At 42.8% G+C, this 72,089-nt stretch overlaps 2 protein-coding genes across 2 annotated transcripts in view; one reads left to right on the forward strand and one right to left on the reverse strand.

Moving 5' to 3' along the window:
• The window catches only part of stk26 (serine/threonine protein kinase 26), a 73,716-nt gene extending 56,099 nt beyond the window's left edge, over nt 1-17,617 (forward strand). The window contains exons 8-12 of the mRNA XM_080742043.1: nt 199-341; nt 4,910-5,006; nt 8,618-8,680; nt 12,552-12,688; nt 13,393-17,617. Of these exons, the coding sequence (XP_080598169.1) occupies nt 199-341; nt 4,910-5,006; nt 8,618-8,680; nt 12,552-12,688; nt 13,393-13,408 (456 nt within the window). The 3' untranslated portion in view covers nt 13,409-17,617. The remainder of the gene's footprint in view (nt 1-198; nt 342-4,909; nt 5,007-8,617; nt 8,681-12,551; nt 12,689-13,392) is intronic.
• A 6,802-nt stretch (nt 17,618-24,419) lies between these two features.
• On the reverse strand, nt 24,420-55,773 carry LOC308298092 (uncharacterized protein; the record flags this gene model as incomplete). Its single annotated transcript, XM_080741649.1, has 14 exons — nt 24,420-25,455; nt 26,181-26,294; nt 26,834-27,069; nt 27,813-27,888; nt 28,759-28,830; nt 37,534-37,697; nt 39,306-39,401; nt 40,265-40,412; nt 42,557-42,671; nt 43,918-44,015; nt 44,309-44,387; nt 44,946-44,988; nt 45,568-45,672; nt 55,624-55,773. 14 exons carry the CDS (start codon nt 55,771-55,773, stop codon nt 24,420-24,422), a joined length of 2,532 nt encoding a protein of 843 aa, XP_080597775.1.
• Between the last annotated feature and the right edge of the window lie 16,316 nt (nt 55,774-72,089).

The raw sequence follows: 72,089 nt of genomic DNA on the forward strand, positions 1-72,089 counted from the left end.
AATGGCGTATATGCATAGAGCCTATACAAAAGACTATGGCAATACTATACATGCAATATAACCTCTTCCTTTCCGCTCATCTGTCAATGTCCACCATTACTAAATCATAGACCAATACCGTGAGACTAAGTGAGTGTGTGTGTGTGTGTGTGCACGCGCGTGTGTGTACGTGTGTACGTGTGTCTTGTCTCCTCACAGAGGCCCACCGCCAAAGAGCTGCTGAAACACAAGTTCATCGTTAAACACTGCAAGAAGACGTCGTACCTCAGCGAGCTGATCGACCGGTACCGACGCTGGAAGGACGAGGGGCACAGCGACAGCAGCTCAGACGATTCCGACAGGTACGCCCTTGTCGTTGTTGTTGTTGTGTTTTTAAATGCATAATGTATGGCGGGAACGCGTGTTCCCAATGCATAATGCAGTGCTTCTCAAAACGTTTTAATTCCAAGGAGCGGCAGGCCTTTTGAGTTCGCACATTAGTTACTCTCACATTAGCAGCCTTTTGAGCTCGCACATTAGTTACTCGCACATTAGCAGCCTTTTTTTTTTTTTTACTATAATTTTTATCCCACGATTTTGCAACCCATTTTTTCACCCAGTGCCAATTGCCTGTGTAATCCTGGGCTCTGCTCTCCCTCTGCCGCGCCTGGGGAGACAACGGACTGACCTCATGCTTCCTTCAATGCATGAGTAGTCCAAGTTGTTTCTTTTCACCTGACAGGGGGGATTTTCCCCGGGATGGACGTTGCGCGTGGAAGGAACATGTTATTCCAACCAGTTCCTTTCCCCTCCATCAGGCGCCCCGGCTGGCCAGGGGGAGGCATTATTGAGACCAGGATTACTGCATGTTTTTGTGAGGGTATCAACCCTAGGAGCAGCCTTTTGAGCTCGCACATTAGTTACTTAACCATTACGACCCGGTCGCGTTAGACTTGAAACGCTTTAACCACTATTTCATGCTTTAGCTATTGAAAAATAGCAGATATACAAGCTCACAGCGCGGCACTCGTTGCCGCGCTGTGAGCTTGTATATCTGCTATTTTTTTTAAAGTCGTGAAAATGTGTGCAAATCTTTGATTATAATGTATTTTTAAAGCGAACATCTGTAACTCAATTTTTGTTCTGGGGGGGGTCCCTGGAACTAAATAATTCGAGGTGGGGGGCTCCGCGGCCAAATACATATCGTTTTGGGGGTCCTTGAAAAAGTTTGAGCACCGCTGACATAGAAAAATGTAGAGGACACTTATTGAACCGGGTCAAAATGTTCAAAGGCTTGCACACATTTTTCCTGATTTTTCAAAAACATTGCGGATCTACAAGCCGCGGGTGTGAGCTTGTATATCTGTTCCCGGTCTTAATGGGTTAAATGCATAATGTATGACGGTAATGTGTGTTCCGAATGCATAATGCAGAGCTTCTCAAAACGTTTTTAATTTCAAGGAGCGGCAGCACAAAACGTGAGGGAGCCTCGCGTTCTGAGCTTGCACATTAGTTACTTAAAGGACAACTCCGCCCTAAATCACTTCTAGGCTCATTTTCCTACTTATATTGATCCAAAAAAGACTGTCTATGGGGTCTATTAGGCAGAAATTCTCCTGTTGTCCAGTTTCCCCAGCAGAACCCAGCAGCTCTCATAGCATAGAGTGGAGCCTATAAGCCTATCACTTTTACACTATTTGTTGTGGTCAAAAGTGTTTTTATTTTTCATGAATGTGGTACCAGTTGTCATTACAAACTCATCCATGTCATTGTTGTCCCACACAAGCCATCACACTCTGCTAAATAGATGTTATGCTTTTATGTGTTTTGCCAAGTCCCGGAAAATATGCCCTGTGATTGGCCAGTGCAGTCACTTTGATTGGCACTTGTGCCAAATGCTCACCCCAAAACATTATTTATGAGACTGTGGTGGCTTGTGTGGGACAACCAAGGCATGGATGTGTTTGTAATGACAACTAGTAACACATTCATGAAAAGGAAAATCACTTTTGAACACAACAAATAGTGTAAAAGTGATAGCCTTATAGGCTCCACTCAATGCCATGACAGCTGCTGCATTCTGCTGGGGTAACTGGATAACAGGAGCATTTGTGCCTAATAGACCCCATGGACAGTCTTTTTGGATCAATATAAGTAGGAAACTGAGCCTAGAAGTGATTTAGGGCGGAGTTGTCCTTTAAAGCAGGGGTGGGCAACTTTGATGATGGCGAGGGCCACTATATTTCCACCTTCACTCCAGAGGGCCACGTTGCATATTGCTACGTCCTACTTTGTCGTCCTAGTATCTCATACAAAAGAAGCAAAAATAGCCGATCTACAAGCTCAAAACGCATCGCGCTGCGATGCGTTTTGAGCTTGTAGATCGGCTATTTTTTGTCGTTTTGAATTGGAATCCTGAATAACTTTTTGTTGTTTGTTAATTGGAATCCTGAAATGTAAATTTTTTATCAAATTTCAAATGCATTTAGTTATATACTCATGTTAACTTTATGAACATAAAAAAATATATATTTTAATACTACTATACTAGTCATTAAGATACTAATATAGACTGACGGAATTATACCAGGTCATGTTTGGAATTGTAACAGCTGAAATCAATAATATATCAGTATTCTGGTATTAACCTGAGGGCCGCATTAAGTGAAGGTGGGGGCCGCATGTGGCCCCCGGGCCGCCAGTTGCCCATGTATGACTTAAAGGGATACTTCACTCCATGGAAACTTGAATTCATCTTTTGTAATACAATAATTTGAGGAGACTTTGTGTCTCCATAGGGCACAAAGCAGGCTCCATAGGTATAGAGAACCATTATTGGTCATCAACGTATTGGCTTAGAAATGTGACAAAAAAAAGAAATATCCATGAATTCAAGTCTCCATGGGGTGCTGCGCTCATGCTTCCTTCAATGCACAAGGAGTCCAAACCGCTTCTTTTCACCTGACAGGGGGCGGAGTTTCCCCCGTTGGACGTAGTGCGTGGAAGGTTATTCCCACCAGTTACTTTCCCCTCCATCAGACGCCCCGGCCGACCAGGGGGAGGCAGTACAGAGACCAGCATTACTGCGTGTGTTTTTTTTTGTGAGGGTACCAGTGGTTCTCAACCTTTTCAGCCCGTGACCCCCAAAATAATCATATTTTAACTGAGGACCCCGCACCCTGACGAGCACTAAGAGCTGAGGCATAACATTTTGTATAACACGGTTCTGTTGTGAAAATAGCAGATCTACATGCTATGTGAGCATGTAGATCTGCTATTTTCACAATTTCTGCCTCTAATATTTGACCATTTGGCCAATGTTTAATTTGTCATTTTAGAGGTAATAAAAAGTCCTTAAATTGTCACTTAAGAAATGTGCAGATACCATCTATACACGGAAACTTAATGTCGGTTGTTTACTGTTGAGTGAGAAAACAATGTTGCACATTAAGCCAATCTTCTGGGGACCCCCCAAAATAATTTGGGGACCCCCATGGGGGTCCCGACCCACAGGTTGAGAACCACTGCCCTAGGGGACACAGGGAGAACATGCAAACGGACCCCGGGATAGGGTATTCACGAATAGTGATTTTTAGTATTCGAATTATTCGACCTCAAAGTATTCGAATAGTTGAATATTCGACAGGACTGGCCAAACTGTCAAATATTAAGTAAGCAAGAGGCGAACATTGTGAAAATAGCAGATCTACATGCTCAGGCGTTGTGAGCATGTAGATCTGCTATTTTCACAATATTTATCTGCGGAACCGAGTCACGTTAAATGTAATACCTACAATTCCAAGTGCTTGTCAGAGTGGGGGTCCCCAGTTCAAATATGTTTATTCTGTGGGTCACAGCCTAAAAAGGTTAGGGAACACCTGGTATAGAGCATTAACAAATTCCACCAGGGGTTGACAACTCATTCTTATGACTTCCTATCTAGCCAAGCTTTATAAACGATATATTTTTTAAAGAGAAAACAATAAAATAAAAATAAGCGAATATTCGACTTCGGTGAACAATGTCGAATAGTGACTTTGATATTCGAATATTCTAATATTTGGTGAATGCCCTTCCCCGGGACCTTCTAGCTGTGGGGTGACGACGCTACCGACTGCGCTCGCACGTAGTCGGTAGCGCTGTCACCTCACAGCTAGAATATATTCTTTGTCCAAGTGCTGAAAATAATAGGCCTGTGCAAAAAAATCGATTCACTATATTATCGTGATGTTAATGCTGGCGATTCAATTAATCGATTTTCAATGTTCAGAATCGATTTTCCCGATTTTATTTATTTATTATAAAAAATAAAAAAAAATAAAAAAACGTTTTTTTTTTTTTGTTTTTTTTTCTTTAAGGCGAAATTAACCTGAAGGTGAAATAACCACTTTCAGTCAGATTAAGTACAGGTCCTAAAGGAACAGTTTTAGGTCATGAGGATTTTCTTTTTATGACTGTTGTGTTCTGTGTTTTATGGCATCTTGACCAGGAACATGTTGTTGTAATGTTGTACCACTGGCACTTTGGCTGAAATAAATGTCAGAAAGATTGACTGACTTTATTTGGCTGCATTGATTTGAAGTATATGATTCAACTTTTAATGTTTTATATTGTTTAGAATTGTTTTAAAATGTTTCAATATAAAAAAGCTGTAAAAAAGCTGTAAAAAAGCTGTAAATCGCAATAATCGTGATTCGAATCGCAAATCGCAGGAAAACGCAATAATCGTGATATAATCGAATCGTCACCCTATGAATCGAAATCGAATCGAATCGGGAAACAGTGAATCGTCACAGGCCTTTCTCTCTCTCTGTGTCAGTGAGTCCAGTAACAAGGAGAACAGTCAGTCTCCAGAGTGGTCCTAAATAAACGTGTCTCTCTCTCTCTCTCTCTCTCTCTCTCTCTCTCTCTCTCTCTCTCTCTCTGTCAGTGAGTCCAGTAACAAGGAGAACAGTCAGTCTCCAGAGTGGTCCTTCACTACGGTCCGGAAGAAGAAGCCAGACGGGAGGAAGGTCCTCAATGGAACGGTCAGCGTGCACTGCATCATGTTCATCCCATTTAGACCAGGGGTCTTCAACAGGGGGTCTGGGATCCCCAGGGGGTCCTTAGAGTTACTACAGGGGGGGTGACAAATCCCTGTGTGATAGGATAATTCCTTTAAATTAACAACTTGAACCCTCGCATCCCTATTCCGAGGAGAACTTTAGCCACAAATAGCAGATCTACACGCTCTCAACGCCTCACAGCTAGATCGGCTATTTTTGGCAAATGGGTGTGTTGTAGAGGTAAAAAAAAAAAAAAGAGTAGACCAAGTACAGAGTGAAAGTTTAAGTTTCCAAAATAGATTTAAAGGACATCTTTGGTTTTTCACAACAAGGGTTCATATTTTAGATTGTAATTAGAGAAAAGAAAAAGTGAGTGTGAAAATGTTTTCATTTGCTTCGTTCTATTGTTTTATCACGTTTACCGTGCTAAAATGTGGGGCATGCGTACGCATGGGGGCATGCGTACAAGTGGTCTAAATATGTCTTTTTAGACACAATAAGCCAGCAGTTTCTTTATTGCTATTTACAGTAACACTTCTAGCCCCCATAAGTCACATCCAACAATGAAAGGTTGCGTTGTATCTTGGTAATGGGCTTATTCTGTGTAAAATGACATATTTAGCCACTTGTACGCATGGCCCCAAACACTGAAATAAGAATCTCTAAAACAATAGAAAGAAGTAAATGAAATCAATTTAACACTCATCTTTTATATTCTTTAATTACAATCTAAAATATGAACCCTTGTTGTAAAAAACTAAAGTTGTCCTTTAAGTGGTTAAATGTCTGAAAAAACACATTAACATCAATTCAACTTCAAACACGTCTATGAATCTATCTATGAAATCTGTGAAAATCTCCATCACACATTCATTCAATATGTAGAGGGGGGTCCCTTCTTCATCTCTCTCTCAGCTAAGGGGTCCTTGGCCTGAAAACGTTGAGGACCACTGGTTTAGACCATAGTTATTATAGTTAACGTAATAACCAAAACTAAAAGAACAATAATATTTATAAATCTGGATTTAGAAAGTGTTTTTATATTATGGGCCTCAGGTCTAAAATGGTTAACCCATTTAGGCCTATAATTATTGACTGCTTTAACCAGTGAAAAATAGCAGATATACTATTTGCACACATTTTCACGACTTTTTTCAAAAATAGCAGATCTACAAGCTCACAGCGCGGCACTCGGTGCCGCGCTGTGAGCTTGTAGATCTGCTATTTTTGAAAAAAGTCGTGAAAATGTGTGCAAATCTTTGAATATAATGTATTTTCAAAGCGAACGTTTGTAACTCAAATTTTGCTTCTGGGTGGCCCCTGGGACTAAATATTTTGAGATGGGGGTCCGTGGCCAAATACATATCATTTTGGGGGTCCTTCACATGAAAAGGTTTGAGAACCACTAACATAGTAGTCTCTAAAGAACAGACTAACTGAGCTCCAGTTGAGTGAAAAGGACATTTTCTTTGACGATGGCTGGCCAGATTGCTGACATAGAAACATCGTTTTTTTCCAAAAATCTTAGAAGGATTCAAAAGACACTTATAGAATCGGGTCAAAATTTGAATTTTCACGATTTTTCAAAAATAGCAGATCTACAAGCTTGCAGCGTGGCACTCGGTGCCACGCTGTGAGCTTGTATATCTGCTATTTTTCAATAGTTAATAAAATATTGCGTCATAATGTGTTCAGGCCTAAATGGGTTAATGTATGTAGTGTTCTACTGGTGATTTGTGCATGTACAACTCAGACAGGCTTGTATGCTGGGCTGCATCCATTATTACTTTCTCAGTGATTATTCAATATTTTCTTCCGAATTTTGTCAAACTAATTTCACAAGAAAAATGTATCTTCAGTATATCAATGAATCAACTATAACCACTTAAAGGAGTAGTTCACCACTTTTCAACCTGTCTACATATAATAGGTCCTCATTAATGTTCATGATGAAATAGCACAATTTCTTTCTATTCAGTCTGGGTCTCATAGGAGAGCTATCAAATCCTTCCTACCGGTGACATCATCGTTTGACAAAAAAATAATAATAATAATATTTTTGGAAAAAAAAGTTTTTTTTTTTATTATCACGAGAACAATGGCTTCCACTTCAACATTGCAACTTTTTCAGGAATAGAAAGCCTGCAGTTTCTATTAGCTTGCATTTCCCATTGATGATGTCACCGGTAGGAAGGATTTGACCCACCCACAGCTCTCCTATGAGACCCAAACTGAGTAGAATTCTTTTTTGATATTTTATCATGAACATTAGTGAGGACCTATTATATGAAGATAGGTTGAAAAGTGGTGGCGTTCCCCTTTAAGCATTATTTTATACTTCCTTGGCACACACACAAAAAGCCTTGGGTGGCCACTTGTTTAGGCTGCTCAACAGCGCCACCTGAAGGTAGGTCACCCAGCATTAGGCCATGCTGCAAACATAGGGACATACATACATTAGGGTTGGGACGATTTGAAAATGTCATATCACAATTATTGTGACAAAAGAAATCGCAATTTACGATATTATCAAGATAATCAAAATCCATCATCCTGGGGTGGGACATTTGCCAACAAATAGCCGATTTACAAGCTCACAACGCGTAGAGATCGGCTATTTTTTGCACTATTCTTTTAACACTACTAGCCCTTACCCGTTCAAAGATATGAGCTCCAAAATGATGTGCAGTGTGTGGGTTATGGGATGTGCACTGTGCACACAGTATATGAGGGATGGAAAGTAACTTTAACTGGTGCTTGCATGATGTAGGAGCATCAATGTAAGAAACCCGTTTCGTTTAATGGCTACAGAGATACTGTCTCCCCCCCCAGCCCGCCCGCCCACCCGCCTGCACACACACCCGCCTGCCTGCACGCACACACACACACACACACACACACACACACACACAGAGCTGGTTAAACATTTTGCCTCAAGCTAGATGCAGAATAGATGTGCCTCATGCTAGATGCAGAATAGATAGTAGATACACCATAAAAATGCTAATATACAGCATACGATTTGTGAAAGTGACAAACGGGCTTCACAGTTATGTCAGGTGTGTTCATATGCTTATGGTGATGCGATTTCAGATCAATTGCTCCAGCCACTGAGGAGAAACGCTGTGACAGACACTCAGACACTCACTCAGACACTCACTCAGACATTCGCAAAATTATAGTATAGATGTGCCCCAAAAGAGAGATTTTTAAAGGTGATACACCATGCATTTAAAAAGTATTTATGTCATATTGTTTATGTCCCAAAAACGTCACAAACGGCAGCAAATCTGGACAGCCTGTTGGACAGCCTGTTTTGAGAACCCGTGGGATGCTTTTAACCTCCACCTTCCCAAAACCAGAGAAAGACACAACGGTCTGAAATGGGACTTTGTGAGGATAGAAGGTGCTAGTGGGACCCCAAAGAAAGGTTTTAAAATGGGAAAAGTTAATTTTCATGGTGTATCACCTTTAATCGATTATTGATTACCCATATTGTTATTTTTGTCTTTATTAATTTTTAATCAATGATTAAATCATTCCAATCAATGCCCGTCTCTCTTCCTGTCCTCTTGGTCCTGTTTGATCATCAGGGTCAGGACCAGCTGGCTAAATCTACCAGCCTGACCACCGTCATCTCGCCCGTCTTCAGCGAGGTGGGTGCACGCACACACACACACACACACACACACCAAGCAGCTAACACTCCCGCTCCCTCTGTCTTCACTTAGATTGGTGGCAGACCAGCCAGCGTCTGCTGTTCTGTCTTGGCCGAGGTTGGTACACACACACACTGGAAGGTCCTGGAAAAAATAGCTATGCATTGTCTTTGGTTATTGATTTTGTTAATACCTCTGAAATGACAAATTAAATATGTCAAATATTAGAGGCAGAAATTGTGAAAATAGCCGATCTACATGCTCACAACGCCTCGCAACGCGAGGTGTTTTGAGCATGTAGATCGGCTATTTTCACAATAGAACCGTGTTATACAAAATTCCTCAACTCTTGGTGCTCGTCAGTAGGGGTGTCTTCTAAAAATCGACGAATCCACGCGTCGTTTTAAGCCCCGGGAATCGACGCCAATTGTTTGAGTCGAAGCGAAAATATATATTTTTTTATATCACCAGTTAGCCTACTACTGCCAGTACTGCGGTGCACTGCTGGACTGGTGTGGTGTCATGTACTTCCAATGAGAAGTAGCAATTGGCGAACAGTTATTTATTGTCTCGCACCAGCGTCGGGTTGAAAGTGAGACGGAACGGCCAGAACGGTTCAGACCGCCGCTTCGTTAAAACATTCAGAGCCGGGACAGTGTTCCGTTAAGAGGAGGAAGCACTCTGTCAAAATCCCATATTAAACTAGAAGCAGTGCTCTTCCGAGCACAGGTCTCCACCAGACCGTGCGTCCTTGTGAACTGATCGGTGGAGTTATAGGTAAAACCACAAATCAGCCTGTTATAGCGCCACCATGAGGCTGATTTAAAAAAGAATACGTGGCATTTCTTCCTCGGCCTAGTGGGAACGTGTGTGCGCGATGTCATGATAATTGCACTTTGCGTTTGTGATTTGAGGCATTTTGTTCCAAACGGCTCAATCCTACAAACTTTGGAAGCCAATCTTAGCCAATCAGGATGGAATATGCCAAATCGGAAAGATCCGTGTCGATCACATGACTGTCGAGATACTGCCTACCGATTTGTAGGATTTTTGGACAAAATCTGTAAGAATAGTGCACAGAAATGTGTTTTGCAAACATCGGCCACTAGGTGGCGCTAGAAAAGGCCCATTTTAAAAATTTAGGGCAGAGGTTCTAGTTTGGCATCCAGGGAATGTGTGTGCTCACTTTGGCAGCGACCGGGCCAACGGCGACTGAGATTAGCTGCTCACAAACTGCGAGGACGCACGCAATCCTACAAACTTTGGAAGCCAATCTTAGCCAATCAGGATGGAATATGCAAAATCGGACAGATCCGTGTCGATCACATGACTGTCGAGATACTGCCTACCGACTTGTAGGATTTTTGGACAAAATCTGTAAGAATAGTGCACAGAAATGTGTTTTGCAAACATCGGCCACTAGGTGGCGCTAGAAAAGGCCCATTTGAAAAATTTAGGGCAGAGGTTCTAGATTGGCATCCAGGGAATGTGTGTGCTCACTTTGGCAGCAACCGGGCCAACAGCGACTGAGATTAGCTGCTCACAAACTGCGAGGACGCACGGACGCGAAACATCGGCCACTAGGTGGCGCTAGAAAAGGCCCATTTGAAAAATTTAGGGCAGAGGTTCTAGATTGGCATCCAGGGAGTGTGTGTGTTCACTTTGGCAGCGTCCGGGCCAACGGCGACTGAGATTAGGTGCTCACAAACTGCGAGGACTCACGGACGCACGGACGCACGGACGGACGGACGGACGGACGCACGGACGGACGGACGGAGGGGAAAACATACTCTCCCCTCAGCCTTCGGCTGGTGGAGACAATAACCTGCCACAGCACAAACGCGCGTCCACGAAGTAGTAAACAATCTTCTAAAGTCAAATTAACATACACAAGTGTAGGCTACAAGTTACATTTTCTAATTAAAGTGCTTCTGAATTGTTCCAGTGTTGTAATCCATGATGAATGATTGTGTTTCGCTGTGTTTGCGTCCATGACATGTCCACACTGCTGGCTCAAGCGGGAGCTGTGCCTCCACCTGTTTATGATCATTTTCTGAAATGAATCCGTTCTCGACACTGACTCATTACTCTGTCAGTGCTCTGTGTGCCGCGACTGCGGACTGGATCCCATTGTTCATTTAAAAGAGCCGTTCAAGAGAGCGGAATCGTTCGCGAATGTCTCATCTATGCTGCACGCTGCCGAGAGACGGGGCAGAGTTGAAACATCGGAGATGTTTTATTTGTTTTAACGGTGTGTTATAACTCTATGGTTGTACACTGCTATGCAGATAACATTTGTGCTCGCGCACCGATATCACCGAAAACACTGTGTATTCAATTCATCTCTTAATGTATTATTCTATTATGTTGACGTGGTTTAAAGCAACACTTTTTTTTTTTTTTTTTTGACACAAAGTAGACTATAAAACGATTCGTCGACGCGTCGGATTAACCCCCACGACTCGAGTCGACTTCATAAATCCTGTGTCGAAGACAGCCCTACTCGTCAGGGTGCCGGGTCCCCAGTTAAAACATGATTATTTCGGGGGTCACGGCCTGAAAAGGTTGAGAACCACTGGCATACACTACCTGTCTTTGGGCATTGCGCATAGGAGTAAGCGACCTGTTATTGAGCTGAATTATTGTTATATAGTCCTGGAAATTGGATTAAATATTCTGGAAAAGTTTTCGAAAGGTTTCGGAAATTAATTGGTAAAAATGTGTGGGAACCCTGCTTGAGGTGTGCGTATATTCAGTTACACGCTTAACCGGGGCTGCCCCCAAGTACCAACAAGGTTGACTAGTTATACCAACTAGTTGGTGAAAGCCTTACAGGGCACCCCTGTACATATTCATCAACGGCACCACTGATACATTGTTACTTTATAGCCATTACATTCATGGCATATTACTGTTATGTAATTGTGCAAATATTTCCACTTCAGATACAGCATGTAACGGGAAAACCTGACATAATATCTGTTTCCATTAGGACAGATTTGAGAATAACCTCATACAGTCCTTGACATTTAACCACTTGAACCTAAGCAAGCATACCTATTCTGTGGGAACATTCGCCAAAAAACGAGTGAGCTTGTTGTTAGCTTTTCTGGTGAATGATAGGTGAGCTATTTGGTGTACAGTTGGTTGAAAAAGAACGCACAAACTCAGTTCCATTTGATTAAGTATAGAGGGTCTTCTAGAGAAGTATTCTGTGGCACCCCTGGACATGTGTCTAGCTAACGCGATGCAAACTAGCGCGATGCAGGCGACGCATGCGCATTGGGGCCCGTGGCGTTCAGGGGCACACGCTGACAAGCAGGTCGGAGGAGAAAACAAAAATCTAATGTATACAGACGGAGCCGCTGTTCTTTTCAATGTGACTGACAGTGTCTGCTGCTTCTATTTCCTGTAGTAGGCTGCTACCATTTCTAAATAAAACATGTGTTGAATGATCACATTACAAATATCCAATACAATGACTCTTGTTTTGAAATACCCACTGGTATGACAGGAAGCCCTATATGCTATAGGGCCCCTTAGTTAGTGCTGCTGACACAATCTGAAGAGACGTTCTGACTTCTGAGTGAAAACAACACGTCGGGCATTATGGAATAAGTTTCAACACAAGACTTTGGGGCAGCAGTTAATATTTGCCATGCGCTCTGAAACCGCTCTGTTGTTGAGGGGCACTTGGTGAGAATCTCGCATTGGGGCTAGTTTCGCCACTGAGTGTAAACACCCTTGGTTTTACTGTACTTCTTGGTAGCTCACCTAGAGTTACAGACCTGTTATCGTCCATCAAAGCTGCAGTAGTTCTCATCTAAGTTCTGTCAAATTAAACATCTTTATCCTCTGTTCTGTGTAGTTGAAACAGCAGCACAAGGACCATTCCGAGCAGCGATTGGCCATCGAGGAGCTGGAGCGCAACATCCGACTGGCCGAGGACGTGTGTCCGGGCATCACCGACAGGATGGTCACACACATTATCGCCAGGTTTCAGAAGTAGGTGTCTCCTCTCTCTATCCACCTCTGTTTTTCCTCCTTGCTTTGGACAAGACTGACGATAATGGTTATTAACGTTTGTTGTGATAAAAAAACACTCACAATATTCGTATCGTGGAAATTTACATTTATCGTGGAATTATCCTCCGTCAGGCACTGGGATCAATTCACCTTATATTTGCCGAGCTGCATGTCGTCGTTGTCGGGTGAAAACCTTGTATGTCCAAAACGTTCGTTTTTCATTTATCATTTTAAAAATGATTTAAACTAGTGAAAACAGCCGATCTACAAGCACACTTTTGTGCGACGGCCTTGTGTGATGAAGCAGGGCTTTACTTTGAGAAAAAACATACAAATTTTAAACTTGGAGATACGAGGTTTCCACCCGACTACGACGATATGGTACTATAAACCCTCTATTATTCGCAAAACAGAGCTGGAAATAACCTACTTGATACAGACTTATTATTCGCTCTCTACCAAATCTCTTTCAGCCAAAAAAATATATCATCCCATCTCTAACAGGGATGTTTTTTCATCTTTTCCAGTTTTGACATTCGTATCATCTCTTCTGACTCTTGCTGGCTTTTATCGAGCCTCATTCAGGAGCATAGAAATGTTGCAAAAAGTTAGATTGTTCTTCTGACGTCGTTCTTCGCTTGCTTTTTTCTTCTCTCTCTCTCTCTCTTCTCTCCTCCTCTCAGATTCTCCACAGACTGAAGAAGAAGAAGGGATGAATGGAGAGAGAGACGGACGGGAGGAAAAGAGATTTAAAAACAAAGAGAGAGAGAGAGAGAGACTGTGTGTCACAGGTGAAGCCGAAGACTGGTTTTTGGGGGCGTGAACGAAGAAAAGGGAGACTTGCTGTGCAAGTGTCTCCTCGCTGTACACACACACACACACACGCACACACACGCACGCACGCACGCACGCACACTCACACGCACACACTACATGTGATATATACACTATATAATGTTCACTGCTGTTAGGAGACCCTTGTCCCTTCCAAAACGTCTGCGTGATGGTTCGATGGCCATATTTCAGTGCATGTTCAAACGTAATAATAAAGCATGTGTGGACGTACCGTGCGCACACAGACGACATCCTCTGCTCATTTAGACCTGAAAGCAGATCTGTGTCACTTTAACCATTATTTTATGCTTTAACTATTGAAAAATAGCAGATATACAAGCTCACAGCGCGGCACCGAGTGCCGCGCTGCGAGCTTGTAGATCAGCTATTTTTGAAAAAACGCGAACATTTGTGCAAGTCCGATTCTATAAATGTCTTCTAAATCCTCCTTCTAAATCAGTGGTTCTCAAACTTTTTCATGACGCCCAAAATGACATGCATTTGGCCGCGGAACCCCCATCTCAAAATATGTTGTACCAGGGACCCCCAGATGTAAAATTTGAGGTGCAAATGGTCGCTTTTAAAAAGATATATTCAAAGACTTGCAAAAAAAGAAAAAGAAAAAAGACAAGCTCGCAGCGTGGCACTCTGCGCCGCGCAGTGAGCTTGTATATGTGCTTTTTTTGTTTTGTTTCACTAGTTAAAGCATGAAATAATTCTAGGCCTAAAGGGGTTCAAACTTCTAACAACAAAAGTGCATCGCGTCGTCTGAAAAGCAATAAGGACAATAATAAGTGATGGTGGACACATAGTCACTGTCGGGTGAATCCTTGTATGTCCAAAACTGTAAAAACGTAATACTTTTAATTTGTTAGACGCTTTTAAACCCAATTCCCCAGCATCCCTATTGTTAGTCCAGTAACTTGTGTAATTTCGTACAAATCTTCGGGGGATTAGGAAAACTATACGTTTTTGGAAATGTCAGAGTATAACAAATTATTATGATTGTGAAACCATTGAAAGCATTTGTTTTGCATGAAAAACTTTCCTTAGGCTAAAAACGGCCCCCACAATGACTCATCACTAAACCATAGTTTTGTGGGTCCATTTTTTTTTTTCTTCCTGCTAAACAGCAGTCAAAATGTCCCCTAGGGATTTTGCAAATGGAATCATGGATATTCTGATTTGTAATACTCTGAAGTTTCCAAAAAATGTATAGTTTTCCTAAACCCCTGGAAATTTGGATTAGGGTAATTTTTGGACATATTGAACTGGACTATGTGGGGAAAACAGAACATAGCTGATCGACAAAGTCCACACAGCGCGGTGTGCTGTGAGCTTGTCGATCGGCTATTTTCAACTAAGATATTTAAACACATCGACTGCCAGTTCATTCATCCACCTCTGCCACAGGTTTTCAGTGTTTTTTTACCTTATTTTCCCCGGCAACTAGAACAGACCATGTGACCAGATGTAAACAAAAAAAACACATGGCCAGGCGGAGCGTCGTTTTTTTCTTTCACCCAGAAAAGAAAATTTGTATCCGCGATCATCCGTTCTTTAGTTAGGGTCCGTAGAAAAGAACTTGATTTGACCAAGAAACGCATCTGGGAAAAAGAATCCGAGATAAATTGACTTTTTATATCTGATAGCATGGAGCCTGGCGGAGCGGAACATTTTGCGATTACGTAATTTCCACTGGTATTCTGGGATTTGTAGTCCTGGCATCACTTACTGGTGCGGCGGCGGAGTCAAGCGTTTGACGACTTAAGTCATCCATGGCAGTGAAGGTGTCCATTTAACCGCTTGGTAAAACAGACCTGATTTGCACTGTACTTGATGAGTTATTTTATCCATCTATGCCAACTCTCTTCTACCAAAAAATAGCAGATCTACAAGCTCACAACGCGTCAAAGCGTGACACGTTGTGAGCTTGTAGATCGGCTGTTTTTGGTGAACCTTCCCCCCCAGAATAGGGATGCTATGGTTCAAGTGGTTAAGGCGGGGAAAAGAAAAATGAAACATGGAGGTACGAGGTTTCTGCCCGACAGTGACGCTAGGCTATTAGACTGTTGTCTAATTGTCTAATCGATCAGAATTAATTTAACTGTTCTTTGTGCTAAATGGGTTTCACAGGCCTTCTAGAAACACTTAATTGGCACACAAAACTATGCAGTTCATTTTTTTTACATATATAAATATATCTCTATCAATTTAATAAGGGACCATACAAGTTTTTCTAATCGTAATATTTATATGGGACCATGCCAAGTTTCCGTTGTGTGTTCCGTTGTGTATATAGGTGGGACCAGATTTAAAGAATCTTCTATGAGATGGAAAATATGAATCGTATAAATAATTGGGAGTTTTTGGGTTTGTCTTTTTGTTTTCTCTCTCTCTCCTCTCAACAGCAGTGAAAGCTGTGTCATGATGTGGCCTTCACCTGTATGTAGATTGTAGATAACTATCATTATTTTCAGTTCAGTAGCACTTGAGACGTTAACCACATTTAGAACGGATACACATTATTGTGTATCATTATTTTATGCTTTAACCATTGAAAAATAGCAGATATACAAGCTCACAGCGCGGCGCGCTGCGAGCTTGTAGATCTGCTATTTTTGAAAAATCGTGAAAATTTGTGTCTTTTGAATCCTTCTAAGATTTTTTGAAAAAACCTATGTTTCTATGTCAGCAATCTGGCAAGCCATCGTCAACAAAAAGGTCCTTTTCACTTCAATTGGAGCTCAGTTAGTCTGTTCTTGAGAGACTACTATGTCAGTGGTTCTCAAACCTTTTCATGTGAAGGACCCCCAAAATGATATGTATTTGGCCACGGACCCCCATCTCAAAATATTTAGTTCCAGGGACCACCCAGAAGCAAAATTTGAGTTAAAAACGTTTGCTTTGAAATGCATATTCAAAGATGTGCACACATTTTCACGACTTTCTCAAAAATAGCAGATCTACAAGCTCGCAGCGCGGCACCGAGTGCCGCGCTGTGAGCTTGTATATCTGCTGTTTTTCACTGGTTAAAGCATTCAATAATTCTAGGCCTAAATGGGTTAAAGTGTACTTTTTTCTACGGCGTAGTACGATCGATCCGCGTTGGCTTCCGGGAAAATAACATTTTTTTTTTTTTTTTTTTTTCAGAACGCGACGCGTTTATCGGGGAAAGCGCCGCTGTTGTCCGTCGTGTGACGGGAGTATAATTTGTTCTCCATGCCAATAAATAATTCCACTGGTCTGTTAAACATAACTGGTCAACATAACTGCTTTTGTTTTAGAATGACGGCTCCCTTGTTATTGAAATTGCAGCATCGCAAAGGCATCGTAAACGTAGACCTATACCTATATAGATTAGCATTTACGAAAGAACAAAGATATATCGACCTATTTTTAACAAAATATAAAGAGGGATACGGTTTCACAGTGACTTTTTTTTTAGGATACGAGTTTGTGTGAACTGACAATTTCAGTACGTTTCTGTACCTTTTAGCTTCACAAGGTGTCGTGCAACGGTGTTGCTGGCCGAAAATAGCTCAAGATGCGTCGCATCGCAATTCGCTGTGATGTACAGGTGTTGTAGGTGGATATTTTTGGTGAGCGACAACCGTCGTGAGACTGAATTTGAGTTGTGCATTAGAAAAGGAAGATGGTAAATTAAGATACAGTAGATCTACGTAGTGTCAAATTAACATTTTTGGTGCTGTTTATTGATGCTGTAACAAGGGCGTTGAATTCTCATGGTTTTCCCTGCTTACGGAATCATTTGGAACATAGACCATGCCAAACTGGAAGGTTCACCTCTATTTTAAGGTTAGTTCACGCTTACTCACCACAAGGAGACTTGAAGTCATTGGGATTTGTGCAAGTCTTTGACTATTTTGAACTGATTATATAAGTCTCTTCTAAATCTTTTCATGTCAAGGACCCCCAAAATGAAGTGTATTTGACCCACGGACCCCCATCTCAAAATATTTAGTTCCGGCGAGGGACCCCCCCCCCAGAAGCGAAATTTGATTTACAAATGTTCGCTTTAAAATACATTATATTCAAAGAATTGCACCAATTTTCACGACTAAAAGAAAATAGCAGATCTACAAGCTCGCAGTGTGGCACTCGGTGCTGCGCTGTGAGCTTGTATATCTGCTATTTTTCTCTAGCTAAAGCATAAAATAATTCCAGGTCGTAATGGGTCCAGCAAGAGGGTGTGTAGTTAAAGTAAAGTTAAAGGTACAGCTCTGGTACAAATGGAATGTTTGAGCGTTTTTGTTTTCTTTTGTTTTTCGCAAAATAATATCGTCGTCGTCGGGTGAGAACCTCGTATGTCCAAAACCGTTCGTTTTGCATTCATCATTTTAAAAATGATTTAAACTAGTGAAAACAGCCGATCTACAGGCACACGATGCCTCGCGCCGCGAGGCGTTGTGTGCCTGTAGATCTGCTGTTTTCGCTACTTTTGTGCGACGGCCTTGTACGATGAAGCAGGGCTTTGCTTTGCGAAAGAACGCATGAAACTTTTCTCCCTTTGAAACTTGGGAGATACGAGGTTTCCACCCGACAACGACGATAACGTTTCCTCTGCTTCGTAACCACGGGAACAACAGGACTCCTCCCCTTTGCTGATGCAACGGAAGGGAGCAGTGTAGTGGAAGGTTGTGTTGGTGGTGTTTTGTACCAAAGACACTGTAACATTTTGGTCATTGTATGTTTTCATCTTTTTATATATATATATGCTATAAATATATATCATAAGGGATACACAAGTGCTTTTTTGTCAAGGGGGGGAAAAGTTGTTGTAAAAATGACAGATGTACGATTTTAAATAAATTCTCTCTCTTTTTTTAGCGGGGATTTAGAGTTTTATGAATAAATATTTAAGATTGATTGAAATAATACCGGTGTTTGCCGTTTTTTTCCTTCTTGTCCCTAGAATGTTGTGTACAGTTTAACCCATTTAGGCCTGAACACGTTATGACGCAATATTTTATGCTTTAACTATTGAAAAATAGCAGATATACAAGCTCACAGCGCGGCACCGAGTGCCGCGCTGCGAGCTTGTAGATCTGCTATTTTTGAAAAATCTTGAAAATTAGAATTTTGACCCGATTCTATAAGTGTCTTTTGAATCCTTCTAAGGTTTTTTTGAAAAACCCTATGTTTCTATGTCAGCAATCTGGCCAGCCATCGTCAAAGAAAAGGTCCTTTTCATTTAACTGGAGCTCAGTTAGCCTGTTCTTGAGAGACTACTATGTCAGTGGTTCTCAAACCTTTTGATGTGAAGGACCCCAAAAATGATATGTATTTGGCCACGGACCCCCATCTCAAAATATTTAGTTCCAGGGACCCCCCAGAAGCAAAATTTGAGTTACAAACGTTCGCTTTAAAAATACATTTATTCAAAGAGTTATACACATTTTCACGACTTTTTCAAAAATAGCAGATCTACAAGCTCGCAGCGCGGCACTCGGTGCCGCGCTGTGAGCTTGTATATCTGCTATTTTTTAATAGTTAAAGCATCCACAAATTTTAGGCCTAAATGGGTTATTGTTGATGTCTTATAGAATGTAACAGAACCAGACTGCTTTAAAATCACATTGATTTTGATTGAATTTGTGGAGAGGCTTCAATAGACATACAGTACATGGGGCTTAGTTATGTCTGCCATATTCACGCATCACTCCAGGGAACAGCAGCTGTCTATGCGTATCAATCAGTTGTTTTTGTTTCCCGCTGTGAACTATCACTTTCAGGATGATGTTTGCTCTGTCATCAGGCATTGACACTAAGGCCTGCCCACCTGCCCCCGGCAGGTAAATAAAACTGTCGGGCAGGTGAAGTTTGCATTCAGGTTGCCCGACCGGGCAAGTGCTCATTTGAGAGGGGACACAACCGTTTAAAACACAACACGAGATATCTGTCTAAACACCTGAACATGGCCAGCATGCTCTGTCTTCTGGTCTGTGGAATGTAAAATAAGAGCAATCTTAAGCTATAGTGTGCTGTTTTTACTGTTGCTACATTTAAAAATATAGAATAACAAGTGTGAAACCATAGACATATTCAATCATAGCTATGTAGGTATTTGGATTTGGAGGTATTGATGTATGATTTTTTTTTATCGCATAGCCCCAGAAAGTAAATAAGTGTTAAATTGAGCTGTATTTAAAATCTTACCTATCATTTTATAATGGACAAATAATATTCGGGCAAGTGGGCATGACCTTTGGGCAAGTAGAACATGACCTGTACTTGCCCGACGGGCAAGTGCCTCTGAAACCTTAGTGTCAAACCCTGGTCATTGAGATAAATTGAAACCACAATGCAGCATAAGAAATGGAGGAAAAATAAGCCAGTGTTTTAGCTGTTTTAAAGGACAACTTTGTTTTTTATACAAGGGTTCATATTTTAGATTGTAACTAGAGATGAGAAAAGATGAGTGTTAAAATGTTTTCATGTACTGCCATCTATCGTTTTAGCCATTTTAGCAAGTTTGATTTCAATGGCTGGGGGCATGCGTACAGCCGTACAAGTAGCTAAATATGTCTTTTTAGGCACTATAAGCCCATTCCCAACTTGCACCCCACTCTTTCATGGGCAGATGTGGCTTATGGGGGCTAGTAGTGTTACTGTAAATAGTAATAAAGAATTTGTCGGCTCATTAAGTCTAAAAAGCAAACTCGCTAAAATGGATAACACTCATCTTTTCTTTTCTCTAATTACAATCTAAAATATGAACCCCTGTTGTAAAAAGTTATCATTTAACTGTGAAGTGTACAAAGAAGCCATAACTGCCTATAAGAAAGCTGTTCTCTTGGCTAGGAAAGATTATCTCCCAAAAATGGTTACAGTCAGAAAATGTAAGGAACTCTAGGAACAATAGTTCTCAAAGTGGGATCCAGGGACCCTCATGGTTCCAAATGGACCCTCTCAGGTCTATACTTTTGAAAGTTTAGAAGTTTGTACACTCAGAGTTATGGGGGGTCCTTGGAATGAAATCGTTTGAAAACCACTATTCTAAAACAATATTCTCCACTATTGACCAGCTGCTCAACACTGCCCCCAAGTGTGAGGAGTTGGCAGTGCTTTTATTACACTGCATTATTGGAGGTTTAATACTGGTGGTAGTTTAATGTTAAATACATACGATCTCACAGGCCCTGTAACGTTGCCATGGGAACATCATTTTATTGACAAAGATCAGCTCATTTTAAGTACACACTGCCTCAAATACAACCAGTTAACAACACTACATTGCCCCAAAAAATTGCTCAATAAGTTTACACATATTTTGTCCAGTTTATCACATCCACACACACACACACACACACACACACACACACATTTGATATTAAAACTTGCTATCTCTGCAACAAATGAACACACAAGCCCTAATGCTGCGTTCACTCCGGCAGACACAACGATACATGCTGTATTCATTTTTCAGCGGAAGCCAGCGACATAAAGATACATCCACTGTTTGTAGCTGCTACAAAAGGTACAACACCTACAAATAAGTTGAGGTGGTTTCAACTTCAGAATCTTTGTGTCTTTTGTATCTGTCAATGTGAACGCAGCATTATGTACATCAGGGGTTTTCAAAGTGGGTGACGGGGTCATTAAACACTTGAAAAAAATATTTAGTATCATTTTAAACTTGAAGTACAAAGTTATTTTCAGTCAGTTCTAACCAAAATGGCTATTTTTTATAACGTTTTCCTCACAACATAATCACTAAAATATCATTACTGTCAAGCAGAAACCTCTGTCGCACAAAACTAGTGAAAACAGACGATCTACAAGCACACGAGGCGCTGTGTGCTTGTAGATCTGGTGTTTTCCCTAGTTTAGTTCATTTTATAGATGATAAATACAAAACGAACGGTTTTGGACATACAATGTTTCCACCTGACAACGATGATATGTTATAAATATAGGTGCTGGGAGTGAAAATTATAATGTAGGGGTGCCTCAGATTAAAAAAATATTCATGGGGTGCCCTGAGACAAAAAGGTTTGGGAACCCCTGATGTACATCACCCTGGTTTGTTTCACATTGTATTTAAACAAATGTAATGAGAATCTACGAGTTCATAATAATGTAACGTAACAACCTGTAGCCAAATACATTTTACTCCATAACTGCATGGTTGTGATTGTGTGTTTTCAGTTATTTGACAAATTATTTGTTATCTATTAGCAAATCCAAAACCTCTGCTAAATAGTATGTTGTGGTGAACTGGGATAGTTTGCATTCTGTACATCTAGGCCTGTTTTTTACATCACAATTATTTGACATAATTGCAATTATTTTGTCATAATCGTTTCCGTGTTGAAAAAATGTTCATATATTTTCAAAAATGGAAATGGCAGATCCACAAGCTTGGTTATTTCCACTATCAATTAGGGATGGTCCGATCAGGTTTTTTGGAACCGATCACAGAGCACCGATCACAAAGGTTTGATCACCCGATACCGATCAATCACCGATCCGATCAAGTTATTATTTATATATTATTTAAATTTTCTAAATGTTAATGTTTTAACTTTAATTAATTAATTCACTCATGAATTCATTTATATATTTGCCTTATAGTTATTTACCAGCATTACTATGTATTTATTATCATAGCAGTAACTAATTATTCCTTCAGCACTGTGGAAATCAATACCCCAAAATGGCCTCAAGTGGGCATACTGAACGGCTGGTTGATCGGATGCACCGATCGGATCGGATCGGTGAATTTACCTTTTGATCTAAACCACCGATTATCGCCGATCATGCTGTGATCGGCCCGATCCGATCCATTGCCGATTGATCGGTAACATCAATGTTCTTTTTTAAAGTATAACATTGTCAAATATGTCAGTCATTTCTTTGTATAGGTATGTGTCATATCTGCCATGTGCAACTTCAAAGCCTAAAAGCCAAACAGAATTGTAAACGACACAATTAATCGTCGAGGCAATTAATCGTCACGGAAGATTTCGTAATCGCGACAGCCCTATTTACATCTCGATACAACACGTGGCTTACAGTTGGTGACATACAGTAGTTTTTCCCAGCATGGCAGGCGAACACTTGATTTCAGAGAAGCCCTATGATTGTCTGAGATGAGAAGGGAGCAATTTTTCACTTGGTTTCTCTCGTTATTAAAAATATATACAATCCTAAAAATGTTAGGTTTAATTTCATCTCAAATTTTAAGAATATCATATTGACGTCATTTCTTAAACGATGTTCAAAAAACTTTTCCAAAAGATTGAAACATTTTCTGAAATTGTAATTGTGAAAATATCTTGTTTTAAAAGCACGTTCGCAGGGTTTTGAACCGGAGCGAGCTAGCGCTCCTGTCCACATGTCGTCCTACGAACACACTGTATCCGCTCACAGTTACCATCATGTTAATGTGTTCACTTACAGTAGTTCTCTGCAGTCCCAGTGGCTTGTGGGCAGTAGCTTTATCTATCACTCTCAGAATGATGTGGCTTAGTGCAGGGGTATTCAACGTTTTCAGCCCAAGGACCCCTTAGTTGAGAGAGAGATGAAACAGGGACCCCCACAACCTGTTCATTATAGTTTCATCGTTTGACAGCACAATCATCAGTGTATTTTGGATTCATGTCAATTTGTGTTTTCAGATATTTAACCACTTGAACCGTCAAGACTTAAAAAACTTGACCTTTCACTCTGTACTTAGTCTGCTCTTTTTCCCCTCTGCACCAAAGCTCTTTGCTGAAAATAGCCGAAAGGCGTTGTGAGCTTGTAGATCTGCTATTTTTGGCTAATGTTCTCAGAATATGGACGCTATAGGGTTCAAGTGGCTAATATAAAAAAGGAGAAAAAAATTGTTTCTATCACACAAAGATTTTGGAGGACCCCCTTTAGTCACTCTGAGGACCCCCTAGGGGTCCCGGACCCCCTGTTGAAGACCCCTGGCTTAGTGGGTAGTTGGGTGGGCAGTTTGACAACACCTTTCAGTGGCACAACATCAACATAACATAGTACTGCACAGCAGAAGAGTTTTGAGTGTAGTTTGTCCATCGTGACAAAAAGACATTGTGTGTGTGTCCATGTCCTTGTCCATCTGTAAGTGCATTAGAATCTGTGTGTGCTCAGAGTTTGATTTGCAACACATTGTCACCTTGTAGATCAGCTTTTTTCCCCACACGTCTGTTTTATTACTTGCGCCCAACAGAGGGCGCAAGTACTGCGTTCTGTTCTATGTTTCTGTTGCGTATCTGTCTGTGTTTATGCCCCGGTAGCCAATCAGGGACCAGCAGGTCATTCCTGGTGACAAGTGCGACCCGAAATAAATAACAAGGGGCACTCTGCTGGCTCACAAGTAGGCCATACATCAGGGTTCCCCAATAGGCAGCCCGTGGGCCATTTGCAGCCCGCGGGGGGCTACTGTCTGGCCCACACCAACCCCAGTAATAATGGTGGTATAAGAGCAGCAACAACACTAGTACATCGTCGTTGTCAGGTGGAAATCTTGTATCTCCAAATTTGTACGTTCTTTTGCAAATCATGCAAGGCCGTCGCACAAAAGTAGTGAAAACAGCAGATCTACAAGCACACAACGCCTCGCACCGCGAGGCGTTGTGTGCTTGTAGATCGGCTGTTTTCACTAGTTCAAATATTTTTTTTAAATGATAAATGCAACTGTTTTGGACATACAAGATTTTCACCCGACAACGACGATATCTGAAGTGTCGCTGGAGTAGCGGGAACGCCGCCGTCGCCCCCTGCAATGCTGTGGCCCTCGGCTTGGTACCCTAGACATAATTCAGCCCTTGAGGAAAACTAATTGGGGAACCCTGCCATACATGGCCACGAGTCTACAGTTGTCCGTATTGCAACGCTTTTCCACTCACAGTCTCACTTGGGTGATCCTCGCTCTTCCTGCACCTTCCTCTCCTCCTCTCCTCTCCTGCTCTCCTCTTTCGTCCCTCCCCTCTCCCCCCTTCTCCTTCTCTCCTCCCTCCTCCTCCACTTCCTCCTCCCCCTCGTCCTCCTCGTCCAGTTGGAGGCTCCCGGACGAGCGCCTCATCCTGGCATGCAGCCTGCTGGGCCGTACCACTCCGGCCAGCGGGGGAGGTCCGGGTGGCGGGGAGCGGTAGTACGAGTAGAAGACCTCCGGGTCGGAGTCGTAGCTCTCTCCCACCACGCACAGCGAGGTGGGCCGCTCGGGCAGGGGGGAGTAGGAGCCGTTGAGCGGGAGGTAGGTGGGGCGCGAGGGCCTGGCAGCTAGCAGGTGGGGGTAGTAGCCCAGCGGGCGGAACTCGGAGGCCGGGTCAAAGCCGGGGTTGTGGCTGTGCGCCAGCTGGAACTTGACGTCCGACTGGCTGGCGGCGCGCCGCCGCGGCAGCCCCGGCAGGAAGCGTGAGTCGTCGCTGTAGTGGCCCGCCGCCTCCGTGCCCAGACGGCCCCCCGCCCCGGCGTCCGACAGCCTGGCGCCCACGCTCCCTGGCGGGTACGCCGGCCCGCCACCGCGGACCAATCCCGCCCCCGAGGGGCGGAGAATTTGCCGGCTCCGGAGCGGCGACAGCGAGGAGGACGCGTCGCGGCGGCCAGAGAGCGGGTGGTGGTGCCCCGCACCGAGACTACCGCCCTCCATCCTCTCGTAGTCCCGCGTTCCCCGCTGATGCGGGAAGCGCTCCAACGAGGAGACGGCCATGTTGTGGTGGTCCCGCAGGTAGCCGTAGTGTTGCCGGGGGAAGGCGGCGGCGGACGGCGGAGGGTAGTAGTGGGCGATCCCGCCGCCGGGGCCACCCACGGCCAGCGGGAAGACGGGCAGGACGGGGTGGTACTGGCACCCCGAGGGGCTGTTGGGGTACAGGAGCACCAGCTGCTGCGCGGCGTCCGGGTGGGGCTGGGGGAGGGGCTTGCTGCGCCGGGAACGGTGGCTGTAATAAAAATAATAACATCTAAAATGTACATAGCGCTTTTCTGAGTACCCAAAGACGCTTTGCATGGGACAAAAAGAAAACAAAGAATAAACTAAATTATTAAAGAGGCGGTGCCATGATCCCCCCCCCCCCCCCCCCCCCCCCAAAACAGGTATTATGATTATACTAGGAGGAAGATTTATTTCCAAAAAAGTGTACGGAAAGAGTTAAAATTATGTTTTTATGTGGCCACACCCACCAGTTCGTTAAGTATGCCTGGTTGTCAGGTGGGTGGTGACCCAGCTGAAGTTAGCCACACCCACAGTGTTTGGTGTTTGGTAAAGGGGGAGGGGTTGATTATATGATTATTGTCATTAACTCACTGTTTTAATGACAATACTCAGACTCAGGCTTTCAGGAAGTAAGCAACAATACACAGGCAAATGTGCAGATTATAACCACACCCTGTGTCTATCAGGGTAATGTTAACTCCATAGACACATACAAAACAGAACAGGTACAAAACTATGGCACCTAAGACTCGGGAATTAAACCATTTAAAAATGATTAAACATAAGGTGGATTAGCAATAACAAAGAGGTGGATTTTGAGGGTAATTTTGAAGGTTTAGAGGGTGTGTGGGGGTATCTGAGTGTATTCTAGAGGGTTGGGGCAGCAAAAGCAAAAGCTCTGTCGCCCCATGCAGGTACGTTACTTGGGGACAACAAGGAGGTTTGCGTCACCTGTAGATGCCGGCGAGGCGCTGCGCCTGCCGCTGCGCCGCTCCACCCCCTCCGGGCCGGCCCCCACCCGCTGCTCGCCCCACCCCCTCTTCCATCACCGAGGTGGAGGCGGACCTAGGGGTGAGCGAAAAATACAATATCACGATATTCTTCCAAGCTGTATGACGATACACATTCTTGTTCACGTTGGTTTTTATGGTCATTTCAAGTTTCAAGTTATTAAACAGTACAACCACCTACAAGGTAACACAAAAAACTAAAAGGAAAAAGGAGGAGTAACAGACCATTTAGACCAGTGGTCCTCAAAGTGGGGTCCAGGGACACTCTGGGTTCCTTTTGGGAGGTCTACATTTGACCCTTACAAGAATGTAACTCTGACAGTGTACAAATGAAACCAAATTTGGTTTCATTTGTACACTGTCAGAGTTAAGGGGAGACCTTGACATTTTAAAGTTTGAGAACTACTGATTTAGACCAACATGTAGGTTTAAATGGATTCCGCAATGCATCTCTGTATTAAGAATTCAACATGATTTTTTATAAGGCTCCCTCATTGTATCAGGATATATACAATATCTCTGAAAAGGCATATCGTGCAGACATTGTGTCGTCTCAACGATATTCATCACCATATCGCCCACGCGGCGACAGACCTGATCTTGGGCGCTGGGGGAGACGTCTGGTCGATAAAAGACGCCGGCGACAGGGGGCGGTGGGCGGAGGTTGGGGGGTGGGACTTCTGGTGGGACACCTCGACGGACGATTGGCTGCGCTTGGCCCCTCCTCCCCTGGGGGTGACCTCCACGTAGTCGTTGTACGCGTTGCGGGGGTCCAGGGGGTCCTGGCTGCGGACCGCCCGAGATCCGCGATGGAACGGGTGCTTGTAGATCTGTGGAGGGAACACACACACATTAGCAGATTTACGGTACATTAATTAAAGAGGTGGTGCCATAGTTTTGTACTTCCTCCAAGTACAATCATAGTACCAGATGATCATGTTTTACAGGTGAAAAAAATCATGGCAGCCCGTCTTTAATGAAAGGATAATCCGCATCTTGAATAGTTTCTTATGTTCTTGACTTTATAATAGGTTTGAGCAGCAGCAGCTGAGGCTACCTAGAGCATACATGGGCAATGGGTGGCCCCACATTCCCTTAATGCGGCCTCAAGTTAATTGCAAATGTGACCTGCTTTAATTAGTCTGCTTCAGTCTATAGTAGCTTAATGACTAGTACTAGTCTTTTTTGTCCAATGCATTTGTATTTATTTATGTTCATAAAGTTGACAAAAGAACATATAAATGCATTTGAAATTAAATAACATCGTAACTTTTCAGGATAAAAAACAAAATAGCAAATCTACAAGCTCAAAACACGTCGCACTGCGCTTGTAGATCGGCTATTTGTGATATTTTTGACTGTATATGGCTCTCTGGAGTGAGTGTGAGAATATAGTGACCCTCTCCATCATCAAAGTTGCCCACCCCTGACCTAGAGAAAAGGACATCTTTCAGCTTGTCTGCTTTCTATAACAAAATGGACAAATGGGGATACTCTCTGAAGCCACCGTTTATCCTCTACTATACCCATTATTACTGTGCGTTCATGTCTTTGATAAAAACTGTGCGAATACTTGTTTGGAGACATCGGTCAGGAGGTCAGGAGACGAGCGGGACTGTCTGGAGTCGTAGTCTGACTGGCGATACGTCCTGGACAGCGAAGGACACACAAAGACACTGGTCTTAAATCCCATCAGTAATCACTTTGTATTCAATATGATGTGAACACTGGTCTTAAACAGGGTTGTCAACATTGGACTGTCAGAATCCAGGAGATTTATTTTTTGGGGGGTGCGCAGAACTCCCCAACCAGGGTCTGGGGGGTGCTCTCCCCAAAACGTATTAATAGATATATTTTCCTGTGTTCTGTTGAATTTTGTTGATACATTTATCAGGATTACTTTACAAGCATGTGTACAATTTCAGCCTAAAATGCCAAATTAAGTGAATATCTGTATGATCTTGCATGCATTGCCCCCACCCCTAAAGCGGGGGGTCTGGGGGTCCTCCCCCAGAATTTTTTTAAAATAGTAGATTTAATCTCCTGTGTTCTGGTTAATTTTGTGCATGTTTGATACTTTTATCAGGCTTGCTTTACTAGCATGGGTACAATTTCAGCCTAAAATGCCAAATGTAGGTGTACAGATTTGATGACTGAAGCAAAGGACATCTTTAATAATGACTTCTCATCTTTAAGTCATTAGTTAAGTGAATATCTGTATGATCTTTCTTGCATGCATTGCCCCCACCCCTAAAGCGGGGGGTCTGGGGGTCCTCCCCCCGAAAAAAAATAACACAGTAGATGTCCTTTACTGTGTTCTGGTGAATTTGGGGAGTTTGATACAAAATCCAGGAGAAATCCAGGAGATTTGCCAATCCAGGAGCATGCCAGGAGATGGGATCAAAATCCAGGAGTTGACAAGCCTGGTCTTAAATCCCATCAGTAATCACTTTGTATTCAATATGATGTGAACAGATCAGCTCAGACTAAATGAATGTATTTAATGAGTTTGTTTTCACCTCTCAAACTGTGTGTGTTTCCTCTCTCCTCCAGGCCCCATGCACTCCAACAGCTGCTTCTGCGTACGACCACTGACACACGTAAAACAGTAAGACTCAGTAAGACCAGTAATAGTGGAGTGGCTTAGTGACATTACCGTTACGGAGCGGATAAAAGCGCCAAACTTTGCATGGGCCTTCTTTATGACCTACTGAAGGATTTCAGATGGGTAAACAAACATACATATTCAAAATACCCCTATAGTGCACAAAAGTTATCTTGATCAAAAACTGCAAAAAACGCCTATACTAAAAGAGGGTTAAAGCTTGCCATGTGTCCTCCTGCTGCTAGTTGTGGGCTCGCCTGGAAGGCGAGCACACGTATGTTATCTTCATTATTTATAGTCAGTCAGTCAGTCAGTCAGTCAGTCAGTCAGTATCTCCTCAAAACGTTGGCGCGATTCATCTCCTAAACGCTTACACCTTTAAACACCATTCAAATTTTTATGTGTTCAGCTTACTGAGGACACGTGTGCTTGTACTTTTGGTTTTGAAATGTTTTGTAGTTTAATTATAAAAAAATAAAAATGTTTAACTTTAAGCACCCAATGCATTTTCAATGGGTTTAGTGAGTGGGGAGAGAGTGAGACAGGGGAAAGGGACCCATGTTTATATTAAGTCGCTGTGGCTGCAATATTCACACTTCAGATATGCTATTCATATCAATGTGTTCACACAGGTCTGCTGTCTGATTTGATCCAAATGTCTAAGCTGTGTGATGTATAAAACTATAGTTATAGTTAAAACTATAAATAAATGTCCCTCTACACTCTACTGATTGACACAGCTGTGATTAAAGGCTTGGCTGTCATTGGCTGTTCTGTGGTGATGTAGCCTTACATAAGTCGGCCCTGCAGTGACAATGCGAAAGTCTCGGCAGAGACGTCTTAATGTAAGGCTAGTGGTGCTGCAAAGTAACCAAGTACATTTACTCAAGTATATACAAGTACTTGTACCTACAGTACAATTTTGAGGTACTTTTATTCTACTTTCCATTTTTGTTACATATACTCTACTATAAATACAGCATTTGACAGCTTCAGTTACTTGTTATTTTGCAGATTTTATTATTAATAAAAAAACATAGATGGACCACTTAATACTGCTATGAAGTTGATCTACAATGTGCACGCACACGCACGCACGCACGCACGCACGCACGCACGCACGCACACACACACACACACACACACACACACACACACACACACACACACAACAACTGTTACTGTGGAGACGTTTGCTTGTATTTGTCTTTGAGACATGTTTTGTAGTGTTTTAGAAATTTTACTTAAAAAGAATAAGGGATTATTCTAAGTTATAGTTTTGCTTAGGCTTGCACCCCAATTGTTTGGCTACAAATCGGGAAAAATGGTCTACATTTTTTGTGCTGGATGTGCTCTAATTTGTGCAGTTGAAATCATCAATTGTGCTTTTATATATATTTATATATATAAATATTTATATGGTTATGAATTAGCAGATTTAGCAGCAGTATACTGATTGCCGGTGCAGCAGTATTTCATTGTAGAAGATAGCAGCAGAACAGTGGTGTCGTGTAGAATATCTCAATAATGATAGCAGCACAAATTATAAAATTTACGGCACAATTCAGCACTAAAGAATGACACCATTTTTATTATGTTTTCATCATATCTTACTTTCCATTTTTGTTACTTATACTCCACTACAATTACAGTATTTGACTGCTTCAGTTACTTGTTACTTTGCAGATTTTAGAATTAATACAAAACATAGGGAAACCTGGAGGTCCTTGAGGGTCCATTGCTGGTTCCCAAAGTGTGGTTCGGTTACCCCCGAGGGTCCCTGAAAGGTTTCCAGGGGGTCCATGGCTGGTTGCCAAAGTGTGGTTCGGGGACCTCTGGTGGGTCCCTGAGCTGTTTCCAGGGGGAGCATTGCGAATTCCCAAATGGCCGGGCTTTAAAGAGCCATAACTTCAGTTCTCAACATGCTACTGGTCTCGAACTTGTTTGTTTACCCGTCCACATTGTTTTTATTGTTATCTTAATTATTTCTTTATTTATCTATCATAGTAGTATCTCCTGCAGATTGTATTAATACAAAACATACAGTAACCACACACTGTGCATCTGACATACAATGTGACACGTTATGAGCTTGTAGATGTGCTATTTTCAGAAAATGAGAATAAATTTTATTCGGTAAGTTAAGTAAACCTTGCTGAGCATGTGCCTCCTGCTTGGCACTTAACATGGTAGTATCCACACGTTTCCAACGTCCCATCGTGCATTGTGCAGGTGGTGTGAGGTTGTATGTCTGCTGTTCTCCGGATGTGTCCCACACATAATGCTACAGTAAATTCTCGCGGAAACAGGTGGATATTTTCATGCTAAAACGTATACCCCCCATACCGTTAAAGGACCAGGTCACCTCTGGGACAACAACCAGATCTTATTTTATTGTTGTGTGGGACACGATCAACACAATCCTGTAATTTCTTGTGTTCAATCTTGTTTTTAGATATTTTAGTATTTCAGCATGCTACAACTGGTCATATGATGCTTTGTAGCATGATATTGCATCATCTCATGCATCATATGATGCAAAATGCATCATATGACCAGTTGTAGCATACTGAAATATTAAAATATCTAAAAACACAGATTGAACACAAAAAATAACTCAACATTGTGTTGATCGTGTCCCCACACAACAATAAAATAAGATCTGGTTGTCCCAAAGGTGACCTGGTCCTTTAAGTTCATGTAATAACACTGCTTGTCTACATTGTATTTGCATTACCATTTTACGTCAGTAAAATGAAAGAGAGCATTGCCTGGGAACTTGACACTTTTACTATTATTGTTTTGGGTTGGAAGCGAGCCCACACTGTTTCGAAGGAACAGTCTTTCTAGTTTATTTCTATATTTATATACTAGTCAGTATCTCCTCAAAACTTTGGCGCGCTTCATCTCTTAAACGCTTACACCTTTCAACACCATTCAAATTTTTATGTGTTCAGCTTACTGAGGACAAGTGTGCTTGTATTTTTGGTTTTGAAATGTTTTGTAGGATAAATATAAAAAAATAAAAATGTTTAACTTTAAGCACCCAATGCATTTCCAATGGGTTTAGTGAGTGGGGACAGAGTGGAGAGAAGGATAATAGACCCATGTTTATGTTAAGGCGCTGTGGCTGCAGTGTTCACACTTCAGATATGCTATCTATATCATTGCGTTCACACAGGTCTGCTCTCTGATTTGATCCAAATATCTAAGCTTTGTGATGTATATATTCTGAGTTAAAACTACAAATATCTATAAATGTCCCTCTCCACTCTACTGATTGAGACAGCTGTGATTAAAGGCCTGTCTGTCATTGGCTGTTCTGTGGTGCTGCAAAGTAACCAAGTACATTTACTCTAGTATATACAAGTACTTGTACCTACAGTACAATTTTGAGGTACTTTTACTCTACTTTCCATTTTTGTTACATATACTCTACTATAAATACAGCATTTGACAGCCTCAGTTACTTGTTACTTTGCAGATTTTATTATTAATAAAAAACATAGATGGACCACTTAATACTGCTATGAAGTTGATCTACAATGTGCGCCCGCACGCACGCACGCACGCACGCACGCACGCACACACACACACACACACACACACAAACAACTGTTACTGTGTTACTGTGGAGACGTTTGCTTGTATTTGTCTTTGAGACATGTTTTGTAGTGTTTTAGAAATTTTACTTAAAAAGAATAAGGTTTTAGGATCCCGGGCAATGGGATTTACAGTATATATCCTAGAACCCGCAGGGACAATCAGCCGTATTAGTGGTTGTTGTTGGTTTTCAGGGAGATATCACAACCAATGCATTTTCAAATCAGATCCACAAACACAATAAAAGTCATGCTCCACTCCTCAGTCTGGAGTGGCCACATAGAAGAACGCCTTGGTTATAGACATAGTGGAGGACAGATGTGATCTGGGATTGTTAACCTACAGTATATGCACTCAATATACACCTCTAGAACACATAGAATATGTACAGTAAGGTTCAGTAGAGTACAGTAAAATTACAGTAAGGTTCAGTAGAGTACAGTAAAGTACAGTAAGGTACAGTACAGCACAATAAAGTACAGTAAAGTACAATAAAGTACAGTAAGGTACAGTGGAGTACAGTAAAGTACAGTAGAGTACAGTAAAGTACAGTAGAGTACAGTAAAGTACAGTATAGTAAGGTACAGTACAGTACAGTACAGTAAGGTGCAGTACAGTATAGTAAGGTACAGTACAATACTGTAGGGTACTGTACCTTACAGTACCTTAAAGTATCCTATTTGTTGGGTTGGAATCGAGCCCACACTGTTTCGAAGGAACAGTATTTCTAGTTTTTACATCATACTTCACAGGGTGTACAGGTAGTGTCTTGACATCCCAGAACAGCTACAATGACAATATTTGATTCCATTATGAATCATTTGGCTTTTAAATAAGGCCTCATTATAGGCGGAAATAGCAAAAAAATAGATGATGTATTTTGGATGATGATTCAAGACACAGCACATGAAGTATTATCCATCAAACATTTAATACAATCATACTGTTCAAACTCTACTGATTGAGACCTAAACTAAAATAAATGAAATGGAAGAAGGATCGGGACAGGTCAGCTAGGGCTGCAAGCGAACGTTCGGGGATTCAAACGTTCGTTCATTATCAGAATGTGATAGGCCTATTCAGAATATCACAGTAGTAGACATAGCCAAATACGAAATAAGTTAGGCCTACCGGTAAACACTAACAGTTACTGGTGACCATTAAAGTAGTTATAAAATGTGCCAGAACAGCTTGGAGCGATCAAGTACCGTCCTCTGCTCCAATTCCGCTCCTCTTGGGGCCGCGAACCAGCCTCGCTGACACACGCTTGTTGACAGTAGAGTGAGAGCACTCTCAGCTGGGCAGAGACGGACTTGTTTGTCCTCCGAATAGCGAACACCCATCCACGCACCCAAAGATTAAACAGCCTTTCTCCTAAGCATGAGCAAAGATGGATTTCATTGCAAATCCCTAAAGGATCTATAATGCGATTTCTGGGGTTGTTACATCGAGACCAGTTCAGCCCGAACGCGACACGCTCCGATGCAGTCACCAAGTCTAATCATCATCCGTGCAACTCCGCTATACATTGAGCCTGTTCGTCAACAAACTGTGCAACATTTTCTCCGATTGGGTTGGATTTTCCAAGTGTTAGCCTAGGTGTTAATGCGGTCACGCATCAACGCGTTTTCAATGGATAAAACAGCGCATTTAACACATTTCCTACACTGTTTTAGCTGGTTAAAGGTACAGTACGTTCGATGGTTCGATGGTCCGATTGTTCGGTTTTTATTCAATCGAACGAACCATCGAAGGTTCGATGGTCCGTTCGGAAAATCCCCCCCGAAGTTCGAATCCCTAAAACAGGGCTAGATTACAGCCCAAGGGTCTGGGCGCGCGAACAGCCTGACATCAGGGTTGAGGACCAAGGGCCTGGATGACCCTCCTTACTCCACTAAGAAGTAATCTGCAAGGGAGACAGGCAAGAAAGAGTGTGTTGTCATAATTTAAACAAATGGACATGTATATTTATGTGAAAACTTGGTGTATTGGTGTACCTTACTGTACCTGCATGGTGTCTATTTGCGACAGTTGCATTTGCAAAGTCCAGAACAGTCAAGATTTGCATTGCTGCATTTACAACTGGAACAGTCCCCTTTACACACACATTTTATCAGCTCTCTTCAGGCAATGGAGACCTCAGGTATGCTTATCCACACTGGCACCCATGACCCTGATGCATCCTTGGTCCAGCCAAAGTCCTTTGGAGAAGGAATCGCTTGCTGTGTGTCTGTGCTGGTTGCCCAGATTCCTGTCTGAAACACAGCCCTATCTATCCATCGGCCGACTCTCTTGACAGAAGAGTTCCTTCCTTGTTTGATTGGTGGAATTCAAAGGACTGGATTTATTGTACATGATCACAGTCAGTCTTTCAAGCGTCTGGAAATGTTCAGAGTCAACATGTAGTTCCTGGAATGGATGCTTTGCCAGGTACACAAATGCTTCTGTAGCAGTAGTATCACAAGCCAGCAAGGATCACGATGACCATACATGAAGATAGTTAGCATTTGTATTTAGGTTTTTTTAGAACTTTGATTTTATTGTGTTTTTTTCTAGATAGATATCCATTTGCACTTGTTATATTGCTGTTGATGTACTGACATATTATCTTGTGATGTTTTGTATCTGCTTATTGTAAGTCGCTTTGGATTAAAAGCGTCTGCTAAATGCCTAAACTGTAAACTGTAAACTGATGACATCAGTGTCCACAGTTCGAACAAGATCCGTCTTTGCTCCATGCTTCAGTGCATGTTGTAGATGAACCACAATCCTTGTGTCTGCCTCCTCATGGTTGCAACATTCCATCATGCTACTGGAACCGAAAGCTTGTCCTGACATCGCTTGGCCTGATGTAACATATACAGCTTTGGTTGGTGGCCAGCTGAACTCTTTGATCTTACTATTATTAACTATTTGGTGGTGCTTCAACCCTTGACTGACATCTATGTGGCTTTTGGCATGGGAAAAAGATTCCGGTTTTATCACATAAACCACATCTGCAAAAGCCTGGGGGAACCCAAATCTCGAGGTCTGCTTATGTTCCATGCATATTCAGGCTGTGACACAACATCTGCATTCAATGGAAAAGGCAAGAAGTCAGCTTGGAAGGCCTGGAAAGCCTATGATCTTGCGACGGATCTTGTGCAAACTGTGGACACTGATGTCATCGTGATCCTTGCTGGCTTGTTGATGCTGCTGCTACAGAAGCATTTGCGTACCTGGCAAAGCATCCATTCCAGGAACTAAATGTTGACTCTGAGCATTTCCAGACGCTTGAAAGACTGACTGTGATCATGTACAATAAAGCCAGTCCTTTGAATTCCACCAATCAAACAAGGAAGGAACTCTTCTGTCAAGAGAGTCGGCCGATGGATAGACTACCTCCCACGCAGGATGAACTTCTTCAGCATGCAAAATGGGCTGTGTTTCAGACAGGAATCTGGGCAACCAGCACAGACACACAGCAAGCGATTCCTTCTCCAATGGACTTTGGCTGGACCAAGGATGCATCAGGGTCATGGGTGCCAGTGTGGATAAGCATACCTGAGGTCTCCATTGCCTGAAGAGAGCTGATAAAATGTGTGTGTAAAGGGGACTGTTCCAGTTGTAAATGCAGCAATGCAAATCTTGATTGTTCTGGACTTTGCAAATGCAACTGCCGCAAATAGACACCATGCAGGTACAGTAACGTACACCAATACACCAAGTTTTCACATAAATATACATGTCCATTTGTTTAAATTGTGACAACACACTCTTTCTTGCCTGTCTCCCTTGCAGATTACTTCTTAGTGGAGTAAGGAGGGTCATCCAGGCCCTTGGTCCTCAACTCTGATGTCAGGCTGTTCGCGCGCCCCAGCTGACCTGTCCCGATCCTTCTTCCCTTTCATTTATTTTAGTTTAGGTCTCAATCAGTAGAGTTTGAACAGTATGATTGTATTAAAGGTTTGATGGATAATACTTCATGTGCTGTCTTGAATCATCATCCAAAATACATCATCTATTTTTTTTTCTATTTCCGCCTATAATGAGGACTTATTTAAAAGCCAAATGATTCATAATGGAATCAAATATTGGCATTCTAGCTGTTCTGGGATGTCAAGACACTACCTGTAGACACCCTGTGCAAGTATGATGTAAAAACTAGCAGCAGGAGGACACATGGCAAGAATTAACCCTCTTTTAGTATAGGCGTTTTTTGCAGTTTTTGTTATCAAGATAACTTTTGTGCACTATAGGGGTATTTTGAATATGTATGTTTGTTTACCCATCTAAAATCCTTCAGTAGGTCATAAAGAAGGCCCATAAAAAATTGGCGCTTTTATCCGCTCCGTATAAGCCACTGCACTATAAGACTCCCTAATTGGGAGATTAGCGACCATCAGGTCACAGTATACACAAAGAGGCCTGTAAGTGGCATTGGTTCCACCCACAAGTTTGTACGACAAACGGTTGATGATTATAGCCAAATAAAGTTTAGGCCAATGAGGGGAGGGGGCGGGGGAAAGTTAAACCAATGAAGGTGAAGGACTGTTGGAGCAGCAGGAGTCGGTGGTCCCCGGGAATTCCCCGAGAGCAGCCCAGTTGGGGGGTTGATTTGGTCATTTTTGCACTATTTGGTGGCGGTAGCAGGGGGTCCCTGGGGGTCTGTGGAGGTCCGGGGGTCCTGAAGGTTGTGGTTTGGCAGGCAAGGAGTGTGTGTGGAAAATTTCACATGGAAAGGGTAAACGATGGCGGAGATATGAGTAGGGCAAAAGTGTGACGTGACGTGACGTGACGTGACGTGACGTGACGTGACGTGACGTGACGTGACGTGACGTGACGTGACAGACTGACGGACTGACTGACGGACGGATGGACGGACAGACAGCCGGTGGAGGTTTTGATAGTAAATGCGACCTGAAGGTCGCAATGATTTATACACGCACCAGCGTCAAGCATTGGAAAAAATACAATCTACAACTTGTAAACTGGCAATTATTTGCAATTTTTTCTGAATTTTTTCAGCTTTTCTTTTTTATTTAAGCGGTCTTAAATTGTACTATATTGTACGGTCATGCCAATGTGCATGCGTGTGTGCATGTACCTGTATCTAAAGCTGGATCCCTTGCAGGACAGTATGGTTGTGTGCGTGGGCTGCAGTTCCTCGGGCAGCCTGAAGAAGGCGTGGTTCTCCACACACACCTTCCAGAAGGACTTGCACACGTCACGGCTGGCCATGGAGAACTCCACGATGTCCTTATGAGAGGGCTGCAGCATGCACACATACATCCAAACACACATATTACATACCAGTACGACGCCTAAGGGCGATAAGCGACCTCGCCCATCTGTCTTGGCCATCTGTCTTGGCCATAATGGATTCTGTTAGTGTGGTTCCCCTAACAGGGCACCATCTGGGAATACCCATAAATGGACTTTTATTTTATTTTATCCTTTATTAATATATGTCGGACCAGTTACCCATGGAGATCCCTAATACCCATATGGAGATCCATGTATAATATACAGTATTTTCTGGACTATAAGGCGCACCTGACTATAAGGCGCACTGTCAATGAATGGTCTATTTTCAAACTGTTTTCATATATAAGGCGCACCTGACTTTAAGGCGCACATAATAGACACTACCGTTGCGTTATGCATCCAACAGATGGAGCTGTGCTAAAGGGAATGTCAATGTCAATGAATGATCCATATATAAGGCGCACTGGACTATAAGGCGCACTGTAGTTTTTTGAGAAAATTAAAGGCTTTTAAGTGCGCCTTATAGTCCGGAAAATACGGTACATGGAATATGCCCATATCTCCATATCGGTTAGACTTGAAAAGAGGGAGATGACCTGCACATCCATGACCCAAGTTGGACAGGTGCTGAGCGACGAGTAGATACAACAATAAAAACGCTCGCACACTGAGGGGCTCACATGCGAAAATGCACAAAATACAGGTCATGACGTTTCAAGCAACCTGCTGTCGGAAGAAGAGCAGGTTGCTCGAATCGTCACAACCTGTATTTGGTGCAATAAAAGCACTTTTTCCGCATGTGAGCCCCTCAGTGTGCGGGCATAGTGGTTAGACTGACATGTATTTGTATATTGGCATTCACAGATATGGGAGTCATCCTGGTGGTGTCAGAATGAGTCAGCCATAGCCATATATGGAGATCCGTGTGATGTAGAGTTGATGATGTCAGTGTTGGTCAGCTCCATATATGGAGGTTCCATGACATCAGGGATCTATATATGGGCAGGTCAGTCTCCATACAGTATGTGGGCAGGTCAGCCGTAGGCATTGAGGTCAGCAATAGACATTGAGGTGTTACGGACCTACTGACAGGATGTGCCGGTTTACATACTTTACTGTGACCTTTGGTTCGCAATAATCATTTCTCAACCTCATATGTCCAAAACTGTAACTTTTCACAATTCAAATTCAAAAGTAGACTATCAAAAGTAGCAGATCTCTAGTTAAAACAGATAAGATTTGACTAATAGACATCCTTAGTCTGGGATAATTGTGGGCTCACCTGAAAGGCGAGGAAACTATGTTATCCTCATTATTTATAAATAGTGAGTTCCGTCGTGTGAGTTCCGTCCCAGACAGTACAAAGGCAGGGCCCTTAGCCAATGAGGTGCGGACAATCTGGGAGTGGTGTTAGCTGGAGTATTGGTTGAGCTTCACATGACAGTTAGCACACTGCAGAATAGTCACGAGCGAGCCCACACTGTTTCGTGGGAACAGTATTTCTAGTTCATAATTGAGGTTTAACATTTTAGTTGTCTTTCTTTTCTCCTTCCTTCTGTGCATGTCGTCCAGGTATGTGTTGTCTGAGTGTGTGTATTTTTAGCTCCTCACCCCGATCTTATCGTGCAGTTTGATGAGGAAGTGTTTGCGCTTGAAGCTGAGTTTCCGTATCTTGGCCCAGCTGAACGTGTTGATCTTGGTGTTTCCCTGAAAGCCAAGAAACACCACACAAGTCAAAATATAGACGTACTCCTGATCAATATTACTCCACTAAAAGTAAAAGTTGCTCAGTTGCTATTACAAACGACAAATTGAAGAAAAGTATCTGGTCTTAAAATTTAGTTAAAGGACAACTTTGTTTAAAAAATATGAACCCTTGTTTACAACAAGGGTTCATATTTTAGATTGTAATTAGAGAAAATAAAAGATGAGTTTTAAAATGTTTTCATTTACTTCTTTCTATTGTTTTAGCGATTTTAGTATTTTGATTTCAGTGGTTGGGGGCATGCGTACAAGTGGTTAGATATGTATTTTTAGACATAATAAGTTGGCGATTTCTTTGTTACTATTTACACCAGCCCACATAAGTCACATCTGGCCATGAAATATTGTGGTAGATCTTGGGAATGGGCTTATTATTAGCACCCAACCTGGGGGCATGCATGCAAATCAAATAGTTAGAATCACTAAAATGATAAAACATTTTAACACACATATTTTCTTTTCTCTAATGACTATCTAAAATATGAACCCTTGTTGTAAAAAAATAAAGTTGCCCTTGTTTTTTTCTTGTTTTTTCTCATCTTCATTTCAGGGGTTTTCTGAATGGGTGTGGGACTTTAAATTGGTATAATTGTTTTGTTTCTTTTGCCATAATAATTGTTTGGTGTGTTCATCTTTTATTCTAACTCGTAGCGTGACTAGCGAGAACAAACTAATTGATTCGCATTACGTGGGGAACAAAAACAATGCGACTCCAACCGGAAACCAACCAACGGAACCACAGATAGTTTTAGAACGAATACCAGGCTTTCCTCCTATAGGTGGGAAGTCTGGTGACGTGAGGTTACCTGGAACACCAGGACTCCAGAGTGAGTGACGGCCAGGTTGATCCTCATGCCCTCCCCGTCGTGTGCAGCGTGAGGTCTGATGCCGTACATGTCCAGCTTCCTGGCCACCTCCAGCAGCTGGATGTCTGACACGGCTGGGGACGCCCCTCTGAAGAGGAGAGGAGAGGACATCTGGAACCTGCTATCTCCATGGTTCAACTTTTTATGGGTTTCTGGAAATGAATGCCTTACTAAGGGATGAGTCTTTTGACAAGACACGAAAATAAATATTCATTCATTCATTCATTCATTCACAGCCGTTTATGAGCATGGGGTCAAAAGTCGACAAGTCGACTGAGTCGACTTCATTACACAAGTCGACTCCCACCAGAGAAAGTCGAGGTTGAAAAAAAAAATCCGATGGAAGTCAATAGCTTTTGTGTTATTTATTTATTTTTAAATCATTTTAATCAGATTTTTTTCCTCATCAATTTTGTACAGTAGGTGTAGCCTAGTTTTGTTTTGTTCGTTTGTTTTTCATCATGGCAGCCACTTCTGCCATGATCCATCCATCCATCCATCTTCAACCGCTTATCCGGAAACGGGTCGCGGGGGTAACAGTTCCAACTGAGACTTCAGATGCCACACATTTTTTTTTTCTTTGGCCTCGCTGTTTGTTTCGTCATGGCTGCCAGTTCCCACCTGATGTCCTGTGGGAGTCCAGTCTGCTCCAGACCGTACTTAATAACTGCCAGCTTACATACTGTCTTCAGACTAGGACTCAGGTCCAAGATAAACAGCCCATCTGATCTGTCTCCTCCAAAGAGGATGACGCGATCTCCCATCATGCAACAGCAGCCCCTAGTCATCCTTAACGGGCCGTTCCCCTTGGGCTTCACCTCCTTCCAGGAGAAGATCTCTGGATTGAATTTCCACAGATCATTGAGAGAGTTAGAGTTCTCACCACCAAATATGTACAACTCTCCATTGTAGGCAAAGGCTGAATGGCTCATGCGTCTTTCTGGACGATGCCTTGCAGAAGGTGTTTTCATCCAGCAGTTGGTCTCTGTGTCAAACACTCTGATGTTGTTGTAGTACGTCTCATTCAGGACCACCCCCCTCCAGCCCCCAAATACAAACATCTTTGTCCCGATGATGGTGGCAGAGTGACATGTTGAAGCTGGTGGAGGTGTTCCTCTGGTGTCAATAAAGGACCAGACCATTGTGGTGGTGTCCAACTTGTAGGTGTCAAGAGTGCGTGCAGTCAGCTTGGTCCATCCTCCATGTATAATCATGACATTCCCCAACACACAGGCTGAGTGGTAGATCTTCCCCTCTGGAATAGTCCCAGAAACCCTGGGTTGGAACCATGTGTGGTCGTCGACATCATATGCATAAAGCACGTTGCAGTAACCTGTGTCGTAACTACGACCTCCCCAGATGTATACAATATCTCCTACCGGCACAGCTGTGTGGCCGTAGCGCCTAAACGGAACCTCAAGGTGTCGCCCTCCTCTTCCAGGTGTCACGGGAGTCAACTCCCTCCAGACTAAAGACACTGTGTTGAAGACAAACACATCGATATGAGCCCTGTACGTTTTTCCGTTTCCAAAGGAGTACAGCTTGTTCCCCATGGCAACGGCAGCATGACGAAAGTCACTGTTTGGTTTGTGGTTGAGATGAACGCTCCACCGCAACATTCCTTGCACCAATATACTGCGGACCAAAATAGATTCCTTCAGATCTTCTGGGACGTGATGCAGTTCTAGTGTACGTGCGACCGCTTATATGGGTTCAGCGACACTGACATCATGGACAGTTTGGCCAATCAGTGAAGCCCAAGTTTAACAACTCCACCACAGGTACGATCGTACAACGGTAGGAGGTTCTAGGTGGTTAATATAAAAAAGAATGAAAAAATCACACCCAATGTGAAGTGAGCGGTGGTCGTGCTTGCATAACATCTTCAGACTAGGATTAAAGTCTAGGATGTACTGGCTATGCTACACACACACGCTTTGCTATGGCAAAACGCTGAGGAAAAAGGCTACAGACATACGACATATGACATCACTAGACAAACATGATGCTACGCACACACATTTTACTATGGCAAAACGCTGAGGAAAAAGGCTACGGTCACACGCACAGCCACGTGTAGGAGCGGTTTGCACCGCTCAAAAAGTGTCGGTCACACAAAGATTTGGAGGAGCCCCTAACTATAGTAACTCTGAGGATCCCCTAGGGGTTCTGGACCCCCTGTTGAAGACCCTTGTAATAAAGTACTCAATCAATGCGTGTGGGTGGGAGTACCTGTGCTTCTTGTGTAACTTCATAATCTTGTGGTCCAGATATTCCTGGTTGGGGACGTAGTGTTTGAGCTCCAGATGATGACAGTCCAGGTCCTCATCGTAGTCCCCTAGCTCTGCTGTAGGACACACACATTATATACAGTATCATGGTCCCCTAGCTCTGCTGTAAACACATTATTTACAGGTCCTCAATATAGTATACAGTACATTGTTGCTTGTGTGTGACAATCCCAGTAGAGCATAGCCTGGAAACCAGACGAATATGCCCGTGCAAAAAGAAAGCCCTGAGGGTATCTACCCTAGGATGCTGGGTTTGAACTGCAGCAGATGGTCTTGACATTATTACATTCTCAGATGATACTGCCATCTTAGCACTACTGGATAAGAATAAGGATTTAGCTGAGTATTTTCTAGAGGTACAGAGGTTTGTCAGTTGGTGTGATGACAACTACCTTGTTCTCAATGTTAGGAAGACACAGGAGATGGTGTTTGATCCTATGAGCGTTGGTGACCACAGGCCTGTGGTCATTCATGACTCGGCCATCTCACAGGTTTCTTCATATAAATACTTGGGCATTTATATTGACAATTCACTAGCTTGGAATACACATGTGGACAGTCTCTGTAGTAAACTAAGGCAAAGACTACACTTCCTCTGCCGTCTGAGGGTTCACGGTGTAGACCAAAAGTTTATGTTAGTGTTCTATCCGGGCAGTCTTGGAGAGACTGGTTAGATTTGGCATTACAGTTTGGTTCGGAAATCTCTCAGTGGAACTGAGGTCCAAATTGTTGAGATTGGTTCAGACTGCAGGGATGATTATAGGAGTAAGACAACTCCCCTCTCTGCAGTCTATTTAGGAGCAGGCGGCACTAAGGCAGGCTCAGAAAATAATTGGTGATGCTACCCATGTGTTACATGGGAAGTTTGTACTTCTACCTTCTGGAAGAAGGCACAGTGAACCTAAGTGGAAGTACATCAAGGTTTAAAAAAATCATTTGTACCCATTTCCACTAAATTGTTGAACGAGGCTCTGAAACAGCACTGACTGAGAGTATTGATTAATCACTGTGCACGGTGTAATGTTGTGTCCCCCCTCTGTCATGTATTTCTGTACTACTATGTATTTTGTTACTGATGTTTTGTGTGTGGCTGTAACAGGGGTGAAAGCCCAAGACAAATTTCCCTTGTGGACAAATAAAGTTTACCTTGACCTTGACCATCATGTCTACAGGCCTAAATGCTCTGAGTTGCTGCCATGTGATTGGCTGCTTTGGAACCTGTATCATTATGCAGTTGTTGGAGAGGTGTGTTCTAACAGTGGTTCTGGTAAGTGTACAGTAGCACCGCATTTCTCTACTTACACTGCAGTATATGAGACACCAGCAGGGCGGCGCTGTTGTCATTGCACGTCAGGCTGCCGTTAGACAGATCCTGTTTTATCTGCAGGGCAAACAGGTACCTAAACACACACACACACACACACACACACACACACACACACACACACACACACACACACACACACACACACTCAGAGAGGAATATAATTGTGCAACAAAATGTAGCAAATCCATGAAATAACATCATACTGCATGCACACACACGCACACATACACGCACACACACACGCACGCACGCACACACACACACACACACACACACACACACACACACACACACACACACACACACACACACACACACCTACACACACACACACACACACACACACACACACACACACAGTGTTACCTGGTGAGGCCTCTCTTCAGTTGGCCGGGGTCTGGAGGGAAAAACTTCACTATGAACCTAAAGAATAGATCACTGGTGTCTGAAAGAGAGAGAGAGAGAGAGAGAAAGAAGTGGCGTCAATTCAGAAAAAGCTAAGGTATGGCAACATGTTGCCATACCAGTATAATTATAATAGGACCTACCTTGTTAAAGTGACCATTTTTTTACATTTTGCATTTGTAGTTATTTTACTGTAATTTAACAACATAATAACCAGAACAGATAGACAAAGAGACATTCATGGATTTAAATTTAAAAGTAACTTTTATTTTTCCCACTGGACCCAGGGTATGACAGCTGAGGTGGGATACTTCTATATTCGATGAAGTGAAACTGAAGTGATATTAACAAATATTTACAATTATCTCCTGTATGTCAATAGCGGAAAATATCTACAAGCTCACAACCATGTGAGATAGTAGAACGCCTGTTTTTGTCAATATTCTCTTATTTTAAAGCCAAGACAAATTAATGTCTGTCGAATGTTAATCAATCTCCGCCAGACTTTCTTGTTTTTCTATTTTCTTATGTCTAGAAAAGAGATGCTACAGTGGGGTTCATGATGTGGTTGTTGTGAAGATTGGTTGGTTTGACTTACATGTGATCTGTTTAGCCAGGGGCTTCAGTAGCTCCAACCACACCTGAAAGACACAGCTATTCATTAGTCTGGCATAGTCTATATATGATGTAAGCCATTTACCAAGAGAGGGAGTGGGTTGTTGGCTGATTTACCACTGTTTCAGGGTTGTGGCACGAGGCGAAGCTCGAATGGTAAATTGCTTTTCTACCACTTCTACCATATAAATGAAAGAAAACACAGTTGTAACTTGCAAGGTTATTTAGTTACAATCATTAATTGTTTCAGTGGGCGGGGTCCATGAGCCAACTCATGGTTGTTGACTGATTTACCACTGTTTTAAGCCAATCAGAATCCAGTATCTGAACATGTGACCACAAAAAGTGGTAGAAGAGTACGTTGTACATGCAGGGACTGTTCGAAATTTCTAGACTTAGCATAATCAAGCCAATACTGGAGAGCATAATGACATGGATATCTACAAAGCTCAGGAGAGTTTTCACATGAACTGCATGCATGGTATGCATGGTCTGGACAGATAAAAGGGCAGGGGCTCAAGCCCCCTTTGATGTCCATGTGTGCATGTGTGTGTGTGTGTGTTTGTGTGTGTGTGTGTGTGTGTGTGTGTTTGCACGTTCCTTACATAGCTGCCAGTTTGATGTCTGAACTCCAGTCCGAAGTATTCCTTCTCCAGGAGTTTGAGGTGACCGCACACCTTGTTGTAGAACTCCCCTCCCAGGACACTCTGCTGGAGGAGGGACCCGCAGTACCACACACAGACAGAGGGGGAGCCGTCACCCACAGTACAACACAGAGACAGAGAGTGACCCGCAGTACCGGACACAGACAGAGGGGGAGCCACAGTACCACACACAGCCAGAGGGGGACCCGCAGTACCACACAGAGACAGAGGGGGACAGAGGAGACAGACAAACACAGCAACAGAGAGAGAGACACCATTAGAATACCAACAGACTGTTGATCAAGGCCTGACTCACCGCTGACACCTCTGCATTGCCATGGGTAAGTATAACAGCATCATCTGCATACACCTGGACACGTGCACTGTTACACACATCAGGTAGATTGTTTATAAACAGAGAGAGAGCTGAATTGGTCCTAGTATTTATCCCTGGGGGACATCAACTGAGCAAGTGTGGTATGGAGACTTGATACCGTTAACACTTATACACTGTTCACATCTATTTGATAGATATGAGCTAAACCACTGGATGGCCTAGCTTAGGATTAGGCATCGTTTTTTGTTAGGTTATGGTTAGCGTTTAGGTTAAGGTTAGGCATAGTCTTTTGTGAGGATATGGTTATGGTAGGTTTAGGCATCATTTCTATGAAGTTAAGGTTAGGGTTAAGGTCAGGGTTAGACATATTAGGGTTGGATGTAGGTTAGGTTTGCAGGCAACAGTATAGTTATAATGTGTTCCATCAGACGAATGGTACTTTGGAACAATGGACAGTCGGACTAAAGGTGGTTGCACACTGCACTGCGTGTTTTCGTTGCGTTTTGGAAATCCGAAAGCTGGAGGCCAGGGAGAGAGAGAGGAAAGAGAGAGAGAGCAAGGGACTCAGTGCAACAGCTGCGAAAATCGGAAAAAATCAACCCTGGTCCGAAAATAAATAGGAAACGGGCGGCAGTGAGCAAACGTGATTGACATAACGTGAGGTTGATTTTTTTATTCACGCACTCCGAAATTCACTCCGATATTTGGCCCGAAAAACGCAGCAGTGTGCAAAGACCTTAACACATCGGATGCCCACGTGATCTCTGACGTCTTATTTGCTGGTGCCCATGGCAACGCGTCATTTTACCTACCGGCGAGAGTACTGGCGAGAAAAGTAATCAGAGTAAATGTAATCTGAGTATGTCCTGTTTATTTCGCGAAAATCTTTTCTTTCAGTCAGGACCGTTTTTTATCATTTCTAAGCCACAGTGTTTGTGTTACGGCATGTAGAAGAGGCTGCCGTTTTGAGAAAAAAATGAAAAAAGGAAGAGAATCCGGAGAAAACAGCATTTTTGTGCAGCCGGTAAACAGGAAGTCAACGAGCCACACAGCACGTCCGGGTGACGTAATTGCGCGCTGCATGTTGGGAAATGGAGTTGTTTCATCACCGCGGTAGCCAAGTGCAGTAGCTACAGTACAGTATAGTTTACTGTACAACGCGTCAAACACGTCGTTGGGCACTCGTAAAGATCAAAGAGATTGACGCGTAGACACCACGTGGGCACCCGATGTGTTAATGCTACAACACCCTGTTACCAGGCTGGCCATGGACTTTACTTTCCCTGGTGGGCAGTGTTGGGGAAGTTACTTTGAAAGCGTAACTTGTACAGTTACAAGTAACTCACCATGGCAGTAACTTGATCAAGTTAAAGTTATACCCCTGGAGAAATATAACTTATAAAGTTTCAAGTTACATAGAAAAAGTAACTTGGGTAACTTGGGTTACTTTTTTTTTTCCAGCGACAAAATATAATATCCTACAAAAAAAGTCACAAGCCAGCAGAAATGTCTCTCAACTGAGTTTTATGTTTTATTTCAAAAAGTAAATTTCTTTAGTAAATCTGTGTTCCTAAAATAAAGTTAAATGTATGATCTGTTGATGGTGGGTCTATGAGGATTCTACCTATGAAAGGTATCACCATATATGTGGTCTAATATCCTCAGGTACATTGTACATACAGGCTTTACTGCATTTTTTCCACACGTTTATTTCCCTTTTTTGCCTCTCTAATTTTCATGGAGAATGGAGCGTATTTTGGCAGAAACCCACAAATGGCAAGAAACCACTTCATTTCCATTGAAAAGCTGAATCCGTCTTATAGGTAGATTTAAACTTTGAAGTCGGAAAAGGTCATAAAAATAGCTGATCTACACTCTATGCCAGGGGTTCCCAAACCTTTTTGTCTCAGGGCACCCCATAAATATTTTTTTAATCTGAGGCACCCCTACATTATAATTTTAAATCCCCGCACCTTATATTTATAGCATATTTTCGTTGTCGGAAACCTTGTATGTCCAAAACCGTTCGTTTTGTATTTATCATCTATAAAATGTACTAAACTAGTGAAAACAGCAGATCTACATTCTACAAGCACACAGTGCCTCGCATCGCGAGGCGTTGTGTGCTTGTAGATCGGCTGTTTTCACTAGTTTTGTATGATGAAGCAGGGCTTTGCTTTACCCAAAAGACATACACATTTGAAACTTGGAGATACAAGGTTTCTGCCCGACAGTGACGATATTTTAGTGATTATGTTGTGAGGAAAATGTTGAGATAATAGCCGTTTTGGTTAGAACTGACTGAAAATAACTTTGTACTTCAAGTTTAAAAGGACATATTTATATTTTATATATTTTTTCTTTACTGTGTCATTTTACGCCTTGCTCTCCCACTTCTTTCCATTTCTGCTTTCTAAAAAAAAAAAAAGAATTTCACATCATCTTCTTTGCACCTGCGAATCCCTGTGATGTGACAAAATGAAGTTTATTCTGAGACAGAGAGACAAAGAGAAACAGAGAAAAAGACAGTGACAGAGAGGTATAGAGTCAGACAGACAGACAGACAGACAGACAGACAGACAGACAGACAGACAGACAGACAGACAGACAGACAGACAGACAGACAGACAGACAGACAGACAGACAGACATTTTTATTGATTATTTTATTAGACAAAATACAATAGAAATGTAATACAGTACAAGTACAGTTAAACACCCTGCCTAAAAGGAACATCCCAATTAAAGGACAACTTTAGTTTTTTACAACAAGGGTTCATATTTTAGATTGTAATTAAAGAATATAAAAGATGAGTGTTAAAATTATTTAATTTACTTCTTTCTATTGTTTTAGAGATTCTTATTTCAGTGGTTGGGGCATGCGTACAAGTGGCTAAATATGTCATTTAACACACAATAAGCCCATTCCCAAGATACAACGCAACCTTTCATGGTTGGATGTGACTTATGGGGGCCAGTGTTACTGTAAATAGCAATAAAGAAACTGCTGGCTTATTGTGTCTAAAATGACATATTTAGCCACTTGCCCCAATGCGTACGCATCCCCCATCTTTAGCATTGTAAGCTCTAATTACAATCTAAAATATGAACCATTGTTGTCCTTTAAGTCTTTTTACGGTCTTTTTTACGTTGGAAGTCCTTGGTATTCAATTCATGGACTAGACCAGGGGTCTTCAACAGGGGGTCCGGGACCCCTAGGGGGTCCTCAGAGTTACCACAGGGGATCCCTTGAACCCTTGTATCCCTAATATATATGGAACATTTGCCAAGAATAACCAATCTACAGGAATAGCTCTTGTGAGCTTGTAGATCTGCTATTCTTGGCAAAGAGGTTTGGTGTAGAGGGAAACAAGAGCAGTCAGACCAAGTATTGATGGTTCAAGTGGTTAAATGTCTAAACATACACATTAGACCAACAACATACACTGATGATAGTGCTGTCAAACGAGTCTACTCTGTCTATAAGAAATCTATGATAATTTTTCATCTCCAACACAATTTTATACAATATGTAGTGGGGGTCCCTGCTTTATCACTCTCTCAGCTAAGGGGTCCTTGGCCTGAAAACGTTGAGGACCACTGGACTAGACAGACAGACAGAGACAAAGAGAGAAAGTGACGGCGACAGATCAACTCAACAAAGAATACACAATGGCAGAATACATCAGCACTGGAACCCCTGTGACCAATAAGAAATCCTTGACTACTGTGTGTGCACTCAATGAACGCAGCCTTGCGATCAAGAAAGGAAAGGCCGCCTGCGGCTCCCAAGAGAAAACAACAGACCAGCCTATACACCCACTGCACACATAACAAGATGAGCTGCACTTTCTAACTACCTGCCTGCCCACTCTGTACCAAGACATCAGAGACACATTACTTCCCACAGATTATAAACACCCAAACTAAATGTAAAAACATGGTTATTGGCAATTCATCATGACAAGAAGTCTCATATTTGCTGGGTTAAGTACTGTATACCGCAATCGGCAAACACAGCAGTAAGATGCGTGAGCTGTTTTGACAGGAAAGGTGCTTCTAATGCAAGGGTCTTCAACAGGTGGTCCGGGACCCGTAGGGGGTCCCCAGAGTTACTACAGGGGGTGATCCAAATATTTGTGTGATAGGAAAAAAAATATGCCTTTTTTATATTAACCACATGGACCCTAGTGTCCGTATTTGGAGAACTTTAGCCAAAAATAGCAGAACTACATCAAATACCACAATATCGATCTGACCCTATGTTATTTTTGTTTGCCAATTTGTTTTCACTATCTCATCTCCCTCTTCCCATTCTCTCTCTCTCCCATTTTCTCTCTCTCTCTCTCTCTCTCTCTCTCTCTCTCTCTCTCTCTCTCTCTCTCTCTCTCTCTCTCTCTCCTCCTCTTCTCTGTCTCTCCCTCTTCTCTCTCTCTCTTGTGTCTCTGTCTCATAATAATTATCATGTCAAGGGGGTAGATGGGCGTTTTTGTGAGGCTCCCTTTGCTATGGCGACACACACACACACACACACACACACACACACACACACACACACACACACACACACACACACACACAGACAGCCCTGACAACCCGGCATCTATGTTTATCACCACAGCGGGCAACTGCGTGTGTGTGTGTGCGTGTGTGTGTGTGTGTGTGCGAGCGGTGCGTAGCAACATGAGATCAAGCTAAAGATGGTGTGGTTACTTGTCCGCGTTGATAGCCGGTTTGGTCTGTTTCTCTAATCGCACACAGCTGTTGTGTGTGTGCATCTCTTGTGTGCATCACACACACACAAGGCACGCATGCAAGCAGGAAACACAATCTCACTTAACTTTGACCACAAGGTTATCAAGTTCATAAAAAATGCACGTACATGCACACACGCGCACACACACACATCACCTATAACTGCTGCTGATCTTGATGAGCAGGTTGGTGCATCATTGCCTCCACCACCAGTGTGTGAATGTGAGCCCGTAGAAAGTGCTCTGGAGAAAGGTTTTATATTACATCCACCATTTATGTACTTGTACATAGAGTGACATACTACTGTCATAGGGGTGTACTTGTACATCATATCCAGGGTATGTACTTGTACATCATGTCCAGGGGAAGTACTTGTACATCATGTCCAGGGGGTGTACTTGTACATCATGTCCAGGGGGTGTACTTGTATATCATGTCCAGTGGGGGTGTACTTGTACATTATGTCCAGGGATTTTACTTGTACATCATGTCCTGGGGTTGTACTTGTACATTATGTCCACAGAGTGTACTTGTACATCATGTCCTGGGGTTGTACTTGTACGTTGTGTCCACAGGGTGTACTTGTACATGTCCAGGGGGTGTACTTGTACATCATGTCCAGGGGGTGTACTTGTACATCATGTCCAGGGGGTGTACTTGTACATCATGTCCAGGGGGTGTACTTGTATATCATGTCCAGGCGTGTACTTTTACATTATAGCTGGGGGATGTACTTATACATCATGTCCAGGGGTTGTACTTGTACATTATGTCCAGGGAGTTTACTTGTACATCATGTCCTGGGGTTGTACTTGTACATTATGTCCACAGGGTGTACTTGTACATCATTGCCAGGGGGTGTACTTGTATATCATGTCCAGGGAGTGTACTTGTACAGGTGTACTTGTACATCATGTCCAGAGGTTGTACTTGTATAGGTGTACTTGTAGTCTTGTACATCACGTCCACAGGTTGTACTTGTACATCATGTACAGGGGGCCCACTTGCAACATCCTCACCGCCCACCAGTGGGCCGCAGTCCTCAGGTTGAGAACAACTGGACTATATAAACTCTGTTCAAACATGGTGTACATATAGCACATTGTACACTAGTAAGACACCCTAAGGGCGAGAAGTGACCTCGACCTAAAGGGTGAGGTCGAGCACATGGGTGCTTGCACATGGGCGCGTGCACATGGGCTCGTGCACATGGGTGCTTTGGCATGTATATCCTTCTGCTGAGCTGGTCGAGTCATCACTTTGATGTCAGAACAGGTCAGCTATATCCATATATGGAGTCCGTGAGGTCAGATGTAGAGGTATTGACCAGCTCCATATATGGAGATCAGTGTTGGGTGTAACGGCGTTATAACTAACGGCGTTACGTAGCGCTGTTAGGTTTGGTGGTAACGGAGTAACTTAATGAGTTACTTTTGCAATATAGCAGGATCGTTACCAGTTACATTTCCCAAAAATTAACAGCGTTAATTAGGTATTTAAGAGTGACCTAGAATTCCCTGCTCTTTCTGTTGCCACAAAGGAAAAATAATCCATCTGACACATTTGCGTTTCCTGAATGAGCTCTTCTCCTCTGCCAGAGGAGGAGCCTGAGCAGGCAGCATGGCCTGCATTTTTACACGGAAAAGGAAAAGGGTGACCGACCAGAAATGTGTTGCCAGCCTGTGGTGGTTGCCGGTTTTCATAGTTAACTGCGAACTACGTAGCAATTGGGGGGCCCTCGATGGGCCTGTTTTTGGTCATAGAGTTTTGAATAAAATTTCATTTCGTTTTAGTCATCTTATTATTAATAATATTATATTTTTTATCTACTAAATATCACCAGCTTCCTCACTTCCCACACCAATGGTGGCAAGCTAGCACCGACTGACCGACTCATTGGAGAGAATGTGGGGTTCAGTGTCTTGCCCATTTAGGACACTTTAATATGCTGACAGGAGGAGCCGGGCTTCGAACCGCTGACCCATGGATCATTGGACGACCTGCTCTTCCTCCTCCTGAGCCACAGCCTCCCCCATGTTTCTAAACATGCGTGTGTGTGTGTGTATGTGTGTGTGTGTACATGCACACGCACACACGCACACGCCTCCATGTTCATCAAAGACATGATGTAGGCCAGTGTGGGTCAGGACCAAATTATTTTGGAGCGTCCCCAGATGATTAACTTAATGTGCAACATTGTTTTCTCACTCAACAGTAAACAAACCAACATAAAGTTTAAGTGCATATATCTGCATATTTCTGAAGTGACAATTTAAGGACTTTTTAATACATTACTAATTAAACATTGGTCATATTGTCGAATATTAGAGGCTGAAATTGTGAAAATAGCCGATCTACATGCTCAGATTGGGCATTGTTGTGAGCATGTAGATCTGCTATTTTCACAATAGAAACCGTGTTATACAAAATGTAATGCCTCAACTTGTCAGGAACCCGGATGTGTATGGACCCAAATGCAGAACTCAAACTCAAAGTAGAGGCAGGAAACCACGGAGGACAGATTAACGAAGGCTTTACTTAAATAATAACATAATACAAACAAAGGTACACCTCACAGGGCGAAAACACGGAGACTCAGACAGAAGGATCCACAAATCATGACACAACTCTTAGTGCACGTAGGGTGATATACCGATGTACAGGCTATATGTCCAGTAGCATACTGTACATCATGTGTATCTGTTCTTTACATCATGTGTGTACAGTATGGGATGTCCTGTTCATCCAACTGTCCATTCATCCGTCCATCCATCTTCCTCTCTTTTCAGGGCTAATTGGCCTTTTGCCCAGGAGGGAGAAAAAGATTGGGGTCAGGAGAAAATATATTTCTTTCTCCAACACACACACGCACACACACACACACACACACACACACACCTACACACACACACACACACACACACACACACACACACACAGATGCGGCAGGGCCGCAAGGCTCCCGGACAAGAAAAGTATATCTGCACAGATAATGGAGGTGTTTCACACACACACGCCTGCACGCACACACGCACGCACACACGCACGCACGCACGCACGCACGCACGCACGCACGCACGCACGCACGCACGCACGCACGCACGCACACACGCACGCACACGCACACTCCAAATAACTGTATCCCTTGACTGCTGTCAATCAATCAAAACAACCAATCCACCCATCCATTGGTCAGTCAACATCTAATTGAAATTGAGACAAATTGAATGATGGATGATAGCACCAAGGAGTAAGAAAACTATCACTTGCACGTGGCAATGCGATAGTTAACAGCAGACTACAAGCCCACGTCATAATGCCTGTGAGCTTGTAAATCGCCTTTCAGTTCGGATCCCCCCCCCACACAACGTCTATTTTCACAATTTCTGCCTCTAATATTTGACAATTTGGCCAAAGTTTAATTACGCATTTTAGAGGTATTGTCACTTGAGAAATGTGCATACCCTCTATACACTTAAAACTTTATGTTGGTTTGTTTACTGTTGAGTGAGAAAATAATGTTTCACATTAGATAAATCATCTAGGGACTCCCCTGGGGGTCCCGACCCACAGGTTGAGAACCACTGCTATAGAGTAGGCTACAAGTATAAATTACAAAATATAGGTTATATAAAGAGAATTGACATTGCAGAATAAACATCACCAGATCTTGTGAATACACATCACCAATAAACATAACAAAAAGGGTGTTGATGATTTCTTGTGTGTTATTGTTGCCTACAGTAGTGGTCCTCAACCTTTTCAGGCTGTGACCCCCAAAATAATCATATTCTAACTGGGGACCCGCACCCTGCACAAGCACTTGGAATTGTAGGAGTTGGCATTACATTTGGTTTGACTCGATCTATTCCATAATAGCCGATCTACATGCTCACAACGCCTCGCGGCACAATTTCAGTCTCTAATATTTGACAATTTGACCAATGTTTGACCAGAGGTACTAAAAGAGTATTTAAAGTCCTTAAATTGTCAATTTAGAAATGTGCAGATACCCTACACTTTTTATGTTGGTTTGTTTACTGTTGAATGAGAAAACAAAGTTAACATTTAGCTTAACATTTGGGGACCCCCCAAAATAATTTTGGGACCCCTCTGGGGGTCCTGACCGGCCCACAGGTTGAGAACCACTGGCCTACAGTATGTGTCTTTAAATGCCTTGATGAATTGAATAGCCTACATCTAGGACCACAATGGAAACAAGCCCTCAGGGCTTTTTGTGTTAGCATCATAGTATAATCTAACTGTGGCGGAGAGAGTCGCAGCCCCAGCCTGAAGCCTCAAAAGTCTAGTATCTGCTCTCGTTCCATAGGGATATCCCTTTGGAGTAATGGTTAAGATATTGGACTTTCACGCGGGAGACCCGGGTTCGAAGCCGGGTGGGGAGGTTCGGATCACCTCCGTTACATTGGTGCCGTGACCCGGATCCGGGCTTCCCCGTAGGAGGAGGTCAAAGGGGGGTGAGTGTGCGGAGAGAGTCGCAGCCCCAGCCTGAAGCCTCAAAAGTCTAGTATCTGCTCTCGTTCCATAGGGATATCCCTTTGGAGTAATAGTTAAGATATTGGACTTTCACGCGGGAGACCCGGGTTCGAAGCCGGGTGGGGAGGTTCGGATCACCTCCGTTACATAACCACTGTGGGTTTTAGCAAACTGTTAGTGAAGTAGGCAATCCTCAATTCAATCAAATCTCTCTCTTCTTTGATTGATTGATAGATTGAATACTTTATTAACAGTTCACATAGGAATAGTACAGGACCGCACAGTTCAGGTTTAAGGTCTGCTAATAGGATTTCTTAGACCTGCAAGAAAGCACAATGGAAACAAAACAGATAATAATCAATGTTTACAGTAAAACTGTCAGGGGGAGGTAAGGATAGGCTTTCTCACTTGTCGTTCATTATATTTTACCTCCACTTGGAACGTGCGCTCGCTGTCATCCAGGAACAACACCCGCAGCCTCAGCTTGGTCTCCTTGGAGACCCGGGGCTTGGACGCGGTCCCCAGGCTGCCCAGCCTCCCTCTCCTCCGCTGCTGCTGCTGGTGCTGGTGGTCTCCCATCCTCAGTCACACTGCCTCAGCACAGCAGCATCATGCTATGCAGGCATCTTTTAAATAAATCCATTTAGAGGCTGTGCGGTCCATCCAAGCTGCAACACAGCGCTCTCACACCAGCACCACACTGATCATCATCATCAGCAACATGCTCTCTCCAGGGAGCCTGTCACTCTCTCCCCTCTCTCTCTCTCTCTCTCTCTCTCTCTCTCTCTCTCTCTCTCTCTCTCTCTCTCTCTCCAGATGTGACAACACAGCGGCTATACGGTGTCTCCTCTCTCTCTCTCCAGATGTGGCAGTGTAGCGGCTGTAGCTTACAGTGCATTCAGTTGCAGTTCATCAGACATGAGACAATCTTTTTGCTTTTGTTTATAGGCTGTTACTTACGATGGTGTCCGTGTCTCGAGTTACTCTCCCAATACTTTCTTTCTTTCTTCCTTTCTTCTTTATTGTCTTTGTTTCTCATTACATTTTTGTCTATCTTTCTCCTTTAATTTCTTTCTTTCTTTCTTTCTTTCTTTCTCTCTTTCTTTCTTTCTTTCTTATTTATATGGGTCTAAACCTTCCAGCGTGTTAGTTTTGGCTCAGCAGAATGCAGGCTGCTACAGTGTGTGTGTGTGTGTGTGTGTGTGTGTGTGTGTGTGTGTGTGTGTGTGTGTGTGTGTGTGTGTGTGTGTGTGTGTGTGTGTGTGTGTGTGTGTGTGTGTGTGTGCGTGCGTGCGTGCGTGCGTGCGTGCGTGCGTGTGTGTGTCCTCCATAAGAATAATACACATTTCATGGTGGCTGGTCGCTCTTAACTGACCCTTCTTTAAAGTAGGCTAGTGGATGCAAAGCTCTACTGCACTGTAGCCTCCAGCATGCGCACGCACGCACGCACGCAGGCACGCACGCACGCACGCACACACACACACACACACACACACACACACACACACACACACACACACACACACACACACACACACACACAGAGAGAGAGAGAGCACTTAGAGCTCCCTCTCCCAACATATACATGATATTAAGAGCCTACAACACACAGTTAAAATGTAAGCCTTTATCCACCTGTTTCCACGAGAATTTACTGTAGCATTATCTGCGGGACACTTCCGGTTAACAGCAGACATACAAGCTCACGTCGCGGATGCAATCGTTGTGCAGCTTGTAGATCACACAGGCTGCGGCGCCAGAAGCTGCCTGCACATTCTGTGCAATGCACGATGGGATGTTGGAAAGTTGTGGATAGGCTACACTTTAAGATATACTAGAGAATAAACACTGAGGCATTGCATCTCAGTAGTCTAAATTAACTTAAAAATACGAACTGCAAATTGCTGTTGTTAAAATCGCCTAATTAACATTGTAGGCTATATATAATATTATGGTAAAACATTTTTCTTTCTTTCTCAATAGGTAACATCTGGGCTTCGAACCCTAAATAGTTAACAACTGGGCTTTGAACCCAAGCCTCCCACATGAAAGTCCTACATCTTAGCCACTAGACCAAACTAGACCAAAGACTCTTTTTCTGAGGGAGATACTACACTTTTGAGGCTTCAGGTTGGGGCTGCGACTCTCTCCAGCTCCACCACAGATAGATAGATAGACAGACAGACAGACAGACAGACAGACAGACAGACAGACAGACAGACAGACAGACAGACAGACAGACAGACAGATACATTTAGATATCTTCAGTACAATACAGCCTACTGTGAAGAACTTGTAGTTCCAAAGGTCCACCACTAGGTGGGAGTAAATACTAAAGGACAACATAGAGACTGTTGAACGACCTTTGGTGACATGAAGTTTAAAGGAAGGAAGAATTATAACATATAGGCCTAGCCAAGGAAGTTAAAATATAAGGAAGGGAAACACGTGACCACCGGGACCGGCCATGACGCTCCTATGGGTGCCAGAATGATGGAGCCGGCTAGATCAGCTCATGAACAAACCTGGAAGAAACACTATTTATGAACGACTGAGACCTTTGTCATATAATCTGTTCAGGAATATAAAAGAAAATATATTAAAGGTATTTTTACAATCACTTGCTTTTCGATGTGCACAGTGCATAATTAAATAATAACAGTAAATAATAATTGTTTCTGTCTCCGAAGTATCGCGAGATTTGGTTCACAGACAGGAAACGGTGGATAGTCTCGCGATACTGGCACCCATGGTGAGCTTCATGGCTGGACATGGCGTATCCCCGTTGTCACGTGATGTCCCTACCTCCTATTTACCTTGGGCCTAGCTACGGTATACTTTCATGTCTCTCTAGGGATCAGACAAAATCATAAATCAACATCTCAACAACACACAGCTTTCATGCACAATTTGCACAAACATAACACACCATCATAGACATAGAAAGGTAGACGCCTCCTCCGGCTCTGGGGCATCTCTGATTTAATTTAATGTCAAATCAACCGTTGTAGCAGAGACTCACTGCCTCAGCCTTATGGCGTTAAAACTCTAGTATCTCCCCATGTCCATATAGGGATATGTCTTTGGAGCAATGGTTAAGATATTGGACTTCCATGTGGGAGACCCAGGTTCAAATCTTGGGTATTACTTTGGCTTCATCGGGAATGGTGTGCTTTCATTTTGCTTAGAGATATCTTGAATAGTTTCATTTATATGAATTCATCAGTGACTTCTAATTGACGATGGCTACTTACTTTACCCCCTCTAAATGAGCTACTGTATAGCAGAGAGAATTATGCCATCAGATGAATCCCATACACCAGGGACGTGCTGGGCCCCTGATTCAGCCCGGGAAAAATTGTTGGAGAGGCCCTCATTGCGTGCTATAGAGAATATAGCGCTGCTGCTACTCAAAGATTTGCCATTTCAGAACATGTAGTGAAAACAGCCGATCTACAAGCACACAACGCCTTGCACCGCGAGGCGTTGTGTGCTTGTAGATCTGCTGTTTTCACTACTTTTGTGCAACAGCCTTATATGATGAAGCAGGGCTTTGCTTTGCGAAAAAATGTATACATTTGAAACTTGGAGATACAAGGTTTCTGGCCGACAGTGACGATTTACTTTGTTGGCCGCCCAGCCCCCAAAATGGAACGAAGGCCGACATTGTATTATTTCTTTTTTCCTAATGGCCGGCCTGGACCGGTCGGGAATGAACCGGCCGTTCGGGAGTTGTCCTGCTTTTCCCAATGGCCAACACGTCCCTGCCATACAACTTCCCACAGACTCATCGTCCCTCCTCGGCACAAGACTGAGTGACTTGGTCAGTGCTTTGGTACCGGAGGCCATTAAGCCACACTGCACCCCAGCCTGATTCCTCAAAAGTTCTGTTATTTGATGCTGGCCATTAAGCTACCGGTACACTGATACAGCACCAATAATAGTACAGGGGCTAATACAAATTGTGGTACCACCCAAGGTGACCGTAATTTTTTTGGATTTTCTTCTTCGTACATGTCTCTAGTTTATATTTTGGTAATGATAACTCACCAATCTGGTAGCTTAATGGCAGTTATCACCTGCTAGAGTCGGTGTCCCATTAACTTTACATTACAGGGAAAACAAAGGTAAAAATTAATCTGCTTTAAGTAGATAGATAGATACCTTTATTATCCCAAGGGGGAAATTCAGTTGTCCAGTTGTAGCACAGCAGTATACAGTTATTTACAAAGTTAACTAGCATATGAGGGGTCAAACTAGGGTTTTTTCATGATTCTGAATGAATCCATTGCAAGCATCTGTTTTGCACAAAAAACATTCCTTGGGCTAAAATGGCCCCTTCAAAAGTGATGACTCATCACTTTTCATCACTAAAACATAGTCGTTTTTAGCCCAAGGAATGTTTTTCGTGCAAAACAGATGCTTGCAATGGATTCAGAATCATGAAAAACCCCTAGTTTGACCCCTCATATGCTACTTAAAGCAGATAATCTTTACCTTTTTTTCCCTGTAATGTAAAGTTAATGGGACACCGACTCTAGCGGGTGATAACTGCCATTAAGCTACCAGATTGGCAGAGTTATCCTACCAAAATATAAACTAGAGACATGTACGAAGAAGAAAATCCAAACATTTTACGGTCACCTTGGGTGGTACCAATTTGTGAAAATATCAGTATTAGCCCCTGTTCTATAAGCCCCATGTGCTCTCTGTGCTGTCCTTGGATGACTTCTGCTCACTCTGACACGTTTCGCCTGTGGACCAGAGGGGATATGCCAGTGCTACACCATTCATAATCATAGGCCTGCCGCCTGCTGGCCTATAGGCTGAAAATGTTCCACTGTCACTACGTCTGTGTAATGCAGTGGTTTTCAATCTTTTACATTTCAAGGTCTTCCCACCAAATGGACCTGTTAGGGTTCCATTTGTATAATGTCAGAGTAAAGCCCTTTGCACACAGGACAGTTGCGTTTTTTTTTTTGTTTGCTGCATGAATAAAACGCATTGGATTTGGTGTGCAATGCTGTGCGGAATCGGCGCTGCGGATCCCAAAAGGAGTCTTAAAAGGAGCGATGAGTTTTTTACCGCATGCGACAAGACGCACAAATTGAACTGGGTTAGATCGAGAAAAAAACGCACGGCCGCAGCCACTCGTCGCACGGCTAATTCGGATCCGGTGTGCATGAGGTCGTAGAGAATCATTGTTTTCTTTTAAAAAAATTAAATTGTCCGTTTTATCCGTGCGGATAAACGCGTCTGTGTGCAAAGGGCTTAAGAGTTACAGACTTGTATGGGTCAATGTAGACCCCCTAAAGCGGGGGTCAGCAACCTGCGGCTCTAGAGCCGCATGCGGCTCTTTATCGCCACCCTATTGGCTCCTTGGAGCTTTTTCAAAAATGTATTAAGGGAAAAAGATATATTTTTTGTTTTAATATGGTTTCTTTAGGAGGACAAACGTGACACAAACATTCTTAACGCATAAATATTACATTTAATGCTCATTATTATTTGTAGCCTACTTAGTCATTTTGACAGTAGGCTAATATAGCTAATATAGACTTTTAATATATTGTCACTGTCGGGCAGAAACCTTGCATCTCCAAGTTTAAAATTTGTATGTTTTTTTTTCGCAAAGTAAAGCCCTGCTTCATCATACAAGACTGACGCACAAAAGTAGTGAAAACAGCAGATCTACAAGCACACAACGCCTCGCACCGCGAGGCGCTGTGTGCTTGTAGAACGGCTGTTTTCACTAGTTTAGTTCATTTTGTAAATGATAAATACAAAACGACGTTTTTGACATACAAGGTTTCCACCCGAAAACGACGATATATAAGGCTTTTATAATGTTTTGCGGCTCCAGACAGATTTGTTTTTAGTTTCTTTGGTCCAATATGGCTCTTTCAACATTTTGGGTTGCCGACCCCTGCCCTAAAGGAACCCACAGAGTCCCTGACATTGAGAACCACTTATATAATGTATGCTCATTAGATTTAGTCATTAGAGCCGCTCTATGATTTTATGTGGACTGTCTGTCCACCTTTGCTTGTCTATTTATGTGTGACCATGTGTCCTTGATAATGTATGTTTGATTATAGATTCATGATCTACACAGTGCTGGCTGGTGTCTGTGTGACACCTGGGATTTGAGCCCAGGCCTCCCGTATGGAAGTCCAATATCTTAACCACTAGACCAACTGGACATCCCCATGGATCAGGCTGAGGCAGTGAGTCACTCTACTACATACAGTACAGTATGTATGTCAAACTCATGGCATTATTGAAGGCCTGTCTGTGATTTGCATAGACACACACACACACGCACACACGCACGCACGCACGCACACACGCACGCACGCACGCACGCACGCACGCACACACACACACACACACACACACACACACACACACACACACACACACACACACACACACACACACACACAAACTAGTATTTCCAGAACTCCACCACTAGGTGGGGGTAAATACTAAAGTATACAATATCACAGAGGCTGTTGAAGGAGGCTTTCCAAAGAATCAGTAGTTGTAGTGTTTTTTTGACATAGAAAAAGCCTATGACATGATGTGGAAAGAAGGTTTGCTAATTAAACTGCATAAGATGGGAATTGGAGGAAGGGTTTTTAACTGGATAATGATTTTTTTGTTTGATCGGAGATTACAGGTCCGAATTGGATGTGAGCTGTCAAGTAAATATATGGTGGGGAATGGCACTCCCCAAGGGAGTGTAATAAGTCCATTATTGTTCATAATTATGATAAACGATGTGTTTTCAAATGTTCCAGCAGATATTGGAAGTTCACTGTTTGCTGATGAAGGGGCATTGTGGAAAAGAGGAAGAAATGTGGAGTATATTGTCAGTAAAGTCCAGTCAGCAATTGATGGAGTGACAGAGTGGGGATTTGAATGGGGATGTAGATTTTCAGTAGAGAAAACACAAACAGTAACTTTCACCAGGAAAAGAATGGTGGAAGGGATGAAGTTATACATGTATGGCAAAGAGCTAGAAAGAGTTGGATCATTTAAATACCTTGGCGTGGTGTTTGACTCAAAATTAACGTGGGTAGATCACATAAAGAAAATTGAGGACAAATGCAAAAAAGTATGAGATGTCTGACGGGTAGAGAATGGGGGGCAAGTTGTGATTCATTGAAGACAATATGTAGCTATATATGGTAAGATCTGTTATTGACTATGGATGCATAGTATATGGCTCAGCGGCAGTATCTCTTTTAAAAAAGTTGGATGGGATTCAAGCGAAGGCTCTGAGGATATGCAGTGGGGCTTTCAGATCAACTCCAGTATGTGCTCTACAAGTAGAGTTAGGAGAAATGCCGTTAGGGCTGAGAAGAAAACAGCTGATGGGAAATTATTGGGCTTCTTTACAAGGCCACAGTGAGTCTCACCCTACAAAGAGAGTTCTGAAGGAATGCTGGGAGTATGGGAAATGTAAGAAGGATATCTTTGGTAGGGTGGTGAATGAAATTGTAAAAGAGTTAGGTGTGGCAGAGATGAAGTTAAGCCCTACAGTGGCATATCCAATAATGCCCCCATGGAGGATGGTATGGCCAGAAGTAGACTGGCATTTGTTGGAAATAAAGAAAGAGCGGGAACAGGAGGACATGGTCAATGAAGCATCTCAGTATCTGATAAGAGAGTACAGTGAGTTTCTGGAAGTATATACAGATGGTTCAAAGAAACCAGAAACCGGAGTGACCGGGTTTGGAGTAGTGGTACCTGTAAAGGGAATAGAATTGAACAGAAGAACTACTGACCACTTATCAGTATACACAGTGGAGATGTTGGGGGTACTTGTTGCCCTGAAATGGGTGGAAATGGTTCAAGTTCAAAAAGTAGTGATATGCACAGATTCAACAGCAGTCCTAGCCAGCATGAGATCGTTTCATTCAAATAGTCGGCAAGGATTATTGTATGAGGTCCTTCAAACAGCCACTAGAATAGTGCAAAAGGGGTGTGAAATAAAGTTTTCATGGGTTCCAGCTCATGTAGGAGTGAAGGGTAATGAGTTGGCAGATAAGATGGCCAAGAAGGCATTAGAAAAAGTGGTTGTTGAAATGAAGGTAAATATCAGTAAGGCAGAAGTTAAAAGTGTGATTTGGGAAAAGGTTAATATAATGTGGCAAGAAAAATGGGACAAGGAGGTCAAAGGAAGACATTACTATAATAGTCAAAAGAGCATTCAAGTTAAAAGGGTGGGGAGTGGGAAAAGAAAAGAAGAAATGGTATTGACAAGATTAAGGTTAGGGCATAGTGCTCTAAATAAAACATTGCAGTTGATAGGAAAGCATCAGAATGGTCTCTGCGAGGGTTGTTAAGAAGACGAGACAATAGAGCACGTTTTAATGTTTTGCAGAAGATATGAGACAGAGAGGGAGACATTGAGGGAAAAAATGAGGAAATTAGAAGTACATGAAGTTACTATAAAGAGTTTATTAAAAATGGAGAACAGAAAACATGTAAAAGTGTTAATTGAGTTTCTAAGAGAAACAGGATTATATGACAGAATATAGAACAAGGAGGAATGAATGAGTGTGATTGAGTTTGATTAGTCTGGTCCATGAAAGTGGACCAGTAGGGGGCGGTAATGCACCGGATAAACTGGATGCCAACCGCCGTTAAAAACCAAGAAGGAGGCTTTCCTGAAGCTTTAAAAAAGGTGAAAGGAGACGAAGTGGTCAGACAGAGGGAAGTTCCGATGTTAAGAAGGGATCGTGAGATCTCAATGACTCAGAGTTCAGGTGGTATCAGCCAGCAGCAAAAGGAAATAAACACAGGTGTTATCAGCCAGCAGCAAAAGGAAATAAACACAAGAGTGAAGAATATTAATAAGGACACGCTCATCGTAGATAAACTTAGTTTTATTACTTTCATGTGCAAAATAGTCAATATGGCGCTTCAGCAGTCTAAAAAGAGTGATAGAATCAGGATGGTGGTTGACACAGCTGCAGAGGTTTTGGGAATTAATGACCCTAAAATCACTGCGGAATTGATTCATGGAATGTTGAATATCAATGATCAGTTTGGTTAATCTAATAATGGTTTTCCATATTTTACAATGGAATGCCAGGAGCTTAATCTGTAATGGTCAAGAGTTGAAGAAAGCGGTTAGTGAACTAACTATTGTGCCAGATAATTTGTATACAAGAGACATGGTTATGCCCAAAGCTAGATTTCATCATACAAGGATATAGCTCAATTAGGTATGATAGAACAAAGAATCAATGTGGAGGATGTCTAACACTAGTTAAAGATAACATAGCATATAAACAAATTAATGTAGCAGATAAATATGAATGTATAGCAAGTCTGCAGCCCTAGAGGTGACATTAAAGTTATTAATTTCTACAACCCATGCGAGAATCTGACAGTAGATATGTTTAATGAGATCGGAGGAAGTGGTCATAGCAGAGAGATTTGGTGTGGAGATTTCAACGTGCATAATACATTATGGGGAAGTGTTAAGACAAACAAAAATGGAGAAGTAGTTGAGCAATTTATAGAAGAGAGAGCACTGACATGTCTTAATGATGGAAGTGGCACCAGAATTGATATCCGAACAAATAAAATGTCATGTCTAGATTTAACTTTAGTATCTGGCAACTTAAGTGCCTTATGTGAATGGTACGTAATGAATGACAATAACATAGGGAGTGACCACTATCCTATTATATGCTCTGTAAACTTTGAATTATACACTCAAGAGGGTTACGCCATAGAAAGATGGTGCTTTGACAAAGCAGACTGGGGTAAATTTGGTCTTTACTGTTTAGAGTTTGGCGGGAACTTCTCAATGGAGGGTGAGGTAGATTACTGTGCAGGAGAAGTTACAGCAATGATAATTAGTGCTGCATCAGCAAGCATTCCCAAAAAATCTGTAAGTGGGAAAAAGAAAATTGTTCCATGGTGGAACGAGGAGTGCACCTGTGCAATTAAAGAGAGAAATTGTGCTTTTAGAGCCCTAAGAAAGCCGTTAAACCAAGACAATATAATTGATTACCAAAAGAAGAAAGCCATAGCGCGAAAGGTGATTAAATCAGCCAAGAAAACTACATGGCGAAACTTCTGCTCTTCTATAGGTAGAGAAGTTCAGATAGGAGACATCTGGTCAATGATCAAAAAGATGAGTGGAAAAAGGAAATCTATAAAGATCCCAGTATTGATAGATGGGGAATATCAGGCTATAACAAACAAGGAGAAAGCGGATCTATTAGGCAAAAAATGTGCAGATGTCCATAGTGGAAATCATTTAGATGAAGCACATAGGTCTCAGAAAGAAAAAAATGTTAAGAGAGAACCCAGATGTAACAAACAGAAGGGAGAAGGATGGGTCGACATTAGATATGGACATCTCAATGTATGAGTTAAAAAGGGCATTGGAGGGAATTGGATATTCGGCAGGATCAACTGTGCTATGTAATGTTTAGGAATCTTCCTGAAGAAATGATGAAAGTGATTTTAAAACTGTTCAACAAAATTTGGAGTGAGGGAGTTATGCCTAGTAACTGGAAAAGTGCTATTATTCTGCCCTTTGCTAAACCAGGTAAAGACCCAGATAATGCAGGAAATTACAGGCCTATTGCCCTAACGTCTCATCTATCTATAAATGCGAGAAGTCTCTGCGTGTGTGTGTGTGTGTGTGTTTGTAATCCGCGTATCTCGAGAACCGTTCGTCCCACCGGCTTCAGACCAAACCGGCGCGAAACGTTCGGAATCTCCTTATGCGGGGTTGATTGTTGACATCAGGCTGTTTCTGAGGAAATCGGCGAAAGCTCTGACTCATTGTGACATCACTTCATAAAAGGCTCTGACATCACGTACGCCACATGAGTCAACAAAAAATCTCTGTGAGTGTGTATGTATGTAGGTAATCCACGTATCTCGAGAACCGTTCGTCCCACGGGCACGCGCGTTCTCCATATGGGCATAAAATGAATGCCCCCATATGAGAACCGTTCGTCCCACGGGCACGCGCGTTCCGTCCCACGGGCACGCGCGTTCTCCATATATGGGCATAAAATGAATGCCCCCATATATGGGCATAAAATGGATAAAGGGACACAGACAGACAGATTCAGAGATCTCCGAGAACCGTTCGTCCCACGGGCACGCGCGTTCCGTCCCACGGGCACGCGCGTTCTCCATATATGGGCATAAAATGAATGCCCCCATATATGGCCACGGCACGGAGTGCAGTGCCGGGTCTCGACCCGACCCGACGCGCGGTTTTCCCAAACCGGCGCGAAACGTTCGGAATCTCCTTATGCGGGGTTGATTGTTGACATCAGGCTGTTTCTGAGGAAATCGGCGAAAGCTCTGACTCATTGTGACATCACTTCATAAAAGGCTCTGACATCACGTACGCCACATGAGTCAACAAAAAATCTCTGTGAGTGTGTATGTATGTAGGTAATCCACGTATCTCGAGAACCGTTCGTCCCACGGGCACGCGCGTTCTCCATATGGGCATAAAAGGAATGCCCCCATATGAGAACCGTTCGTCCCACGGGCACGCACGTTCCGTCCCACGGGCACGCGCGTTCTCCATATATGGGCATAAAATGAATGCCCCCATATATGGGCATAAAATGGATAAAGGGACACAGACAGACAGATTCAGAGATCTCCGAGAACCGTTCGTCCCACGGGCACGCGCGTTCCGTCCCACGGGCACGCGCGTTCTCCATATATGGGCATAAAATGAATGCCCCCATATATGGGCATAAAATGGATAAAGGGACACAGACAGACAGATTCAGAGATCTCCATATATGGGCGTGAAATGGACGCAAATAGACAGATATCTCCATATATGGGCATATATGGGCAGACGTACGCCACATGAGTCAACAAAAAATCTCTGTGAGTGTGTATGTATGTAGGTAATCCGCGTATCTCGAGAACCGTTCGTCCCACGGGCACGCGCGTTCTCCATATATGGGCATAAAATGAATGCCCCCATATGAGAACCGTTCGTCCCACGGGCACGCGCGTTCTCCATATATGGGCATAAAATGAATGCCCCCATATATGGGCATAAAATGGATAAAGGGACACAGACAGACAGATTCAGAGATCTCATACGGCATAAAGGGACACAGACAGACACACAGACAGACGGATACAGAGATCTCCATAAATGGGCATAAAATGGACGCAAATGGCATATATGGGCATAAAATTTACGCAGAATCACAAAGATCTCCATATACGGGCATAAAGGGACACAGACAGACAGATTCAGAGATCTCCATATATGGGCGTGAAAAAATAATTGTGAATAGACTATCATACTTCCTAGAACAAAGGGGCTTGATGAGCAGATACCAGAGTGGATTCCGTAAAGGGAGATCAACAGCAGATGTGTTAGTGAAAGTTAGTAACGAAGCAGAAAAAGCTCTCAGCAGGAAAGAAGTCATGGCGATAGTGTACTTTGATATAGAGAAAGCATATGATTCCATGTGGAGAGAGGGTCTGCTGATCAAAATGCATAAGTTGGAAATAGGTGGTAGGTTATATAACTGGGTTCTAGACTTCCTTTCAGATAGGAAATTTTGTGTTAAAGTTGGAGATGCTGTATCAGACAGCTTGAACATTGTTAATGGTATCCCACAAGGGAGCGCTGTTTCGCCTATTTTGTTTAATATAATGGTAAATGATATTTTATGAATGTTGGAAGAGATATTGGATCATCGCTATATGCAGATGACGGAGCAATATGGAAAAGAGGGAAAAATTATAAGCAGGTAATGAAATGTATGCAGAAAGAGGTTCTTAAAGTCGAAAATTGGTCCTATAAATGGGGTTTTAAAATGTCAATCTCAAAATCTTGCTACATGTTCTTCACAAGGAAGAGGAAGTTAGAACAAGCACAACTTAAACTATATGGTCAAAATATGGAGAGAGTATCTGAATTTAAATACTTAGGAATATGGTTTGATGAGAAGTGTTTGTGGAGGAATCATATTAATAAAGTAGAAACAAAATGTAAGAAAAGTTTGAACCTCATGAGGGCAGTGTCAGGATTTGAATGGGGAGCAGATAAAGAATCACTTTTATGCTTGTATAGAGCTTTAATACGGTCATGCCTTGATTACGGGAGTATGATTTATGGAGCAGCAGCCAAGAGTGTGCTAGAAAAGCTAGATCGAATACAATCCAGAGCCATTAGAATTAGTATTGGTATTAGCTCTATGCCGAGGGAACTCGGCATAGAGCTAGATGCGGACTGGTGGAACGTAGCGCTAACCAGAATAAACTCTTCCTGTGCATGCGCCCGCATGTGTCTCATCCAATTTAAAGTGGTCCATAGGACACACTATACCAAGGCCAAGTTGAGTAGAATGTTCCCAGACACTAACGACTCCTGCTACAGGTGTCTTCACTCGCCTGCAGACCATACACATACATTTTACTCCTGCCCTAAACTTGACTCCTTTTGGAAACATTTCTTTGATACCCTCTCTGCAGTTTTTGGCGTTGCGGTGTCTCCGTGTCCCCTAGTCGCTATCTTTGGTGTGCCTCCTGAGGTGGGCAGACTCAGTCGATACCAGGCAGATGTAGTTGCGTTCTCCTCTCTCATAGCGAGGCGTCGTATTTTGCTTCATTGGAAAAGCCCTACCCCCCCGTCCACAACCTCCTGGCTAAAAGACCTGTCATCTTTCATTCACCTAGAAAAAATAAAATTCACAACAAGAGATTGCTTAAACAACTTTTTTAGAACCTGGGACCCTTTCCTACTACATATTAATTCGCTAACTGAAATTTAATAATCTCCCCTCTTTATTTGTATCTTCTTACTATTTCCTCCCCTTGCCTAGGAGTGCACTACAACCACTTACACATGCATTAAAATAATATGTGTGTGTATTGTATATGTATGTGTATATGCATGTGTGTAACATGTGTGTGTATGTATGCATGTGTATGTATGTGTGTAGGTACGTACTGTACATGTATGCGGATGTGTGCATGTATGTGTGTGTATGTATATGTGTATGTATATATGTGTATATATGTATGTGTGTGTATATATATGTACATATATGCCTATGTATGTATGTCCATATGGGTGTATGTATGTGTATGTATATACTATGTGGATGTGTACGTATGCACATGTGCATGTGTATGTATCTGTATGTGTGTGCGTATATATGGCCCATATGCATGCTTAGTTTTGCCTCTTTTTTATTTTTGTATTATTATCTTATTTACTACATTTTCAATCGTCTCCCCCCAGGGCCAGAGGGTGGGTGGGTATACGTTAGGGTTTGTTTTGTCTTTCTGTACTTTGTTTAGTTTTTTTTGTACCTTGTTGTATGTTCTGTTTTGTTTCATGGTTTGTTTTGTGATTTTATGTACAGTACAGTACCCCCATATGTGCTGTATTTTAAAATGGGAAAAAATGTAATAAAAATATAAATATAAAAAAAAAAAATGTTATTCTGAAGAGATCGGCCACCGGATGTCTTATTGCCGATAGCTCGGTACTTACTGATGACTTCACACTCAGGTCAGGAGGCCGTGAGAGCACAAGGAGACGCCGATTCGTCGCCGGAGAAACCGAGAAACCCACGAAAGAAAGCGAGTGACTGTCAGCCAAGAACGACACGGAGAGTATGGAGAGGAGCCTTAAGGCCTCCCAGGGCAACACCCCTGGTGCTGGCGAGAAGGTGAAGCTAGAGACACCGGGGCTGGAACCACTCCCCTTCCAGCAGCAGCTACGGCCACTGATGGAGCAGCAGCCACGGCCATTCATGGACGAGGTGCAGCCGATCGGCCGGAGCGACCCAAACCTCGTCGGGCTCCAGGCTGGTAGCTGCCCCAGCTTGTCCTCCCACCGACTGCCCCCTCCCTTCGAGCTCACAGACACAGGCTTGTCCCCACACATTCCCACAGAGATGGAGGAAGCAGCCACTCAGTCCTGGCTCCATTCCCTGCAGAGGCCTGTGACAGGTGGCCAGAGCCCAGACACCGATTTTCTGGAGGAGGAGACCCTGTCAGTGGCAAGCAGCCTGCGCAACCAGCTCACATCTCCAGACAGGAGTTTGTCTCTGGACGGAAGCAGTGGAGGAGCTGGAGACTGACAGCTGGGACCAATGAGGGACAATTCCAGTGACAGTGACGAGGGATGTGCCACTTGGGGATCCAGCCAAAGGTTCTTCAGTAATTCCAGAGAGGAGATTAGTCAGAACACAACAGCACAGCAGGAGCTTTCTCAGGATGTGGTCGGTCAAGATGACAAGAAGACCTCTCGCAGAGATTTGGAAGACCTCCAGGAGGCCAAAGAGGAGGAAGGAACAGTTATTGTTTCCCTCATCATAAGGAATGGTGAAGCCATTATAATGGGGAGTGATTCGAAGATTACGAGAAACCAAATAACCGGCGGATTGGTCACGGCATACGAAACTTACGACAACAACAAGATCCATAGTGCTCCAGGCAACAACTGTGTTGGCTGTTCAGGAGCTCAGGACTATATTGAAAGTCATTTGGAACGTACCACCACAAAGCTGCAACAGAGAAATTGGAAGCCATCCGCCACCATTATTGCTTGTGATTTGCACAGGCGAGCGCAGGAGACCGCTGACATATATTTCACGACCAGCAGTCTAATCACACAGAAAAACCGAACAATGAAATACATGGTGTGTGGGTACGATGATGACGGTGGTGCCCGCATCTATACCATTGGCAACAAATCGAATGACACATATAAAATAATGGATCTTACCAGATGGATGGACGCCTGCTCCATAGGGCATGGCTGGAAGCAAGCCGCTTTCCATCTCCGTCAAACTGGTGGGGTCGTGGCCAATCACTATGCTAACCTGACAGATGCTGCAGCACGTACTTTAGTACTGAATAGCGTCCGTGCCGGAATAGTTGGCGACCCAGATCATTGTGGAGGCAACATTCACATCAAGACCTTACATCGGGATGCAATGGAAACTCACATATATTTACACACATCTGTTCTCTACCTGTGCATCAGCAAGAAGATGGGAATACCTTTGTGACTGGCCATAGACTTGAAGGATGTGACCCTCCCGCTTGGGAAATACGCAAGCCGCGCTACCAGGCTCATCTGCTCACCGCGGCAGCGGGGTTGGTTGGCAAGAACATGATCAACAAGATAGCGCACCCCTAATGAGCTCCAGGCCAGAGGCAGTGGAACGTCCAGTCTCCTCTCAGACCTGACAAGAAGAAGAACAAACGGAGGAACACCAAACATTAGATAGATTTATAGCTAGCATAGCGATGAGGAACACCAAACATTAGATAGATTTATAGCTAGCATAGCGATGAGGAACACCAAACATTAGATAGATTTATACCTTTTGGGGAAGGACTCAGTGCCATCTTGAGAGACTTCAACTCCAGTAAGATTCTCCTTTATGTTCAATGGCTAGATAGATTTATACCTAGCATAGCGATGAGGAACACCCAACATTAGATATATTTATACTAGGCAATAGCGATGAGGAATACCCAACATTAGATCATTACATTATGGGTTAGGGTTAGGGCTAACCCTACGCCAAAACAACCCAACATTAGATTATTCTACTCTACAGTCTGATTTTGTTACCAGGGCAAATGTTGTGTGTGATTAATTTGAAGATTTTGCAGGTGAAGTGGATTGTACTGCCTGTATTTTATGATGGTTTGTTGTTCCCTCCTGTTACTGTACATTCTGTTACTGTACATTATTGTATAATTAATAAAAATTAATGCATGCATGACAAAAGAAAAAAAAAAGAAAGAAAAAAAAGAATTAGTATTGGTGCAGCCAAAACGACCCCTATAAATGCAATGTTGGTGGAATCTAATGAGCTACCTTTATATTTAAGAAG

This window comes from Nannobrachium achirus (assembly GCF_963921795.1).
Source record: "Nannobrachium achirus genome assembly, chromosome: 14".
NCBI classification, from domain to species: Eukaryota; Metazoa; Chordata; class Actinopteri; order Myctophiformes; family Myctophidae; genus Nannobrachium; species Nannobrachium achirus.